Below are 72,089 nucleotides of genomic sequence, written 5' to 3'. Positions count from 1 at the left end.
TAAAAAATTTGCAGTTCTACTTATAACTGAAGGGTCTTGCTTCCTTCCGTCAAGCAAAGTCTGTACTGGATGAGAAGTTTTAGTAAATTTGTACGATCACCAATTTGTCATAAAGTAAGTCGGCATTCTTAGCCAAAAAGAAATATCTACTTTACAGGTAGAACTGCTGAGTTGCAACTTTTATACCCACCTGATTAGTACTAAAAATATGTTATACATATGGTGCTATTTGCTTTTCTCAATAATAATGCTAATAGCTTTACGTGACTTTTACGCATTACGTGACGTGACATATTGTGCTAATAATACTAATAGCTCTGTGACACCTTCAATACATGCATTGCTTATTATGTATTTGTATTCTCTTCTCATAAAATTGTATGATTGCTATTACGTGTGACATACGTGCGCATGATTCATATTCACTCAGGTAAGTCCAGGGTTAAAAAATAGTAATGATAATTGCCTTATCTTACATTTATCGATTCTAGAACGATCGATTGCTACCGAATCTATATTTTGCAAAAGAACTATCAAATAATGTCAACAAGTATAAACGCAATACATTTTAAACAGATTGAGAATAACGAACGTGCTGAGTTAATAATCTAAATACCTCAATAACTTCAAAGCTAAAAGAACTGAACGTTGAAGACTTTTAAGAAAGTATAATTGCCTACAGGCTGACATAAACAGGTAGTTATTAGAAGACAGAACGAAGTACATTAATTTGCTGTTCTGAAAGCGATTCAAAAGAATTTGGTTTAAAAAAGCTCTTTATATATATATATATATATATATATATATATATATATATATATATATATATATATATATATATTTACCCTGTCCCTCGTTGTCCGTGTGTGTCCGTCCGTTCATCCAGGAGACAGCAAGCCTCAAGAACTACTTGACGGATCACCCATCAATTTTGGCCATGATGTAAACACTGGCTGCCATGCGACGCTCTAGTCGCCAGCACGCGCTCCCCGGCGTGGAAATTTGTGGTGAGGGGTCTAAGCTAAGTAATGCACCGGGCACAAACAAGAATATACTGTATATTCTTTGTTTGTGGCACCAGTCGGCAGTCGTGTCCGAGCTCTCAAAAGTTACTGTATTTTAGAGATGGTGAATATTTTAGAGATGGTGAATAGTGAAAATTGAGCGTTTGCTGGAGCAGCACTACACCATTAAATTTTATTTCACCTGAGCAAACCCGCTTCCGACACGCTTGAATTGGTCAAGGAGATTTACAAAGACGACGCCCTGGTCCAGGTTTTTCGGTAGTTCAATGAGTTCAAGAACTGACAGAAGACCGTTGAAGAAATGAACGATCTGGACGCCCTTCAACGAGTGGTTTCAACAAAAATGGACCCACCAGACTTTTTTCTGTTCCCAAAGCTCAAGAGAAGCCTGAAAGGTCACCGTTTCGACTATGTTGCCGCCATCCAACAGCCTGTCCAAGAGTCCCTGAAAGAGGCTACGGCAGCTGATTTCTAGGGAACATTTCCAGCATGGTCAATCGCGTTGACAGCGGTGTATCGACGTCCAAGGAGATTATTTTGAAGAATTTTAACAAAAGGTACCGATCGGATCAATATATTCTGTTAGCAAATCCAGTCTCATTATTGTACGGACAAACCCCGTAGAGTTCATTGATATGTGATATTCAAATCGAAGGTGGTAGAAATCAATAATTCTGGTTTTAACGTTGATCACTTTAGTCGATAGCAAGAAGCGGATTCCCACAATCCATTAAGTATGCCAAGGATGCATTTCATCTCCATCCGTAATTCTCAACTGAAGCCTGGAGTTGTAGAAATCCACCACAACTTTCCGTTTCAATATTGATCTACATTTCGCAACAGTAATAAGACAACGAGAAGCGATCTTTTGGAAGTCGGTTTAACGTTATGAGAATAGAAGGCCTACCATCTTTTGTCTTAATCTTACATTCAAACCAGAAGTGGCTGAAATCAACCACTTCCGCTTTCAGTATTGATTACTATAGAGTGAAAACGGTGATGAAATTGTAGTCGTTCTTACGTCATGCTCTGCCGTACAAATCCTGTAAGCTTGGACTCACTTATTTTTATTCTTTCTTAGGGTTGCAGTTTTCAAGAACAGTAGTGACAGGATCTTAGGAACATTAATGAAAACTAAGAAACTCGTGTTTTCACAGGATCTTAGGAACATTAATGTAAACGAAGAAAAGAAAATAACAAAGTTGACAAGTAATTTAGCGTTTTATAATTTCGAAGCATTAAACTGGAGCGTTGAAGCTATTAGGATTTTTGCGAAACTTAGAAAGAAGTTTTTTTCTTTCTTTCTTTTGTTTTTGGTACATATCAACTATGTTTAGTAAATTTAATTTATTTTTTGCAATCACTATTTTATACAAGTTAATATTCTTCAATTTTGTTAAAAATTACGTGAACAGGCCTTTCGTACTTTTGCGAAAATACTACCTTTTTATTAATTGCGAAAATGATATTTTCTATCGTAATTTGATAAGAAGAAAGCTATCAGAGCTTAAGTTCTGCTATTGTTAATAATTCACTGTGTTTACACCGATGCAGACAAGAGGCTTGATAATTAATTTTCTTCCACTTTAGAGAACAAGTTCCGCCAAGTATGGAAATAAATTGCACGGAGGCCTGGCTCCTGTTCTGCATTCTGTTTGTGTTTCTGGCTCTTCTGCAGTACGCATTCGTCTTGTACTTGGGTAGAAAGGCTACTCTTGACAGCTCTAAGAAGACTAAGAATCAGTTACTACTCGAACAAATGTATGATCGAATTCAGGACATTAAGGTAAATTACAATTATTATACGTTCATTATCTAGATGTCTTAATTGTTAATCCTACCCATATATTTCGTAGACTACTACTTAAGTAGGTTTGGTTAAATGAGCTTTACGGTGGATCCAAGGTAGGTAAAATATAAGCTTTGACAGCAGTGAACATCGAATGCTTCGGCAGGAAGTCGGAAATGTTAAGAGACCGAAATTACCATTGGCGCTTGTGTTCGGAATAACGAGTGCTGCAATATTCTATTTTACTCTTATACGTCAGAAAAGGTTAAATATACGGTGACAAAGTAAATCGTAACACCCGAACACAAGGAAACGCAGAGCTGACGGTTTCTAACACTTCCAACTTCGCCGAAGCATTCTGTGTTCACTGCTGCCAAAGCTTATCTTTTAGCTATCTTGGATCCACCTTAAAGTTTGTTAAAAACATAGCTGAGAATCATAACCTGTAGATTCCCCTGTACATCCATTGCATGTTGATTAATATGTATTTTTATACTGTGTTTGATGACTTGCTTTACACTGATATGACTGCCATTCCATAGTTACTCGAATTCGAAATAGCACGTGTTGAAATTGAGCCTTACGGCGACTTTCGATAGACCCTAGGTCACAAACTATGCACTTTTCTCCATAGGTCCATATGAACATTTTTCTCCTATTTTGATGTGAGGAATCACCTTTTCTTGGGTACACCTTTTATAGTTTGGGTAAAGTTCATATAACCTTCCAAAGATAAATATTAATAAATCTATCAGTGGTATCAGTGGCGGCTATTCAGGGATTTGCATTTTAAAAATAGACATAAACTACCAATTCTTATATAAATAATATTAGAACATCAGGTAATGGCTCATTCCCTTAGTTTGAAGCAATAAAATTGTAACTTTCACTGATATGACTTCCTCAAGATCCGCCGCTGAATCTAATAAAGCTTGTAATCCTATAGCTTCTCATTATCTTTATTTGTCGCATCACATAGACACTACTTTTCAAAATTATCCAAAATCATCTAGTCATTACAAATTATTGATCGTGGTACAATTTCAATGTCTAAAACTGTCAATTTCTTTCAGCCATCTGGTAGCATGATGGAAAAACTTTGCTGGATTCTACGAAGAAGACTACTGTGTATGAAGAAACTATGTCACAGTCCACAGAAGGAGATATGGAGCATCCAAGACAGAGTTGCATTTGTTCTATTCCCAATGGCTTTCGCAATTTCCACTGGGCTATACATTTATATCATCACAAAGAATTTGAATGATAAGAGTCACCTTAAGCTAGAAGAAGTAGAGCAATGCGTTGCGATGTATAATAATGATGAGTAATATTGTACATACACGTATACATGTGTGTGTTAAAACACATTGACTACCAATACGAATGAGAGTACATTATATGAGCGGACTGCAAGTATTATAGAGTTTTCTTTTCTTTTCTCATTTTTACGGTTAATAAAGAACTACATGTTTAATTCGGAAAACAATTTGAGCATATTGATTTACAGGCCAGCAAAAATATTACCATATAGAACTACAGAAAAGGTGACCCATGGGTAGTACGTGAGCATAAACATGAAATTACTGTGACCCAATGGTGGGTCACGAGGTCTCTGGAACAAAACCATAATGACCAATCATGGGTCACGCGGCAGTCAATGTGTTAACTAAATTATGATTTATTACACTGGGGAATATTTTTGTTGCATTGATACCAACACCTCGTTTACCCTTATTTGGATGTGCTGATTTCAAATATGAACGTCATTTTTCTGTGTAAGCTCTAGTTTATTTATTTATTTATTTATTTATTTATTTATTTTTTGCAATTCAATGTTTTGTGTGTTTTTTTTTTACTATAGTGTCAATTTATGGTATTTATACTTTTTACAATGGGAGCTTGTCGTTTTGTGGAGCAATGTACTTTAAGAAATCTGGTAATATGGTCTCTAAATAGGGCTAAAAACAAACACACTGGCAAGACAATTCAGAAAAGAATGTAAAAAACATTACAAAATGCAATATATATATATATATATATATATATATATATATATATATATATATATATATATATATATATATATATATATATATAGGAAATATGCAAAATATACGCATTTGTTTCCTGGCATTACATATGCATCCAATATGAATATAAGTATTTACGGAGAAATTAACGTATATGTCTGAATACAATCCACATCTATTACAAAAAGATATATTAAGCCTTGCAAAATTAAAGAATATAGCTACGTCAAAAATTGGAAATATGTACATTTCAGTGGTGTTACGTACAAACCCAATATAGTAGCGTACAAACGTAAATTTAAAACTTTTACGTGAGAATGACAGATTCATCTACATAAAGACCACTTGTATGAGAAAAATTATGATATTAAGAATTTAAAGTTTATAAATATGCATTAGAGATTAGATATATTCCTTCCTATACGAAAGTATTTGTCTGTGGTAATTACACACACTCTTACATCTTATATAGAAATATATTTAAATCCTTTTCCCTGATAGTGACATATTTATCTAGACACAGGCCACAGTAATAAAAAAACTCATATGAAATCATAGAAAGTTCAAACACTTTCTATTGAGGCAAAAGCTTGCGTTTATGGGTAACCACAGGGCACACTCGTTTGATATTCCAGCACTAATCTGCCAACATATTTTTGCCCCATCGCCTTTGATAACGCTCTCCCATCGTTTTCAGGTCTTGATGGAAACACTCTCTCTGTTCATCGCTAAAATCTACAAGATTCTAAGGGAATTGATCAAGGTGACTGTATAGAAAATAAATCTTCACATTCATGTTGCACTCGAGATCGCGAAAGGCCGATAACATTCTCTTAACCAGCACTTCATAGTTTTCCAAATTTTTCTTGTTTAGAAAGTTCTTTATAACTTCCACGAAAGACAGCCGTGTTGCCTCCTCCTTGCAGTTAATCTTCTTGGCAAATTCCTCATTACGCAAAAGAACACAAATTTGAAGTCCATCGAACACTCATGCTTTGATTTTCTCGTAAGATAAAGCAGGAAATTTAGAAATTAGATACTGAAAGCAGTCACCATCAGTATTTAATGCTTTCACGAACTGTTTTATCAAGCCAAACTTGATATGGAGTGGGGGGAATAATCCTATCTTGGCTGACAATTGGTTCATTCACAATGTTTGGCATTCCTACTTTCAGAGTGTCACGGGCAGACCATTCTTTTTGTGTTTAGTGCAGTTCTTGAGCTCAGCTGTCCCACATACATAGATAGCACGGATACTTCGTGAAACCTTTCTATTGTCCAAGCAGAAAGTTGACCATTTTGAGATCCATACAATTTATCCAGTTATGCTTCTCGTACTTGAGCAATTCAATCACAAGTTTAATATTACTACGTTCTTCTAGCAGATGCACCGAGTGACCAATTGGCAACGGTTCGTAAGCATTACCGTTGTGAAAAAAAAAAAAAAAACAAAAAAAACTTGAGACTGCGCTTCGAACTATCGGTAAATAACCCCCATTCTCTTGGATTATAAGAGGAAACGTCAAATTCAATTAGAAGACCTGGGATATTGTGGCAGTAAACAAAGGTGTTGGTTTCAGAAAAGATGTCTTCAGAGACCTTTTCGCGCTTTTGGACATATGACGCTCGTGTCGAATGATCCAACAGTTTTTTCTCTCCTCACAATCTGGAAGCTAATAGCTCAGTAACTTTCTTGGAGAGACCCAAATCGCGCACAAAGTCATTCAATTCAGGCTGGATAAACTGCTGAGGTGTAGGTAACTGTTTAGTGTCAGATAAGTCTTCGGATTCCATGGCCGTTTCTTCATACACCTTATCACAAGCCGTGCGATAACCCTCCCTTTCACAAGGGCCGAAACCATTAAAAACTGGAACCAGGAGTTCATCCGAGTGAGGGATCGGTCGAATTGCTGAGGCAATACTCGGATACAAAATAGAATGTCAGTTTTTCTTGCCAATATCCTTCGTATTGACCAGAAAAATAACAGTCACTTAGATGGTCCTTCGGTTCACGCCATGGGAATGCCGAATGACATACCCTTTCGCTTTCATTTTGTCCAATCACGTACAATTTCCTCACAATTATGACACACAATACAGTATGAGGAACCCATTTTTTGTCTTGGTCGCTAACAGAAACTTGGAAATACGTTCTGTAGACACGAATAACAAACGGTGTTATATTGCGCCTTTGGCGGGGAAGTGTGTAGCAGCCACATACATAACAAAATACGTCAGGTTTTTTTTACACAATTTGTCTACCTGAAGATACCATGATATAATCTGGAACACATAACAGAATAGAAGAAACATCAATATTGTGAATATATATGTTATGTTGTTAGAGTAGGTTTAACTGAAAACAATGCAAAATACAAATAAATGATGACTTTCTCTACAAAATACAGAAGTTCCAAATTGCATGGAAACTATAGCATTTACAGGGAAACGGATTTCAGATTTCGATTCAGTGGGCAAAAAACATACAGAAACAGCTGAAAAATATCATGCAACAGAAAACTTTATTATTAAAAATAAATATGCGATCATTATCATACAATTAGATAAAAGAGTAAATTTCAAATATAAAATTAGGTTGAGCAATTGCAATTTCGATTTAAAATACATTGACAAAAACACTCCCCACAATTCCTCAAGGACGTTATCTCAGCGTACAAAAACATAGGATATGATCATAACTACCTAGTAGTTCAAAAGATTTTATGCATTCTGTGGATACAAAAATCAGTTTCTTGAGTTTATCAACCTTTTAAACCAGCGTTACTCAAAGTGTGGTCCTCGAAGACTTCTCTTGTAGGCCCCTTAGATTAAATATTAATAATAAAAAATGAGAGAGAAAACAAAAATCAACGATTTGCGTATCACATGCTTTGGTTGAGAATCTTGGACAAGTACATGATACAAAAATACAAAAGCTAGATTTAAAATGAGTGGCAACATTGTTCTTATGTCAGAAAGTTGTATCTCAGCACTACTAGAGTTCCATAGCTGACAAAGGAAAGCGAAGTGGTGACGTATGATAAGTAGTAATGACTTTATGTTGTTCAGTCATAAGCTGCATACCGTAAAGTAGAGAAAAAAGTGCAAGTGTCATTCATAACAATATGTTTCGGAAAGACGAACAACGTGCATAGTTCAAGACTGAAGTGACACGTGGGCGCAGATCAGAATAAAGTTTTCAGGAACTTTTCGCCAAAAACAAGGAATCACTTCGCGAGAAGTATTACGACACAAGAGAAGCCATCATCCTTATCATATGGCTGTCCCTACAGGACCTTGACAAAGATTAAGGCTCTGATAGTGTATCTCATCTTCCACACGTATGCAGGCCCGCAACCAGCCACAGAGGTTTGGGGAAGCCATGAATTTTAAGGAGCGCCAAGTCATTAAAAATTCTCTTACAAGGAGCTAAATTTTGCTTTTTGTATTAATAATAGCATTTTGTATTAAGGTCTGGAGGGACCACGAAAAGTTTAGGGGGCCAGGCCCCCCTAGCCCGCCTCTGATTGCGGGCCTGCACGTATGGCAGAAGGTGATAGAGATGGGAAGTGATTACATCGAAGGAATGTAACAAATATCCTTCTGTGCATAAAGCCAGGTACGAATTGTAACAAAACTCCCATTAATTTTCATCGCAGTCCTTGTAATAAATTAAGCGACTTAATAAGATGTATATTACAAAAAAACTGATAACTTACGTAGCTTTATTTATTATAAAATTTTTGATGCTTTCTATAATTAATAAAACTAATACATATTTTCTTCTTTTAATATCAATATAAAAATAAAGAAATCCTAACTAAAGCTATTTCAAAACTATAAAGTAGAGATTCCGGCTTAATCAAAACAAAATAACAACCAAAAGATTAATTTGCTTTCGAAGACGACAAGAGCGGGTTGGTCCGTAGAATACATTAACAAAAGTGGTACCCACTTGAAAATAGTTTGAGTAACACTGTACTATACTATTGACGGTGATGAATGACAGGACGAATTTCGACTTGACTTAAACAAATTTAGAAATTTAGGCTTAATATTTTCAAATTCTGTCAAACAGACATTAAGAAAATACTGTTCACCTTAAATGAAACCAATTATATGCAACCTCCTCACTAGTCCAGTGGCAAGGGAGAGCATCTTAGATGCACTGGGTTCCGAGTTCGATTCCCGGTGGGAGGGCATTAAACGCGTGGCGATGGTTCGAATTCCACCTTTGACTGTAGGTCTACGTCTCATATAACTTCGGTTCTGAAAATGGACGCCTAATTTGAACAAACAATCATAAATATTAACGCAGAAACGAATCACAGTACTTCAAAATTGTGTTTGGACTTCGTTAAGAATACTAAACAAGAAGCTCATAATTCAATCTCAAGATAACCCAATTACAATATGTAAATTGTGTTTTGTTGTGAAAAAATATTGAAGTATAATGTCCACATCAAATATTACAGTAAGTCCATTCCAATATTAAGTATATCGGACATTTTTTTTCTAACATTCCTTAATTAATTCCTCAACCATAAAAATTTTGCGTAAATGCTTTACCCTTGAAACCTCTAATAAAATACCATATTTGATAGAGATTTGGGATAAGGAATACAAAAGTGAATCAGAAGGAAGCTTCCTTCGCTCTGCTGAATAACATGTTTCATGTTTTAATATTTAAAGCTGTATAAATAATAGAAGTATATCCGAAAGTTACGTGTTAAAATCGTTTTTTACATTTACGATATGTACTAAGTAGCTATTTTATCACATCAGTACCGACATTACCATTTGTGAAGTCCCAATCGTCCCCGAATATGATATGTTGCATAATTGATTGAAATTTGTCAAATAAATTTTTTTTCCCTTATTAACTTTATACGTGCACACAAGTTTACAGTTTAGTTTTGGTCATCATGGTAATATTTGAAATTTTTTAAACACTGGTAGCTGTGCAATAGATGAATTGTACATGGTATAAGCTATATCTTGCAATTCAAAATCAAATCATTAAACGTAAACACAGTACCAGATGAGATTACTTTTAATGCTCGAATCAAAATCAAAATTTCTGTCAGTATGATTTTTTCTTAACATTTCAGAGTTTTGACTGGACAATAAATAATACAAAGAGTTTTTTTTTTAATGTAGAAATTAATGAAAATTTAAAAGTAATTTTATAATTAAAAACTACAATATTCTTCCCGCAAGTATACGGTACCACTTTAATGATGATTATGATCAGGAGTGTATAAGTTGGTATAAGCAACTCAATTCACACAATAATTAATGCCTGTGAGTAAGTGTCAATATTCCACAATAGTTTGGAGGGGTCAACAACGATTTCAGCTATTTTAAAATATGCAAAAATATTATTTTATTACGTACTATTAAGAATCATTTTTCCGTAATGGACTTACAAATTAACATTACGATACATTAGTGGGACTGTAAATATTTTGTACGTATACTGTAACAGTAATGGTTTATTAGATAAATATTTATAGTTGAAACATTCTTCATGAATTATAGTTGTTCGATTCATACAAAAGTAGTATGTTTCGTGAAAAATATCTTCTGCAAAAATGGTACATATATTTTATTGAATTTATAAATCCTCAGCTAATGTAGGACTAGTGGAATATACTCTCTAATTTTCTATGTTTCCTAATCTAGAATGTCTCAGTGTAGGTTATTACTTTATATATATATATATATATATATATATATATATATATATATATATATATATATATATATATATATATATATATATATATATATATATATATATATATTAATGCAAAGAAATTGAAATTTAAATAGTCGTAATATATTTTTATTTTTATTATATTTCTGTGTTAAAAAATGATTCTTGTAATATTACTCTTTTCTCTAATAATACTCAAGAGCAGCGATTTGCCTTTGAATCATAGTGGAAAGATCATCAACACATGAAAATGTCAAACATTATCTATAACTTTACTTTCAGGCTGAACTCAAACAGTTAATAATATCAGTATTATTATATTTACATTATTACTTTTAGCCACAAAACTTACCCTACTTTCAACCCTTGATACATTGCGTGTTGACATCTAAAATGTGGTTTAGTAAAATCAAACCGAAAAAACACTAATTTATTTCACTTGAAATTTTTTTCAGACAAACAAAGAGAACTGAAGATAATTGTTTAGATTAAATATAAGTTTCAATCAAGTTCGTATGGATATTTCTTATTTATCCTTTGTATTATCTATTTGTTCGTTCTGTTTCTTGTTTATTTTTCACAAAAGATAATATTTGATCCAGCCGAAAAGATCATTATGTGACACTTATTGTAAGATTTAGATACTACTAATTTAGTCTGTAAATTTACTATTTTGTGTAGACTTTTACGGAATTATTGTATTTCTTGCGTAAGTTATGATTTTTACTTCAAATATACGTTATTTCTGAATAAAGTAAATAAAAATTCAGATATTTTGTTTAAAAATAACCATTTTCTGAAACACTTTTTCTACTACAATTATACGAAATGAACATTGAATGAGATTAAAGAGATTACTATTATTGCTAAGTTTTACGCAAATTCATCATATAGGTCTACAAAGAAACCATTCATCGCAATCTGGTAAATCACACACAAGTCAGACTTGTAGGAATAAAAGATTAATTTTTGGACATATATAACAGGCTTCTGGAAAGTTAAGATGTACGGAACGAACAATCTCTTCTGTTCATATGTGATTTTACTGCAATTTTTCATCTTCGTCATGACACTAATCGGTTTATTGTTGCAGTAGGTTTGACAGGTTGTACTAAAGGCTGTGTTTCTTTTCTGCATGTTATTACCATTGTTACTTCGAAATTTCCACTAACTACCAACACTATCATCATTATTATCTAAACATAAGCTGTACTCTAAATCAAATAAAGATAACACAAAACAATAGTGATTATAGACGTCTACTTTATTCGTATTCCTTGGAGTTCCTTGCTGTTAAGAAAAAAGCCTATTTTCCAGAACTGTTTTGTGCGGAAATTGCAGGTCACTTTTAAGTTCACAAATTTCTGCCGTCACAAGTCCTGTTGACATTCTATTTCCAATCCATAATCTGCTTTTCATTACACTAAACAGTTGTTCGACAGGTTCATTACTAAGCCGGTATACGGGAATATCACTACATTATTTTGAACAAGTGTGCTGCATCTACTTCTCAAACATTCTCTAATTTACAACAATTATTCCTATCAAGTGCTGATATTATAGGTTTCAAAACAGAAAACATTGTGAAGTTAAACTCCATCGAAACTGCTAACTTTGTTTCATCTTCACCTTTGCCAAACATTAAATAGTATCGGCGCAACGCGATAGTATCCGTGCAACAAGAAAAGAATTTAAATCTAGCCTTTTGTTGCATATTATTATATATGCATAGATGATGTAGGTAATTTCATATCTATGCCAGTAGATTCAGTTCTTTGGGTCGTAGACCTGTGGATTATATTTCAAAGCCGGGTGGGCCCGGAGATCTACCAACTATGTACCTAGGTATATGCTGTATTAATTAACATGGTTTATGAGTACTACAAGGTACAGCTGAAATATGAAGAGAAATGAAATGAAATCTTAAGTTCCCATGGTTATGCTGGCGAGACTAAAGGAGACGATGATGATGAGAAATGAATGAAATGGTGGAATGAAGAAAGTGTGAGGAAACGGGAGAAAATCGAGGAAACCCACGCACATCGTGTTTGTCCACCCCTTTTCTTCCTTTCTACGTCAAATATCAAAAATAGCTGAAAGACAGGTGTAATTATTTTAAATGAATACCATACGTAATAATATCGTCAAATTTGAGTTTGATAAGAGTTTGCGCCATTTACAACCGACGCCACTTGAGATTCATACCTGGCTTGCCGAGGAAGTAAAGCTCACCTTGGACCAAGTTCAAGCCATTCAATTGCACAACGAACATTACTGTTTTTATGTTAAGTTTAGTGCCCCTAGTACTTATGATAATTTTTTGCATACAACACCTGAAAAACTGATATTTACTCATTCTGATGAGACAGAAAGTTTCGTCCATATTTCCAGCGGAAATGAAGATGTCATACGAGTGCGGGTTTACAGTTGTCCATTGAACTCAGTTCCGAAGTGATTCACGCAATATTAAGTCCTTATGGATCTATTTGTACACTAATCAATGAACAATGGTCTGATAAATTACATTTTCCAGTGTCTAATAGAGTTTGTGTTGTGTATATGACTCTAAAAAAGCATATTCCGTCTAAAGTGACATTTCGAGGTCATCGTGCTACAGTTATGTATCCTGGTCAGCCCACTACTTACTTCTAATGTAGCAGCAGTTCGCATGCTTATAGTCATTGTAATAAACGTCATCCTTGTAATCTACCTGACCGACATTCGTCTGGTACTTTACAGATGGTTGAGTTGTTCGTCGGACCTTTACCCCAAACTCCTCAGTATTCAAGCTCTACTTCGTCTCGTCCCACCACTGCCTCGTCAGAAGCTGTGGGTATGACCGAACTTAGACCAGGTGTTCCTAACATACGAGATGTGCAACTTTTTTCCTCCTTACGACCACAAGATTCACAAGCGTTATCCCCTGTTATTACTAGTGCTATCATCCAAAGTTCAGATATTCCTACCAGTCACTCCTACAGAAGTTTCGGAGAGTTCCCTGCCTGCTCCTGTGCCTCCCCTCCCTGTTACTTCATCAAGTCTATCCCTCAATATTGGTGATGTGTCTGCTAACTCAAGTGCTTCCCTTGACAACTCTATAAGTCATGGATGCAAATAAGCAACAAAATATTACTTACCTTCGGTATAACATTAAATACTTGCCCGAACCGATAAACCACTCGCCTCGGGCGAGTGGGCGAGCGGTTATAATTATTTGCTTCCCTGCTATAAGTGAATATTGTGCTGATAAGCTATTGCTGCCTACCGTTGAAGACACAGGTGGTCGAAACAAAAAACGAAAAGTATCGGCAGCCAAGCAACCGTCACGTGATCCTCGTGCACTTACTTCAGACGGTGTTAAGTCTTCTTCAGAAGCACCAAGTGAAGGTTACTTCAGCAGTTCCTGCTAAACCATAGTGTTTACGTTTTTGGTGTTTTGTTTTCGTATTGATACGAGTGTCTTCTCTGTTCCTCATTCCCCAAGATGTTTACATATTGGTGCTTGTGCATTCCCCTAGTTTTTTTTACTCCGTATCTTATGTTTCCCTTTCATTTTGCAACACTTAAGTTTAAAAAATCTATCAGCGTTCTTAAATTTACTGCTTTACAGGACTTTTTACGTTGTCATTCCATTGGTGTTTCCTTCTTACAGGAAGTTGGTACTACATCCTTTGTGAATATTTAAGGTTATAATGTTTATAATAATTTCACTTACAACGCTACAAGGTAAGTAACCTTGTACCTTCTTCTTCATCAAGGTTGACAATGACAGTTTGACAATGTTTTTTACCATCCATCTGGTCGTTTAATTAGTGGTGTGATAGGAGATGTCAAAATTTTGAACTTGTACTCACCTTCGGGGAATAATCAAAGGGCTGCCCGCAACGAATTTTTAAACAGTGGTTGCCCAGGAATGTGCCGGAAATTATGCTGATCTTATTATCGGGGATGATTTTAATTGTGTTATACATCAATCACAACAAATTCCGGGCTACAATTATGTGCTATTCTGTACAGATTGGTAACAGGCCTTGGTTTAAAAGACTGTTTGCTTACGTTACATCCGGTTTCCCCAGGTTTTACCTTTTTCACGCATACATGCTCGTCCAGGATAGATTGTTTTTTTTTTGTTTCTCAACCTCTGCTTCGCGGGCTACTTCATATGCAAACTTCCCCACATGTGCTCTGATCACTTTGTACCACATTTAAGTATTCTGTTAAACGTTAACAAACTACCAAGAGGCAGAGGTCTCTGGTATCTCAATACATCTATTCTAGTGGAAGAATTATATGTACAAGAGTTTACGGACACCTGGCATGGCCTCGTTCAGCGCCGTTCTCCTCGTAAAACTATTGCCGACTATTGGGAATACAATGTTAAACGTACGCTTCGTTACATGTCTATTTCCTATTGCAAAGCTAAGGTGCAGGTTTTCAATCAAATGTATAATTTTTATTATGGGGTGCTACATAATTTATATACTCTGGCTATTCCAGGGGACCAACGAGTAGCATCCATTAAAGAGGTGAAGGCAAAACTATTACAAATCCGTCGTTGTCAGCGAGCGGGAAGTAATATTCATAGTAAAACTCTATCCATGGATTCCGATGAGTGTGTGTCTGTATATCAAGTATTACGTGAGCGTCAGCGCTCTAAGTCTCAACTTACTGAAAGTATCACAGATGAACATAGAGAATCCGTCACTAAGTTTTGTGATATACAAGCTATCATCTTTCGTTACTACCAAAAATTACTCAATTTTGCAGGATGTTGTTGCAGCACCCCCCATTGACTACTTTGCCCATCTGCCGCATAGATTCACGGCGGAACAACGACAAGCGCTTACTTAACCATTTTCTTAGGAAGAAGTAAAGCAAGCTGTCCTCAGAGCTCAGAATTCTAAAACGCCTGGTATAGATGGACTAGGGATAGAGTTATATAAGACCTTTTTTTATTTAATGGGGCCCATGCTTACTAAATGGGTGAATTATGTACTGCAAGTAGACATTTTGGGAGAATCCTCTCGGACTGCTGTCATTGTGTTAATTCCGAAGAAGACCCATCCTCGTACAGTTGCGGACTATAGACCTATATCTTTACTCACCTGCGATTAAAAAATTATTAGTCAATGTATTAGTGCCCGATTACAACCTGTTATTGTCCAGCTTGTTGGGTCTATCCAACATGGTGGCCTACCACATAGACGTGCCCAAGATATTCTTGCTGCTACACGCGACGTCATCACCTACTATAAGATATTGACCAATATGATGCGGCCTTAGTTGCTCTGGACTATTCTAATGCTTTTGACCGAGTGAACCATACATATTTATTTTCTTGTCTTCAAGCCTATGGATTTGGCGATGACTTCTGTAATTGGATTAAGCTGTTATATTGTAATTGAATAATTAAACTCAATAATAATGGATACCTAAGTTCTGCCTTTCGCATTAGTAATGGCATCCACCAGGACGGTCCCTTGAGCAGTCAGCTTTTTATTCTACGTTTAGGGCCATTTCTATATAATGTCCGACATGCCCTTCATGGTGTCACTATATGTAATACTTCTGTGCAAGTTTACTCATTTATGGACGATGTTACATGTTTCATGACTGGCCACGCCGACTTCAACGTTTTACTACAGCACGTACGGCTCTACGAATTCACTTGGATTTAGTGATTCTGATCTTTGTGCTTTCTTGCAATGTAAAGGACACTATTCAACATCGTCTTACAGTGGTGTGGCCCAGTTCTGTCGCTATATGGCCCACATGTGCCGCACTACTCCCACGGCTATTTCAATAGACTTAATACTTTTTCCCGCCTTTCCTTTTTTTCCGAGAACAAAATATTAAGATGTTAATTGGTTGATTGGCAACACTGTTTTATATTTGTTAGCAGAATCTCAGAAACTTGTTCAAACTTCCTATATTATGTTTTTATATGCCCAGCTAAACCAAATTCCTTTTGCCATGCGCAATAGGTTATTTGCAATTTTTTTTATTTTTTATTTTTTTTTAGAGTTCTATCTGCATAATGCACCTTTTTCTGTATCTACCCATTTCTATCACCTTCCTTATTTTGTTCATTGACTTGCACTGATATTAAGTTGCAATAAAAATGTGGTAGAGCGTTCACCTCCGGTGTTTGGGGTCCCTGGTTCGATCCCAGCTCGCGCCATGTGAACTTTGTGGTGGACAAACACCGTGCTCATGGGTTTTCTTGTAGCTCTCCCGTTTCCTCCCACTTTCTTCATTCTACCATTTCATTCATTTCTCATCATCACCGTCTCCTTTAGCCTAACCGGCAAAAACGTGGGACGTAAAACAAACATTTTTCTTTTGCTTGTAGCCACCTTTTTTCTTCTTTTCCAAGGAAATATTTTTAAAAACGCTGAAACACGTTTTAATTAATTATTTTAAATAAAAAATCTAAATCCCAAATATCATGTCTCTAATCTTTGCCATTTTTGAGATATGACCATTCAATTGTAACTGTATCCATACTCCCTTCCTTTCCGCCGTTTTCTTCCATTCTAGAGCCAATATTGAAAAGCGGTGGAACACGTTCCTTTTTTTTTTTTAATGACAAGTGCGAATTTCATCTAACCCTAAGGGATTCCAAAATACAGACATCTTGTTATAATACTTGTATCTTTTTCTTTCACACGCCTTTTCTTCTTTCAGGTGAAATATCTTTTTTTAAAAGTATGAAAGATGTGCCTAAATATTTTAAATAACAAGTCCAAATAGGCCTACCAAATTTCATGTCTCTAATATTCAAAGATTCCGAAATATGATTAACTTAAGATTGTAATTGCAACCCTTAAAAAATTCCTTCTTTAGTGGGATCTTACATTTCAAATTCTATGCCCTAATCAAATTTTAAGTTTCTCGCTTAAGAGGTTTTTCCTGGGTATTGATTAGTTGTAACCGACCGTTTATCGGTTACATTTCTGTTTAAGTTGGCTCCTGTATTTTGATGTTTACCGGTTGTTCATGCAGCGTTAAAGTTGGTTCGTGTATTGTAACACTGCACCCTAGTGCTTCCAAAGATTCGTTTTGATGTTAATTTGTTTCGTTGCCAATGAAATAAATGGCACAAGAGGTGATTAGTTTTATATGCGATATGCAAAACACATATGAGATACGCAAACACACCAATAATTTACCACGAAAATTTCGAACTGTTTCTTTCTACAATTGCTTCGCGTTACTGTAATAATTCCACTCATGTTATAGCTTAATATAGTGAAATTTTAATTAACACTTTTACTCTATTTCAATTTACTTTACCTTATAGAAATATCAATCCAGAACTACGATTGGAAGAAAATTTAACTTCTCATCCTATTTCACTCCGTTGCTTCCCGTCGTTCTTTTGTTAAGAACATAGCGATCATTTCGGTTACGACCGCAAGAGGGCATTTGAATCGCTATACGTGAACCTAACATCGTCAAAATGGCGATGTTGCAACCAAACTGGGGAAAATCATTGTCATAGCAACGTAAATAATTGCAAGAACTAACTAGGTGAGCTTTAAAACTTCATTACATGATTACTTCCAATACTCAGGAGATGTTATTTAATAGGTAAAATGACTGCTTATTTATCTAGGGTTTTGTATAATAACAGAAGGAATATAAATTTGTTTTCGTTTGTAGTCGACTATGCAATATTAAAACCGCTATTATTAAGGTCTGGTGACGCGAGGATGATGACGCAGTGAAACGCCGTTTTACAGTGTAAGAAGAACGATGGCTTAGGTCAGCTCCTCAAAACTTAGAAATTTTGTAACCAAAGTGTAGAATTTTGGAAGTTAACCTAGTATAAATTATTAATTGGAATAACCTGATCTATTTTGGAAGAAAAGGAACGCTGAGGAGTCTGACCGAAGTAAAATTCATTGAAACAAGTTTTGGCCAAAAGCCATCGAGTGTTATTTCCGCCATTACGAGTGATATGATGTAATGGGGCAGGAAGTATAGTTGTCGAAGTTCATGTCATCGGATACTGGAGCCAGGTCCCATATTTAATAGGACGTGGGACTAATACCCGAGGAGATCAGGTTCGACGTGTAAATACATAGGTTTACTAACCTATTCTGTCCTGTGAAGCCAAAGATCCAGGTGGCAAGGACCGAGAGGACTACTTGTAGGAACCTCCATTAATTTGGTAATCTCTATCCATTTTATTTTATTTTCTTCTTGTTCCGATCATAAATAGATTCACTAATTCACCAAATGGAGTGCTTCGAAATAAATATGTGTAGTTAAAGCAAAAGGCGTTACGCGTTTAGACAGCTCATCTCGTTTCCACTCAATAAAAGATATCATAAGCATATGTGATCAACATTAAAAATTGTTGGTGAACTTTACTTTGAGCGCACCATTTGATATTAATGTGCCTCTAATATTTTCCATGTGAGAATTGATACATTTTTTTATAATTGTTAGATTAAGTAATATCTTCACTCTAAGATGTCATTTTGAACGTGTGTCCCATTAAATAATGTATTTAGGTTGTTTAGGTTAGGTAAGATTTAAATTGAACGTGTCCCATAATATACATCTACCTCGATTGTTAGGTTAGGAAATCTGATTGTGCGCTTACGGTTAAATAATGTACTTTATTTTTTTGTCTCGTGATATATTTTGGAAAATGTATATTTCAATGGCCTGCTTAGGTTACGTAAATTGAACTTGTGCGTTTATGGTTAAATAATGTCCTGTTATTTTGTCTCGTGATATATTTTGGGAAATGTATACTTTGATTGCCTGCTTAGGTTACGTAAATTGAACTTGTGCGTTTACGGTTAAATAATGTCCTGTTATTTTGTCTCGTGATATATTTTGGGAAATGTATACTTTGATTGCCTGCTTAGGTTACGTAAATTGAACTTGTGTGCTTACGGTAAAATAATGTCCTGTTATTTTGTTTCGCGATTTTTTTGTTTAAAAAAAACATGTATTTCAATTGCGTAGGTTAGGGCTTTATGTAGGTTAAGAAATTATATTCTGAACGTGATTTCGTATAGATAACTTGGATCTTAAATGTGAAAGGGTTTCGGTAAATTAGGATAGTAAATGTACCGTGTTCATTACTGTTGTCTCATGATATGCGAGTGCATACTTGATCTGTGCAGATTTCAGCTAACCTCCAGTTGTAGTTTTTTTATTTTATTTTTATATTTAAAATCTTGCTCGAATATGCTTCCGTGCAAGACTCTGTTTTGGGCACATATTTAGTTTAAAGGTGCCATTAACGCGTTATGGAATTTCTTACATATTTGCCTCATCGGGAATTAATATAGCTGATCGATGTTCAACTTTAGTTATAAACATATACGTACTCACGGTTATTCGATTTGTCGTTCTTAAACACAATCTAAAATTTATCATGTGTCCATTGCTCTTGAGAATTAATAACATTGTATTGTGAAGTCAAAAGTGATAATAATGTTGATAATGACGTTCCAATCTTTCACAAGATATGTATACCCTGTCGAAGAGAAGTAGAAGTAGAACATTTTTTTTCATTTGTAAATATCTCATCTCATTAATAGTAGGTTTTTTTTGTGTAGAAGTGTTACGTGCGATTGATATATGCTACTTACTTGCCCTGAAGTACAATGAGAATGTAGTAGCAGTCATGAAGGGCTTATGTTGTTGTCTCATTCAAATGAATTACAGGGTTATAAATAGTGAACGTCTATTTAGTAATAATTTTAGTAATGATAATGTCATTTTGTTAAATGAATAATTAGAGCATATGGACCATTAGTTTTTGAGTGATCACGGACTGAATATGTATCATAAAGATATCAAAATTTGAGAATTGATACCATGTTTATATTAAGTCGATGTAATAGCATAATATCGTAAGTGATTTGAACATACTGCGATGTAGGCAAATATTTGACAAACATTATTCTGTTGCTCGTGATAATTGTTATAATGTAACTGTTGACTGATTGCCACAAATAAACAATCACGACAAAATTTTAATTCTATAATTTCGAAGACTGCTCATAGAGTTAAGCATATGTAAGCTTGATAGTTTTTTTTTTCATTCAATTTAAGTCAATGACGTTAAGTCTTCTTTCGTTTCGATTAGCCACTAAACAAGAATTTGAGATCTTTTGATAAATTCGTTGCGCATGCTTGAATTGATTTTTTTTTCTTTCTTCAACTACCGTAATATTTGGGCTGTTATAATTGGCGAAAGCTAACATAACCTAAACATTAAGTTTGAATACTTGTGAAATAAAACGATTTGTTATAATTGGCTTCGTTCAACCAGGATATATTTATTTATTTTGATGTTAAGACATAACCAGAGAAAATGGTGTGTTCTAAATTGGCGACCTTTAGCCAAGGATATTAATTAACTTTGCTATAATATGTGAAGCTGGTGTGTTATAAAGTCATATTCATTTACTCGCTCGGAACTTCTTCTTTTATGATGAATTACGTTCCTCTCCAAACTGACTATTTCCCATCGATTAGAAACTCTAAATTATTATGACTCTAGAATTAATCTCTTATCAAACAAAAATAAGTTTACTTTTACTCCATTCCAAATACAATACGGTAAGTTGCACAATAATTGCTTGTTATGGAGTGGGGGAATACATTTTCGCACGTAACGAGGAAAACGACTAAAATTGGATGAAAAATCCATAATCCATACTGCGCATTTGTATTTACTCAATAAATGATGTTGATTCTTATCAAGTTAATCAATACCGCACGTGTATTCAGTTTTATTATTATTATCATTATTCACATGACTGTTTATACCATAGAATGTAAACAATGTCGTGCAAATGCGATAGTAAAGCACACATTTGTGTTGAACTTGCGACTTGGTGTACTTGCGACATTATTGATTTTTAGCCCATTTATTTATTATTTTGTTTTCTTTGAAATGAACGTGAATTTTAATGGTTTGATTTTACTAATTCCTCTTCAAGTCTCTCACCTCGTCAGAAGTTTATATATAATGTTAATAGATAATAGTCAAATTTAAGTAGGTCTAATATTAAATTTATATGTAATGCAACTCGCTTTGGAAAAGCAACCAGTAAAATTACATAATTAAAATTTCAGTTCACTTCAAAGAAAATAGGAATATAATTCTTCCCATACGAGGAGAAATCAAAAAGTAAAGGGACTTTTTTAGAAAATGTATATTTGAGTTTTGATAGGAAACTGAAACATACATTATTTTCTACATATTTTTTTACGTAAACATTTTCCCCAGCACTTCAACGTACTTTTCCCCCATCGAAAAAAAAAAATCGGTTGCATCTGTAAAACCAATTTTGCACTGTATCAATGACTTCTGCGTCGGTTGCAAAGTTTCTTCCCCTGAGCGCTTCCTTGAATGGTCCAAACATATGAAAACCTTTAATTTCTGGTTCGTGATGATGTACTCAAGTTTCATGTACAACAGGGTATCTCAACTTGGGGGTCGCGAAGATAAGCGAAAGAGATAAATATAATTAGAATCTAATACTGGAAAATATTTTAAAATATTATTTTGAATTTTGTTCTAATAGGTATATTTTTATTTTTATACGTACTGTTAAGAACAACAAAAAATAGGTCTACTAAACATTTTCAACATGTGCAGAGTTGTTTAAAAATCAATTTAAATGAAAGAGGTACGATATGGAAGTAATGAGAACTGCATATTGAAATACGAGAAAAATATAAACAAAACCTGCAACAAAACCAGCATATTGAAATAAAATTAAAATTGAAAGCTAATGAGATTCCAGAGTTCATGGTGTAATTTCATTAGTGCTGCGATGTCCGGTTCAATATTTGTGACGCACATCAAGTCATTTAAAATACTCAATAACTTTTTAACAACTGTCTAACTTTTTAAACTAAAATTAGAAATGACTTTATTATTTTTATCATATGACCCAAAATTAAGGGATTTATGAAGTTTCATAATTTTCAAACTGCATCCATTTTGAAACAGTACGACAGATCGGATCCAATATTTATACTGACAAAATTTGATTTTAATCCATTCGCTTTTAAGGAAGTTACTGTATCCACTATATACAAGAAATTGATTCTACTATTATAGCCTTATAATAGATGGATATCGTGAGGTCTTTGCAATAGATACATTAAAAAAAAAACTCATACTAGCTTATTACAAACCAGAAATTATGAGGGGATCGCTAGCAAGAGGATATGGTAAAATAGGGTTGTGATAGGAATTAAGTTGAGAATCACTGATCTACAGTAACTATCCTGATCTACAGTAAAAATCCATCTCCCCGCGACGATAACGGGTAAAATGTTTACGAGAGGTGTCCGATCTTTGTGAATTATGCTGCACTGACAATTCTTTCGGGACCTACCTTACACACACTTTCCGAAAATTTAGACTGTTGTGTAAGATGGAATACGCTGAACCATGACTGATACGTATGTACACTGAGAAATATCCTTTCTCCGGACAGCGGTATATTATACAAATATACGGAATCTTCTTGCTTACTACAGAAATCAGTACGGAGCATACGTTATCCATATGTTACAGAGGCACTGCCCTTAGATGCTACATCATGCCGTTGCAGGATGTCTGATATCTAACAGTCTTCCTTATATTACATACATATATGTATGTTACCTTCGTCAGCAGTATGTTATAAATGTCCATTTGTATGTGAGATCCTGACCGCTTATATTGTTTCATACGGAAAGTAAGTACAGATGGAACACTTTTACAGAAAGTATTTTAAAACATGCGTTTTCAGTTATATGCTTGTTCTACGTTAAGTCCAAAAACTACTGGATTTATAAATGTAACATACGATTTTCAGTAGCCCTACATATTTTTTTTTTTCTCAGTGTAAATTCGTCTACTGTGATTCGTCTGTTTTCCATCACCATACCCTCAACGACTTTCAAATTGTCCTCAGTCCTTGACGTAGATGGCCTGCCCAATATTTCCTCGTCACATAACGAAGTTCTTCCCTGTTTAAAACGCTCTATCCATTCGTAGATCTTGCTTCGCAATAAACAGCTGTCACCATGCTTCGCTTCATTCGACGAATAATTTTCCCATTTTTAACACCTTCCACAATCAAAAAGCGAATTACTGCCTTCATTTCCTCCTTGGTGCAGATCGACAATGGAGCTGCCATGTTAAACGGTCTGCTACGCTCTCAACGACTAACGTGAGAGTTGCATAGAAGTGTTGCATATGACACTAATTTAGTGCTGGATACTAGCAGTGTTACCAAACTCTAGTGCGGGAAATTGCAGGTCCCTTTACTTTTTGACTTCTCCTCGTAGATCAATGGAACAAATAACAAAGCAAACCATATGTTTCATTCACTGTGAAATAACAGTAGACTTGAAACTATTTGGGTTCAGTTCAATATTCTAACTCGAACTGATAGACAGTGGCATAACTAACGTCTCGGTATGGTACGTAATGTGAGGAAGCACGGGAAAGGGGGCCATTTAAGTTTCTAAGTCTGACTTTAAAGTTTTACATTATTTCACTTCATTTTTTCAGTATTGCTTTGTAATCTTTTAGTATTTCCAGGTTGGCGTCTAAAAAGCGATGTAATTTACCGTGAACATTCTGTATAGAGACTGGAATAATAAAAGAAAAGGATTGGGGAGTATTAAATAAATTTTCAGCAGAGGGTGAATTAAACAAACTAACAATAACAACAACATTCAATCTGGGAATATTAATAATAATAATAATAATAATAATAATAATAATAATAATAATAATAATAATAATAATAAATATGCAACTTTTGTATATGAACAAGTACTGTCTGACTAGATGGAACATGAAAGTCAAAAAGATATTTTATAATACTTATAAATTTTGCGTGCCTTAATAAACGTAGTAAGACGGAGGACTTTTTGAAAATTTCGCATGGGGCCCATGCGTACTTAGTAATGCGATAGTGATAGGTGTATTAGTTTCGATTTTAACAGAGAAATGGTAAATTTGCACCACTTTCGATTGCAATAGAGAAGATGAAAGCTATTCTACGGACGCTGAATCCATATCAGAACTCCGTTTTTGCTATGATACCGAAAAACACATAGTAGCTGTACTATAAGGTTTCCCATACTATTACAATACCGGTGTAAAGTGTGGAAGTGTCTAAAAGTAGTAAATATCCAAAATACCCACAAACGTGTTCCTGACGCCTTTTATTGAAAGTTTCAAGAGGTGCATAAAATATAGTTCAAACCAGTTAGCAATTAGAAATTTCTATTAGAATTGCTATTATGATCAAGGCCGTACTACTCACAGTAAAGGATGGGGCGTTGGAGGCCAAAATTCTTGAGTAAATAAAACAAAATTTGGCCTTATCGGAGAAATATAGCAGGAGAAGTTTCGGGGAAGCCTTATGCACCAATGGGTAATGGGGACGCCACAGATACCCGTTCAGTCGCTCACGAAGTCGAAAACGAAAGAAAAAAAAATCCGAGAAAATCCATAAAAGAATGCACCGCTCTTCGATACATTCAGGAACCGTTCATCTTACAAATGAGGGCTCTACCACTATGAACACTATCCCTTGTCCTGCCTAGATTAGGTTTGGTACGCAGAATATGATAAATTTTCATTGTCACCAATGAATGTTCAAGTTTCTTAAGAAGTAAAATTGTATTTTTAGTAAAAAGAATTTCTCCCCTTTGTAAATAGAAAAATATAACAAATAATCACGACTCGCAACTACACTACACTACACTATGCTACATAAAATCACAGAAATGAACAGGGGTGTCCATTTCCTAAAGGACTTGGGCGCAACCCCCAAATTTATCATTTTCCCCTCAAATTTACCATTTTACCTTCAAATTTATCATTCTTCAGTTTGATTCTACTATGTTTGAGTCTCTCCAAATATTTTCATGGCCACAACCTGCGCTCCAAAAACCCGCCTGTGGGAAGACCTGGAAATTCAATGCAATCAAAAATGACATGCATCAGTGATCATAATTTATCGCTGAAGTGAAATGTTTTTACCACAAAAACAGCAGTATATCATTGTGTTTTCTTCGTGACAACAATTTATCGAACTCACATATAGTTGAAGTTCATCATGTCCCTCAAATATCTTACATTTCCCTTTAGGTGCCTTTTTCCTTACTCAATAACACATTCTTAATGAATCCAGTACGAACTATAAATCATAATACTTGAAGACGCCGTAACATTGACGAAAAAGAAACCATTATAAAGCACTTTGACATTTCACACCAACTGAAATTAAGTGCTTCAATCAGTACTTCTTTCAGAAAAAAATGTTCCTTGGCACACTTAGCATTCGGAGGGACCCATATTTTTAAACAGTACTATTCTATTTATTATTATATTATAAACATATTATTTTGGTCTCCTCCAGAGGAAGGGGGCATTCTCAAAGCTCCGGGCAGAAGCAGTGCCTCCCAAAAACATGTCTGTAAGAAATGCTGAACCTCAATGGATTTTGAAAATCAAGATCCCACCTTATTTTTCGACAACTGCATCACTGGGAAACGCATATGAGTCTAGTAGACTCTTTTTTATATTTTCATAGCTGTTTCAAGTTCTGTTGAGGTATTCATAATGATACATAGCGTTCACCTAGAATAAGATTCTTATTGCTACATTCTCTCCGTATCATTATTGTTATTATTATGGAAATGGCAAAAGGGAAGTGATGTCGGATTTAGTACATTTCAGAAAGGAAAACGAACTGAATTCTCTCAGCATTTAGTTATGAACATTTGTATGAAATTAAGTCATAGTGATTTTGTCATAAAAATGAAGGTATAGTTCGAGAACTGTATAATGAAAATTTCTCGTTTTTTGACAGCTTTCACACGGACACACTCAAAGCCAGCTACCAGCGTAGTTTTGGAACTATGGACTTTTAAAGTTCATTTTTTAATGGTTTCAGCAGCCTATAACTCCGAAAGGAAGCATTTGTACACGCAGGTTGATCTATACTTTTTGTCTTACCTTGGTGTCAGGAATCATCCCCAAACGTTGTCGGTTGTTTTGAAACACCCTATGTATATATATAATTTTCATTTTTCTCTATTTTGCTTGTCATTGTCTTACTTGGTTATGTTTGTTTATTTTTCGTATTTGATATCCGGTAAATAGTAAAATAAATAATATTTTCCTTCGCTCAAAGATGGTATATAAAACTCAAAATTGCTATGCAAATTTATTTAGCAGTTTGCATTGTAAAAGTAAAATAAAAAAGCTATATATATACTTGAGGAATGAGTCATGATTGTTGCTGTAGAAGCTTTTGACATAAAAGCATTTCTGAGATTACTATCGCTTGTCAATACTGTCCTCACATGACAACTAAAGAGGGGAAACCATTAGAATATTACAAACACGAAATACTAAATAGATAGCAACACAAAAACAGATACAATATAATGCGTTCGTTTGTCATATGGAGAAATAATTGCTCTATTTTTGACACAATTATTCTTGGTACAAGAAACATAGTAAGTGGAATTTTTCTGCTACCCAACGTCTTCTGTGTTCGGCAAGAGCAGATGCGGAAGTGCAAGCAAATATTCCTACTCCTGTATGTATACATAGTAAAATATGTACGATACTTAAAATCCATTTATTGGATTACGATATCTTATATATATAAAATGAAATAAGTTCCTCAGTTAGAACACAGTAATTTTAAATATTGATGTTAAATTTAATTCTGCAAAACTGGTTATTAAATTTTCTTTTTTTTTTTTTTCAATAACTGCTGAACGAATTTACAAATTAAAATTCAATTTCAGTGACGTACTTTCATTTCTTCACAAACTCAATTGAGGCTTTATATCAGGCTCCACCAGAATTGAGCTGTTTGAGCAGTTTCCTCTGTTTAAGTTGTTAAGCATTGTTTCATCATTGCCGCGAGCAAGGTCATAAAACATCTGCAAGGCACACACGAGGCAAAGGAGTTGCTAACTATCCTAACAAGAAACACATTAATTCGCAAACCGTGTCTTCACAACATACAGAATGACTTTTTTTTTTTTAATAATGATTTATTTCATAATATTAAGCATTACAATTATATTTGCTTAATGCGCTACTTTTTTTAAAACTTTCCTATTAGACTGAAATGTATTATATAAAATTTATTAATGTAAAACAAAATTTAAATACAATCATGCTGCTCTACAAAAGATAATAATGGAAAAGAAGCTTTTAAAGGATTTGAGGTATCCATCCGCCTAACACTTTTAATTGTTACATACATACATACATAATTTCTTGTATTTTGTTTTATAAACGAAAGGATAGGCCTAAATATTATGTACCACGCGCGTTTGTGTCGCGAAAGCTTTATAAAGTAACAAGTAGGTGCTTTTTAATCCGACAATCTATGGTTCGGCACATGCTATAATCCGGTACCAATTGAGCTGCACGCGTTTCCCACTCTCCCTTTTTCCCCGGATGGATTCGGTCGTTCGTTTCACTTAACTTTCAGGTCACGCCGCTGAGTCACCCGCGTTTTTAGTTCGCTGAGTGTTTATCAGAACTGTCAATGCTTCATCCATGACATCTTTAAATTTTACGTCCCACGATTATGCCAGTTAGGCTAAAGGAGACGGTGATGATGAGAAATGAATATGGTAAAATTAAGAAAGTGGGAGGAAACGGGAGGACACCGAGAAAACCCACGTACACGGTGATTGTGCACCATAAGGCTCACTTGGCGTGAGTGGAATCGAACCAAGGACCCCATGCACCAGAGGTGAACGCTCTACCACTGAGCCACCGCGGACCTCTATCAATCTTCATTCCAATACAATGTTTCCCTCCTCTAGAGGGTTATACAACACGTCTGCACAATATTAGAACTGTGCACGTACATACAGAGTACTGTAATGTAAGATATTCTCGAAGCTCAGTACGAGTTCTTCAAGTGGCAATAAAACTAAGAAGCAGAAGCATTTGACTTGTTATACAGTAAAAACTACAGATAATTAATTTGTCTTGAAAAATGCGAAACAGTGGCGGAGCCAAGGGAGGACCAAGGGGGGCCAGGCCCCCTTGCTCAAATTCTTAGCCCCCCTAGTGCCCCCCACACAGATGATGCTATTATAGGTCGACAAACGGTGAGTTGCCAATGGCTACAAGTGAAACTACTTCCAAAACATCTCTCGACAACAAAGTTACGAACTGCAGAATACCGTTGTGTTCCGAATAAAATAGCTCCACTCGTTTTAGTTTGGAGTACGGGAAGATCTAATTCACAGAAATCTGTGGGATGCTTGCATTGACCTCGCCACCTGGACATTCATTTTAACCTCTGTCCATTATCTGGTTATCTCCTTTGTTTTTGACAAACAACCAGAAAAATAGAAAATCAGTCGGCATTCTCATTTGCTTCAATGTTGAAAGTCATACTAAAATATGATATGCATACTTACAAATAACATACACTGCAGTAAAACATTACACTTGTGTTGGACGAAAAAAGTCTTCGTACACTAAGTAACTGATTTCCATTGATTATGGCGACATAGAACAAATGCATAGCATCCATTAAATAATTTGGTATTATTATTATTATTATTATTATTATTATTATTATTATTATTATTATTATTATTATTATTATTATTATTATTATTATGAGTTTATCTACCAAACAACTATTTATTGATTAATAAAAATGATTAATCAATTGTATTTAGTTACGTATGGTAGATGACTTCAGACTGACCGACAGTATCCCACGCTGTGGTATCTGTGCATAAGAGATAAGTTCTAATCTTTTCTTTGTAGAAGTTAAGTAAAAGAACCTGTTTTACCTCGAAATGCTTAATTACAATTTTATTTACACAAAGACAATTCTAACATACAAGATGATATTAACGATGCTATTTCCATATACGAGATACTTGTCACAAAAACTAATTATGTTAGGAAACTAAAACTATGCTCAGACTGTCTTTCTTAGCTAACTTTTACAAGTGGTAGCAATTGAAACTCACATGAGTATATGGTAGGTAACCTCTCACCCGAAGTCCAAGGTTAATCTCTTTGCACATGGCTAAAAAAAAAAAAAAAAAGCCTCTGGTGCCTCCGTTTTCACTCTCCCCCTCTACCAGCCTGAATCCCCATTATATTACCAAATGTTATCAATCTTTAATTTCAAATTTAGTGCTTTATGATCTTTTTGCAATTATAAAGTCTCATTAGTTTCTATCACCGTTGTCCCTTAGGACAAGCTATTATAACAAAGGAAAAACATATTAATGGTTCCTCTTGATTACTTTTCAAGGCTTTTTCTTATAATTCACTTAAGAACTATTACTTTTTTTTTTTTACAAATTATCATATCCATTTATTCCTTTTTTTCATAAAATCTGTTTTCAACACATTATATTATCATGCGGTATTAAAACAAATCTGGAACTTCTGATATTTATTTACCTCCATCATTCCATCCGGAAAATTAGTGTGATCTGCACACGAGGGAATGTTTTCAGGCTGCTAAAATTAAGATTACTGGTGCCATGCAATAACTTTGAGTTTCGACTTATCTCAAGTAGATGCAGACATGTCAGAAGGTTTGATCCTTGTAGATACACTAGCTCAAACGCTGTCCAAGATGAGGTCTGGTAAATATGACTCTCAACGAACAATATTCGAACAAATTTATCAAGAATGTTTGGAGATGTGCAAAGAAAATGGTCTCGAATTCCAGAGCCAGAAACAAATAGAATATAGGGGTTCCTCGTGGAAACGAACTAGACATCCGCCATCGAAATATCACAAATTTATTTTGGCTTAATCTCTTCCTTCATTGGAGGCAGAAAACGAATTTTCTAAAGATAATATATCTATCAAGAGACATTTTTCTCCCTACTATTGATAGACAATTACTGATATGGAAAACCGCTCTGTATCATGTTGCAAAATCATCAGATCAATCACCACTCTACATCCAAAAAGTAAAAACTTTTTAAAATTACAACATTGTCGAGCCTATAACCCAGCATTATGGAGTTACCTGCAAACATTAAAGTGAGAACTCAAAATCCTCCCAAACACAATTAATAGAGCAACCCAAAAGCATAAAAAACATATAAAGCATAACAGCAATTTACGCATATGGTTGGTACCTTGAACATGATTGTGATTGTCTAAGGGTCCAGAAGAAACTAGTTTTAAAAGCATAATTTTAGAAAATAAAGCATAAAGCATAATTTAAAATATATAGCACAATTCTTGGAAAATTCTCTTTTAACTGAAAGTTTAACATACTGTGTCAATATTTTTTAATACCAATATTTACAATGCAAAATCATTGAGAACATAACAATGCAACAATGAAAAGCTTATTCTCATTTCTGTAAACTTTTCGGTGTAATCCTTTGATGTGGAGAAAAGAAAAAAGTAAAAGAAGAAATTTTTCCGCCAACAATGAATAGTACGCAAGAACTCCATACTATATTGTTATGTTTACTTTTTGAACTTAAGCACTTTCTGTACTTTTTGGTGGCATCTTTTACTTTCCCTTTCTGTATATATGTAACTGTAAGGCGCACACAAATGATAGAAAAAATTTATTCGAGCAAAGCACATCTCTTTACAATGAATTAAGTAGAAAGTTCATTAAATATGAGAGAAAGTAGTTGCAAAAAAAATATCAATAAATAGATCAAGATATTTAGAATATTTAATGTATAATAAATATTATACATTATACACGATTAATGTTAAGTAATCATTGAAATTAACAATAAAGCATAATTTAAAAAAAGCATAATTAAACAAGAAATGAAGCATAATAGGGGTTGCTCTAACAATTAAGTTGTATGAAGACGAGAGGAAAACCAAAGCTGATTCCTTAACGAATTCCCTTGATCTTTGTGTCTACAAAAACGCATTCCTAGAAACCTACAAGCTAGGTATCATCTCTGTGATTATATCAGTTTCTAGTGCTACATGTGAAAGGTCATTCTCTTCTTTGAAAAGATTAAAGACTTGTATACGCAATTCAATGACTCATGATAGGTTGAAAAACTTAGTGTTACTTTATATTGAGAAGAAAATTGCTAAATCGTTAGATCTTTAACAAGTTGTGGATATGTTTGCTGCTGCCCACACGAATAGAAAGATCCTCTTCAAGTAGAGGCATGAACCTATAAGTTATTTTCTTTACCTGTAAAAGTGTGTTTGCTTCCACTTAAGTCAACCAGCTACACATATTTTAAATGCCATGATTAAATAACTATTTACTTATATTAGAAATCAATTGCATTAATGAATCCTAGTTGTTTGAGGTACTAAATTCTTATATTTTCACTGTTTTCCAAAGAGTAAAATCATGAACAACAAAGATGGAAACATTCACCTTGAATACACACACACACAATATATATATATATATATATATATATATATATATATATATATATATATTAGAGATGGTCCCCTCAAAATCTTCTTGGGCCCTTCATTGCCCCCCCCCCCTGAAAAAATAAACTCTAGCTATGCTACTGATGCGAAAACAGAAATTTCGTTAGGCGAGATTTTCAATATTGTCTATGCTAAAATAATATGTACGGTAGGATATTTATTTCGTCTGCACAAGTTCGCAATGTGTGTAAATGCATAAAACACAAGTGTAAATGCATAAAATAGTTCGTACTTTCATCTAGAGTAATTTGTCTTTGGTATTCCCGTTAAAACTATATTGATGTTCAATAATTCAACACGGCCGTGGTTATGAACGTGCCCGATTAAAATGTGCCTACTGTGCAAGAAAATGGCACATTTCTGACTATTATTATTAGCCCTCAACGCTAATCTAATGGGTAACGTGCGAGTCTTTGGTGGAAGTTGTTTCGAGGTTCGATATCCGGTGGGAGAGACTTGAAAAGTTTGAACGCATTTCGGTGGTTCGTATTATACTTTAGACTGTAGATCCAAGTCTCATATAGCGTCGGTGCTGAAAACAACACTAAACCAACCAATCAATCAACAAATAATTTATGTCCATCCGTGGCATTCCTGGAGTTTTGCATTTTCAGAACATGTTTAACGAGCTTACACGCTGTATGATGGTTATAAAGAGTTATACACTTTCTGTTTCTGGTTTCGAGGATTTAATTAAAGTTTTGGATGGAGACAGCTTCTGATATAGGTAGAGGTAAGGAAGTTCGATAAGGCTGAAGACTTATCGAACTTCGGTTTTGAGAATTTATTATCCGCTACTTGAAACCCTCCGAGTATTGAGATTATCTCAATTCCGTGTAATATCTGAACTTCGAGTATAATTGAAACAAACTTTGGTAATTTTGGGTGCGAAGCTCCCTATAGATCGTGCTATTTGTTTGTATGTGATGTCCGCCTATAATTTTCGAACAGATTGTACGATTTTGATGAAACTTACTCCTCTTTCTTCCCGCTTTCTTCATTCCAACATTTCTTTCATTACCATCATCACCAATTTCCTTAGCCTCGGAGTATAAACGTGGAAAGTTAAAAAAAGAAATAAACTGTATCCTGACATGTTTGTTTTGCTTTAAAATTGTACATAATGAAATAAAATAGCATTATTACAATAGTTAGTTAGTTTAAATACCTTAGATCGAACCAGTGGCGTATACAAAAAGTTTGAGCTTTAAACTCTCTTTAGCAAGATATTATGGAATAATAAACTTTTACTATTAACTTATATATATATATATATATATATATATATATATATATATATATATATATATGTGGGGGGGTGTATTTGTGTGTGTGTGTGTGTTAATAGTAAAAGTGTATTATATCGCACCGGGTTCTAAATCGCACCACCCCTAGTTTAAAAGGTACCGTAGTATTAACATGCCATCTGGTAATTAAATTAAATACTGAAGCATACTCCCATATTCCCACAGTAGTGATGGGCAAAATGATTCATTTCGGAGAATCGATTCATTTACTATGGTTCACTAAAATGATTCGATCATTTAATTTGTTCATATGAATTGGTCGTCTGCGCATTCCCTTCGCGCAAGTGAATTGGTTGGGAATGATTCGCTCATTAATCAGTTAGATTTCCGCGCATCTATTTTGCGCAAATGAGTTATTCGATCATATGAATTGAGTGGGAATTATTCGATCATATGAATCGCTTGGACTACTGCACTTCTTTTCTGCACAACTTAATAAATTCCTTGTGAAGAAGTACAACCTCGTATATCATCTTTGCCATATGACACGACCAGCTTTGCGTTGGAGTGAGTGGAGTGGCTCGGGAACTCGTAAGCTTCAGTACTATTATGAAGTTTCAATAATATGCGGTTGCTCTACTCCCATTGTTGTTATTTTTACATCCTGTTTTCATATTTAGGGCTTGAGGCAAAGACCAAAACTGTTAATCTCCACCTTTTTTTTCTGTCAATTTCAGTTTTCGAGGATGTACTTTGATGAAATATACTCCATAAGATTTTCTCGGGATACGAGTAGTTATAACAATTTATTTTCAACTTCTTATTGTCGTACATATTAATATGGAGAAAAATATAGAGCTCTAAGAGGAGGGGTGGACCAACGCAAATTCTTCACCTGGGCAAGGAGACTTTTTGGCGTCCCCTTCCCTAGTTCTAGCCTATATTTTATATTTCATTACAGTGATTTTAATATTTTAAACCCATTTTCTAAAAGAAAAATGAATACTCAAATACATGATATAGGTCCAATCTTTCTTCTACATGCCAAATACTCAAATCTCCATTTGTCGGTACAGCACCCCTAGTACTATGAAACTGTCTTCTTCCATGGTGGAATGAAAGATGATATAATTGACGCTACTTTATAAGAATATAAACCCCAAAATCAGTGGAAAACACGTTATAAAATTTACTTGTTGGGGCTCGTTTTGGCGCCCCGGGCAGTTGCCCGGGTGCCCTCTCTTGGTCCGCCCCTGTTTAAGTGTAATGTATATGCGACATTCATACTTTTTGTTTTAAATACAGAAAACATTATACAATGGGCCTGTAGTGTTAAAATCATTTCTGATGAGTATTATTTTCCCAGGTCATATACACTTTGTAAAGTACACATCACGTTAATTGATTTCTTTTGTTGTTGTAACTCTTAGAGTAATGCCCTGTAGGGTAAAGAAGAGCTGGATGATTAATTAAAGTAAACTGTTATCTCGCAATAATTTCTATTCTATCCTAGGGGTGCGTGTGGTACCTGGTTTGATCTACTGTTAACTAAGTTTGTAGTGTACATCATGATGTCCGTGGGTTTTGTTGGGGTATTCCCGTTTCCTCCCACACTCACATTCCACCCATTCTTCTATCATCATTTACATGCTCTCATCATTCGTCTCCCTTTGCCTACAAGACATAATCGTGGGATGTTAAACTGCAAGATTTATGTTTTATTTTATAATATTCTAAAATATGTTCTATTTTATTCTTGACTAGCAGAAAATAATGATCTTTCTAAATTCCTTTGAACTAGAGAAGAAAGGGAGTTGACACATCAACATATATTTAATATTATTGTGATCATTTTAAAAGGTTTCCCTCGGGGAGACTTTGAATAAATGCGGAAGGAAATGGTAACTTAAAAATTTTACGTTCCATGCTTATTATCATCGTGTAGACTAAAGGAAATGATGATTATGAGAATGAATGAAATAGTGAAATGAAGGAAATGTGCGAAAACGGGAAAACCCAGAGAAAACCCACACATATGGTGTTTGCCCACCATAAAGCCCATTTGGTGCTAATAGAAGAAAACCAGGGACCCCATCCACCACAGGTGAACGCTTTACCACTGAGCCACCACTACTTTAATAAGGAAGAGATAAACATATATTTGCGAAAATACTGGTAACCCCAATTGAACCCAATCTGAGAAATGCCCCAAAGGAAACTTCTTAGTCCCGGAGAATTTTTTCCCAGGTACCTCTGAAATCATCAATGTTCGTCTATATTCCGAAGAGTAAACCGAAGTTAGTTAAATTTAAGTTTAGTTGATTTTGAATTTTACGTCCCATTCAGCAGCGAGGCTATATGAGACGTGGATCTACTGATTAACATGGAATCCGAACCACATGAGCTCTTACCAGGAATCGATCTCGGGTCTCCCACATCCTCTTGTTTACATGGAAGCTTAGAAAACCATTTGTATATTCACGACAATTTCGATAGTAGTAAAGCGAAAAGTAGGGACTACTAAACAAGGGCGCCGATTTCACTGTAACTTTGTGCGGGGGGGGGGGCATTCAGGTGTGTTTGGTTGCAGACAAGGGTCTAAACGATTTTAATACGACTTCAAATTATGCCAAATATTGTATGTTCATAAAAATACATGGGTACACACATGAGCATTCGGAGTGGGGGCGGCCCCCCCGGATCGACGCCCTTTCCACTAAGCTTTGTTCCATGTGGATAAGTGTTTCTACTGAAAGATGCAATACATTATCTTCCCAGAAAGAATGTACGTTCGTCTTTCTATATATACATTAGTAAAATCCATTATGTACAGTACAAATATTTTACAGTGCACTTTTCTGTGTAAATACTGTATTTAGATTGAACATAATAGAGTACTTTGAGTTGATTATGAAGCATTAGAAATGACCTTTTTGGCTAGTGCAGTCGAAAGTGATGATAATAGTTTAATCCAATGTACGTACAGTATCATAATAAAATAGATAAAGGCTCATCAAGGGTATGTTGATATTAACTACAAAATCTTATTACGCCTAATTGAGCAACACTGCCAGTACGTCACGTCGAGAAGCAAGCAACAGGAAAGTTTATTTGAAAAGTAATCTGTTTCTAAGAGTGTGGCTTCCTATCTTTGCAGGAAGCAACCCTATCACGCAGGAAGAAAAAAAGCTCGCGTATGGTTTTCTTCCTTTTTTCACTGCCCGTCAACTGCAAACGCATTTGCAGAAGCATCCCTACCAACTCTCTCACACAAGCTGGCAGTTTGTGATTCACAATTCATTTCGATCACGGCAAGCAATCCAGTGAAAAGTACTAATTATTCATTAAAAGAATCGATTCATTTGTGGAAAGAATCATAATTCATTTGATTCACGCCATGATTCGTTCATAATGATCGAATCGTTCAAGATCGACACAACACTATCCCACAGTAAAGTGACAACGTTCAGTAAGTTATGTGTATGTGCAGTTGCAGTACAATAAAATTCTAGTGTTCCTTACTAATTTTCGGGGTATTTTACAATAGAATAGGAATTAAGGTAAAAGAATTAGCTTATGTTTCACTAAGTAGTAATAAACAAAATACCATTAACATTATAGTGACAAACTTAAGTTATTCTCTTTTTTTTTTAATTTGTGAGGTATGTAAAGAATCGTTTTTTTTTTTTTTTTTAATGGGGTAGTTTCCCAAATCGCACTACTACCGTGTGCCCCAAATCGCACCGGTGTGATTTGGCTCCTGTGGTGTAATTGTTTTTCCTGGTTTCTTTCTCGTTACAGTTCACACAAGATGGGTACACGACAACATGGAAAATGGTCTCCGGAGTCTATGAATCATGCTTTGAAAAAAGTATAGAGAAAATAAAGTTAAATTAAATGAAATAGAAAGGAAGTATTGTATTCCAAAGAAAACATTTTTGTGACATTGCCGAAGTGAGATGGCACGTGAAACGTGCCGGGGTAGTAAACCAGCCTTGACTGCTGGAGCAGAAAAAGAATTTGTTACCCTTATTTTAGAATTAGAATAATGGTTCTTTGGATTTACAGTGTTTGATGTTTGTCGTTTAGCGTATCAAGTCATTGAGCAATTTCTCATCTCCCAAATTTATTTAATACTGAAAACCAGATGCCAGAAAATAAATAGCATTACGCTTAAGTGTCAGCCACACCTTAGTCTACGGCAACCAGAAAACGTATCTGTAAATCGTGCGAAAGGATTTAACTAGACAATGAAGAGATCCAAACGTGTGCAGAGATCTAATATTTCTGACCGTCCGTTAGGTCTGCATTGTACCTGAACACCAAAAATTGTACTCGAAAAATAGATAAATCCAAATCACAATGCTCCGAGCTACATATTAGTAATGTTTCAAATATGACACTGAAATCAATGAACAAGATTGGTTTTTCATCCTTCGTCAACAAAATTTAGTCGAAATTATGGTACAGTGTGTTTTGTGTAAAGTCTGGATACACGAGTATTGTGTGGGTGTGCTTCCCAATATGATTTCTGTGCACATAAGGTGTAGCTGTCCGTGCATTCCATAAATACAGATACGTTTACGTTTCACAGGATTATTAACAATATTGCACATTTAATCAACAATAAGGATATTATTTTTTCATGATATACGTATTCTTCCTCGTAAAAACACTGAGATAAACGAATGTGATATATCATAAAAATATTAATTTGTTTTACTTATATGTTGCATTTCTACTTAGCTTATTTCTAAGGTGTTATTTCTGTACTCGGTTATTTACATTGCAGTATTTTTCCCTTTAAAAAATGTATTATTCCTCATCTTAATAAAACATTAATAAAATAATGTGATAGTCCATGGAAATGATAATTTCTTTTGTCCATACGCGTTACTGTAAAATTTGCATGTATTCAAATGGAGGTGCCATTTTGGCTTCACATAATGCAGTTTGGGAAACCTGTTGCGTAAACCGCAACAATCGCTGGCTTCTAAAATATCATCATTTGTATCATGATAATGATAAGATATCGTTATGGAATCACTGTGAAAGACTCGGGAAACTATAAAGTTCAATATGATCAAAAAATCATTTTCAATTTCATCAAAAGTTTATGTAAAAAGTGCGATTTTGACTACTCTCATATATATATATATATATATATATATATATATATATATATATATATATATATATATATATATATATATATATATATATATATATATATATATATATACACAAAAATCACGCTTGTCGTAAAAGAATAAAATTGACTGTATGAGCAACCCTTGACGAAATTCTGCATACACCACTGGCTCGAAATATACAGGAGACAACTTATAGAGTTTAATTTACTTTGGGATGGTATGAAACTATCACATGAGGATCCACTGAAGCATCCACGGGGAGGGCTGGGGGCCCAGCTGACCTCTCCTCCCCAAAGACTACCTTTTAATAGGCCTATATATACAGGGTGAGTCAAAAGTCCTTGGACACCTGCATAAGTTTGAAAATCTACGGGAAAAGTAAAAAGTGATGATGGGAAAAGAGGTTTAATAAGGGGCCGCAACTTTTGGAGTGTAAGTCATTCATGGCCGCCATCTTGAAATCCGCCAGTTTGGATTCAAGTCAATTTTTTAAATGGGAAGGGGGTGTATGACACATTAAATAACACTAGCTTGAGACCAGGAATTTAGTGGTATAATTTGTTTTTTTTTTTCTATCTTGTACAGTTTAGAAGTTATTAATGTTCAAAGGAAAATTACCTTGATACTGACCCTTCTTCTATTACAATTAATTACACAGTAAAATATGTCTTTAGAGGAATCGAACAGGACTCGCAAAAAAATCAGAGACAGATTTCCGATTAGTGAAGGTTTACCTATGCAATAAATAAATAAATAAATAAAACGAAAGTGCAAGCATATAAAGAATATAAAATAAGATACTGTCAATTTCCAATATTTATTTCTACTACGAATTAATAAATGTAAAACGTATAATGGACAGGAAAAAAATCTGTACATATATTAACTTATTTTTTCTATTACTGAAGGAGGGTTTTCTGTACACGTCGCTGCTTGGCTGCTTAACTTTTCACAAACACTTTTGACAGTATCTTGATAAATCTCAGGCTACTCTTCTTATAACTCAATGCCATAATTCTTTTCTTCCCCTACTTCCTCTTTTCTTTCCGACTTTATGTAATTCTATTTTAAAGCACGTATACCCATTGTGTCTCTTCCGATTTACATACCATTGTCTGTTTTGCAGTCAACGTAGTGTATATTGTATTTACATCTAACCTCCCATAGGATGTCTAAAAATTTTCTAAATGCTTCTCTGCGAAACTTGAAATTTTCCGTTAAGATACACTGGTTTCCGTTGGTCGTGTAATACAGTTTCCGTTTAATGAAGGTAATTTAACATGATTTTCGACAGTAAATAAATGGGACCGTGAAATATTAACGTTTAACGCAAGTTTACGTTTAATAAAGGGTCCGTTAAAGGCAAATTGTACTGTATCTTTGAGCCATTCTTACATGGCAATTTTGATACTTGTTAAGTACCGCGTTGTTGTTTCAGGATTTTTTTTTTTTTTTCACATTCACCAAAATGATTGTATGCAGTGTTGAATTCAGACTTCTTTTCCTGGAAAGGGTTTTGAAAATCCAGGATGAAAATTTCAAAAATCAAGATATGTCAACTTCATTGTTATAAGATGTTATATGAAAGTAGACATTTTCTCAAGGAGTAGAATGTCAGGACAAGCCGGAAGGGTTTCTTTCGCATAAATTCAATACTGGTCGTATCAAGAAACATAAATAATTTCAGAAAATAAACTTGTCATTTACATTTGTAAAAATATGAAGTACGATAAAATCATTTAAATAATTTTGTCTTTTTAATATAAATTGATCTTTATTTCACAGGCTATATTCCACTCTACCTTATTCTGTCGTAAATGCTGTAACCATCCCATTCTTACCTGACAACTACGATAAGTACATGTATCCACCGAGGATAGATGGTGAGTTTAGTATCATTGCAATCAGTTTGTAAACCTGCGGATTAACTACTTGTAAGTTATATGCTAAGACGGAGGGGAGATGAAAAAAAAAAAGTAATATTGTAAAATATCTACTGGTGGATAATTGAAATGAAAAATGATTCAGTACAGTCTTGTTTCAAGAACTCTGGCCACCCCTTTCCCTCTAAAAGATTCTTGTATTCATAGATTTAAAAAAAAAAATGATAATCTTTTTGCTTGAAATAAAAATCTCAGTTTTGTTTAATTTTATTTTACTTATGAATACAGTACTGTTCTAAGTGGAAGGTGGTTGAGTAACTACATCTTCTTGATGTGCAGGACATAAAAATGCACAAAATGTATGCACTGATATGTGTTAACTGACACGTTCCTACTTCATATTTCTAGCTTTACGCAACTCACGTATTATGAAGTCACAAATGTTCTTCATGTATAATTAGACAAAAATAAATCACTTGGTCCTGTTTATTTTGACGCTATAATTAATTAGACCTGTTTAACATGGAAGCATTTATTATATAATTTCTCGTGGTAGATATGATGTAGAATATTAACAAAAAGTACGCTATTCTATGATACCACAAAGCACGTAGTTTTTACGCAGTAGCAATTTCATTAGTATTATTTCATATCGTATAAAAAGCAAAACATAGGGAAGAATGCAATTATTGCTTCCAGAGTGTAGTGAGTGACATCGAAGCAGGGGCGTCATTTAGGAAAGGCATGAAGCGATTGATCCCTCTCTGAGTTTGAGTAATACATAAATTTTAATATATATATATATATATATATATATATATATATATATATATATATATATATGTGTGTGTGTGTGTGTGTGTGTGTGTGTGTGTGTGTGTTCCAGCATAACTCTGGAACATCTGGAACAATGTCAGAAGCAAATTTAACCAAACTTGGTATACATGTGACTTTCAATCTGGAAAAGATACTGCAAGAATAAGAGCTCCAAGGAGTAGAATTGGAAGGAGTAACTAGTCATAACAATGCAAGACGTTTAATATTATTGTGCAATTCATAGTTTTCGAGATCGCTGAAATGAATAGTGACGCCCCCAATGGTGTTTAAGTCCAAGTTCATCCCAATCAGCAGAAGGTAGAGAGATGTGAAAAATAAAATGTCAAAAATTACTTCGTGTCGAATTAATAATTTTCGTGGTCGGGAAAACATTTAAGCCCGTTTAAAACGACTTTTGGAAGATAGTTAGTACCGACTTCAAGTTGGGATATTGTTTTAATTAAATCAATTTGATTAAAGGGGATAGATTGTTTCAATATTTACAAGAATATCTTCTGTAATTTTATCATTACAATTTCATTGAAATAAATATTCTAAAGGGGAAAGGAATTCAAATATTTCCCATAAAACTATTCTCTCCTTGAGAAGAACAATCATTTCAGGTAGTACCTAGGTATACTAGTGAAAAACGTGAAACTATTTATGTTGGTAGACAACTTTGCTTTTCAAGCAAAATCTGAAATGACGTTGTTGTAATGAAGGTCACTGTATCTATTTCAACAAGGCAATAGTAACAGCAACTCTGGTTTATACATGTTTTTCTTTTCCTTTTAATTCGTTTTCCTCTATGTATACTTTTCTCTCTATGTTATATGTCTTCCTTCTTTTTCAAACACCACGGCACTATAATCGGACCAAGAAGCGGTGTGGAAAATCTCACAAAATGGAGCTGTACCTGCGACTACTGCCATAGGATATGCCATAACATGGACAATACTATAGAATTAATTATTTTACATGACAGGATAACAGTGATATAATTTTTGCTACAAGAAATCATGTGATAAATGCTTCCGTGTCAAACGCCTTTAATGTCAATTAGTGTAATGTAGTCAGTTCTTTCAAATTGTGGTCCTCTAACAGTATGATACATGGGCTCAGAAGTTGAAAGAATTGCTACAATAATATGGAAATATCGTTCGAGATTATCGCATAAATATATCGCTTATAATTGCCGAATGTTTTGAGGGGCACGGACAAACTTCAAGACATGATGCAATGTTGTAAAGCAAAAATCGCCTACAAGGATAGAAAGAAGTGGATGTTTATTTGACGCTCTCTACTAACATGACGTCTGTCGTTTCGAAATCATTTACAAACGGGAGCAGAGTCATAAGATAGAATTTGCAGAAAAATCCGTTGGTGTATATATATATATATATATATATATATATATATATATATATATATATATATATATATATATATATATATATATATATATATATATATATCGGGTGTTAATGAACTATACCGACAAACTTGAAGAGGCGATTCCTCACTTCAGAATCCGTGAGGAATCCTCTCTTAAAGTTTGTCGGTATAGTTCATTAACACCCTGTATATATATATATTCTATTTCGAACTTAAAATAGCATAGTTTATGTTTTTCTTAAGCAATGTTATTTCAAGTGCCTATAAAAATATTTAGTGTAATAAGGAAATTACTACAAACATTTTTTTCTTCCTTTTCCAGGCAAACCTGTTGAATTTTCAATAAATGTTCGTGGGTTTGACATCCTGTCGGTGAATATTATGGAAGGGGTAAGGCTGAATTAATGTATCAAATAATGAACTCATACAAGCATTCAAATCTATAAAGCTAACTCCTTATAGAAGCTGAAAATGTTTTTATAAATCTTAAGATTAGATTATCATTCACTTAAGCTGTACTATATTATTAAAAAGTACTTACTATTAATAAACAGTGTTTCTTGCATAATTTTTGTTCTTGGCTTTTTTGTTACCTAAGCATGTAAGGTCATAATCGAATTCAAGTTAGTTAGATATGCTGTACTTACATATCCCTTTCCATTACCGATGCTATATGTTAAAGAATATACAGGTGAACATGGGATTTGAACGATGGAGATTCACCAAGAATAGAATCAATACTAAAAATTTCTTTCTAAAAGATTATTATTTTCTTTTTCTTTTTTTTTTCTTTTTTTTTTTTTTTTTGGTAGAGAACAGAACAAATTTACTGTAAAACAAATTCTTAAAAATGATTTTTAGTTGTTCTGCGATCAAGTTGTATCTTGCATAAACAAATTGCTTCTCTGAACAAGATTCAAATAATCAAACCGATACAAGCTTATGTTGATTTGATTAACTGAACTTTAATAATCCTTTTTAGCACCGACACTATTTGAGACCAATTTATTGTATTAAAGTGATATTTGAAATGGTTATAAGATTCCTGCACTTTGTTATAATCAATTCCTGCTTTTTGTTGCGACAGAATTCATGTAGTTTGTTGCGACAAGATTCATGTCCTTTGTTACAGAAAGATTTCTGTGCTTTGTTATGACAATATTCCTGCATTGTGTTGCAATAAGAGTCATATGCTTTGTTATGACAAGATTCCTGTACTTTGCTGCAATACAATTATTGTACTTCGTTGCAACAAAATTCTCATACTTCGTCATTTAAAATTCCTGCACTTTGTTATGACAAGATTTCTATAGTTTTTGCGACAAAATTCTGCACTTTGTTATAACAATGTTCCTGTAGTTTGTTACAAGATTCCTGCACTTTATCATCAAACAATTCCTATAGCTTGTTACGACAAGATTCCTGCACTTTGTTATGACAATATTTTTGTACTTTGTTGTGACAATATTCCTGTACTTTGTTTTTAGAGAAGCTGAGAAAACTATTTACTTGGCCAGGAGGGAATTTATACGATTTATTTGAATGATTGATTTTGCTTTAGGTCTATATGTAACACCTAGTTTCAACGAAACAAACTAACTAAAATAAGTGGACTCTGATGGAACCACGGTGAAACTTAAATTAGGTGCAATTAGGGGCGGATCCAGATCCGACTTCTGGGGGGGCGGTGGGTTGTCATACTGCTACTTATAGCTACTTTTAACAGCTTCAAACTCTGGTATGGATTTTATTTATATGTATAAAATAAAGTTTATTCTTCCGAGGGGGCGATCGCCCCGATCCCCCCTTGGATCCGCCACTGGGTGCAATTAACGAGTATCTAAATCATCGTCCAAGATTGCCTCCCACGAACACTCTTTTATCCACACCAGACACCATCATTTTGATTCTAAAATCTCAATTAACGACACTTCGCCACAGACACCGAGTAAATTTTATTTAAAATATGGTTCTGGAGATTAGGAAGTGCAAACACCATTTCAATAAATATTTATTTTTAAAAAGACTGAAAAATTACACATTAAGTCGGAAAACAAAATAATCCTATTTAAATCACTGAGTATATTCTTCCTTGGTTTACAGACAATTAAAAGTGACGTAAATTTACTGTTCAATTGGGAAGATTCTCGTCTAAACATGAGCGTTCCGAAGAAAAAATTTCGCTTCCCATTGGATCCCAAAGTGAGACACGCTTTTTGGAAACCAGAGGTTTATGTTTATGAAATGAAGATGCTCTCTACAGACAGAGGAGACTCCGATTCCATTATCACTTACCTTTATGGTTACAAGAAAGTAGGATACATCATACGGTAAGAATATTGATTACTATGTGTATTTCTCTGCCTTTTTTTTTTTTTTTTTTAATATTCTACTATTCTGGTATAATAAACATATTCGCTTATCAAGAAGTCCTTAACTTTCTTTATCTCAACAATACTAAAAGTTCTAAGGGATACATGAATTATCTACATTAAAGAAGGAGAAGGAGAAGAAGAAGAAGAAGAAGAAGTGAGCACATACAAAGCATTTTCGCTTCCATGTTAAAAGTTTCAATCAAGTATCACAGATAATTTTCAGTAACAAATCTAGATTCTGAAACTCCTCAGAGAAAACAGCGGTAAATTCAGTTATCCCCCCATAATAGATTATGAGTAGATAAATCACACTTAGTTTGTGAAAATCGATTATAGTACTGTTACATTACAAAGCAAAGAACATTTATAAATAATGAATAAATTATCATTTATGGACATTTACAAACAGTGAGTTTTAAGTTAAAATATTGCAATTTAATAGCATTGGCAAATATTCAAATATTCAAATGGAGTGGTTACTTTACTTTCCAACATTTGTTACGAACTTATTGGTCGACAAGGAGTTTAACATCTCTTTTCAGCATCGAGACTATACGAGACGTGGCCATACAACTTTTAAAATGGGATCCAACCCATCAAGAACTAAACATACACACTGTTCTGTGGCCTATATAATAACCATATAGACACGAGAATGTAGTAACCCACTTTCACCACGGTGTAGAAGGGTTATTACAATTTATAGTTTGTCATATTTCAGGTTCTGGTGTTGATTGAGACTCCCACAGTAAAAAATACTATATCAGAAAGTCAACTAGCAGCCTATAATTCCTTGTAATATTTATTGGATGATGTATTATTTAACAAAGCAACGTGTTCAATATATATATATATATATATATATATATATATATATATATATATATATATATATATATATAGTTTAGTTAAGGATCAACTCAATTCTTATAACAGCCACTTTCTAACTTTACACAATATAAATAACATTCATTCATCACATATCATTATATTTATTTTCAATATTCATTTCATATTACTATCATATTTATCACATTATTTTCTTTTGAGGGCTGATTTAGTAAAAAGACACTAAGATCATCTCATCAATATATACATATATATATCATCATCCAGTTAATGATCCCTTTATTCTGCATTATGACAACTAATTACTTTACTATTCGGTAGATTTTAATTTGTAATATATATATATATATATATATATATATATATATATATATATATATATATATATATATAAAGTTTAGAAAGTTGTTAAAAAGACCGTCCGGCCACAACTTTTTTTTTTATTTTTACATAAGTGTATGGTTTAGATGTTATTTTCAGATATTTCATGGCCCCAGAGTAGCCGAACAGAGCCGGTCGATTTAAGGAGCATTCCACGGCCCAGTGCAGCAGAACATAGTGAGTAGTTATAAAGGAGTACCCCACGACCCAATACAATCGAACAAAGTGAAAGTTAAGGAAGCACTCCGACCGAACAGAATAAGAGATACGGTATGTGGCCAATCTCTAAATAGACTGACACTAAGGTGTTTGTGCTCCTCTTTTCTTAGATGAATTTTGGTCCCTTTTGGCACTGGCGCAAGTGTAAATCCCTTTTTTTGTGTGTGTGTATGTCATGTGACACCAAGTAAAGTGTAGTCTACTTTGTTAACAAATAGCACGTGTCTGGCCGACAATCACACACACACACACACACACACATTATATATATATATATATATATATATATATATATATATATATATATATATATATATATATATATATATATATATATATATATATATATACAGGGTGGTACACGAAATGATCCACCATTCCACCATTTGTTTTTTTAATCGTTTCAGGGGAACAATAAATCGCAATGTACACTTTTACAGCAGTAGCAGTACAGTTTGGAGAAACAGTTGAAGAAGAACTTGACACCTGTCGCCTCTAGAGGGCTACTTTTCAAAGATGACAAGAGCAGACTGACCACAGAGCAACGCTCAACAATCGTGCTTTTGTTCCATGAATCAAAAAGTGTTATTGTTGCTCAAAGACGGTTTCGAGAGAGGTTTAATACCCGATGGGCTCCCTCCAACAAAACCATCCACAGACTGTATGAAAACTTTCAGAGGGAAGGAACAATATTGGAGCCGAAGCGTCCTTGACAGAAGCCTGTGTGTTCGCCTCAGAATATTGAAGCGGTTGGAGTTGCAATGCAGATAAGTCCTGGGAAGTCGACAAGAAAGGCAACAGTGCAACTTTGCATATCAAGACGTTCGGTTCAACGAATTCTGAAGAGTGACCTCCATTTATATCCATACAAGATGACCGTTGTGCAACGACTCACAAATGATCACAAGCAGCAGAGATTAGTGTTCGCGCAATGGGCAGAGGGTAAGCAACGAATCCTTCACAATGTTTGGTTTTCTGACGAGGCGCATTTCCATTTGGACGGAGTGGTCAACAAACAAAATGTGCATTTTTGGGCCAATGAAAATCCACGGTTGATTCATGAAAAACAACAATATGCTCCCAGGATTACAGTGTGGGTTGCAATTTCCAGTCATGAACTGATTGGGCCATTCTTCTTCGAAGAAACAGTAAACAGTGAGCGGTACGTGATTATGCTCCGGAATAACTTTGTCCTGCGGTTGCTTGCTACTGCTTTGCCCATCAACACGCAGTTGTTCATGCAAGATGGAGCCAAACCGTACACTGCGAATGTTGTCTTGGATTTCTTACACGAAAGTTTTCACATGCGCGTTATTTCTGATCGATTTCCAGACCGGTTTCATGCTGGACAATCTTGGCCACCTCATAGTCCTGATCTTAACTCAGTGATTACTTTCTGTGGGGGTATTTGAAGGAAAAGATTTTTCCGAAACATCCTAACAATTTGGTAGAGCTCAGACGACTTCTTGTTCAGGCTTGCAGTGAAATTGATGAAAACATGTGTCGTCGGGTAGTGAATAACCTCAGTGTTCGATTAAATGCAGTTCAGATCAACAATGGCGGCCACATTGAACATGTTTTGAATTAGAACATTTCTCCACACTACACTCTTTCTTGGGACGTGCATTTCTTTCTGTTCTGATTGTGAATAAAGTTTTTATTTAAAAAGAAAATGGTGGATCATTTCGTTCACCACCCTGTATATATATGGTATTTTGGGGTCTGGACACATATTTACTCTGACACAATAGACACAAATTGTGTCTACGAACAACTGAAAAATAGAAGTCATAAAAATAATTCTTCATTTGATATTTTTTCTGTCCAAGATTGACCTTTAATTGTTATTTAAACTGTATTTACTACGTTTTTATTATACCCAACATTGATTTACAGCTTAGTGCATGACAAAGGAATCAAAAGCTTGCACACCATAATATTTTATATGTCAAGGCCTACTATCATACCAATTTCAGTGTATGACTTCTTGTTTTCGAATATATGACCCAAAATTTGAGCTTCCATAACTCGGAAACCTGTACATCGTAACAACGGATAGCCTGTACATCGTAAGACTTCAAACGCTTATATGAAAGATAAGGGAATGCCACACAATGTCAAGTTTGATCCCGATCCGACGAGTCGGTTGAACTCGTTCGATATATGGCGTCCTTGATATTTTAGGGAAAAGTCAAATTAAGGACGAAATACAATGATATTACAAGTGTTTGCAACTATTGATGAAAAAATTTTGCAGATCGAAGAACGTTTTCTATTTGTTTGATCAAATTTTCTATTATTTATACATTTATTTCTTCGTTCATTCTGTCCAATTTCATTTGAGAGCTGCTGCTAGGAATAATCTATCAAATGTCAAAAACCAATCAAAAATGTTTTCCCCTTCAAATCCCCTTCAAACCAATCAAAAATCCCCTTCTAAAACTGATCAAAAATTGTTTAAATCATAGGCAAACATAGGAAGACATATTCTTCTTGGATATAAATTTTGATTTTCTTTTATTATTATATAGAAGAAGTAGGTTAAACTTGTTGACGTCACCTGTAATTTGAATGAATACAAATAAATATTGTATTTTATTTTTTAAAGCTGTCTTTATTTATGTTGTTCCATATCCAGCTCCCTCAGTCACACTGTCAATTTCATCTTGGGTCCAACATCATTGAATTATACAATTTTAATTGGTATAATAAATAATAGTCCTTAATCATTCAAATTACTTGTATCTATGTACTTGGATCATTAAATTTCAACAACAAATGTTTATTTCAGAGCATTTCTCACTTTTGGTTGTCCATTCGACTTCTCGATGTACCCAATAGATGTGCAAGTATGTCCTCTCAACTTCGTCGTAAGTAAGTATATTATTATTATTATTATTATTATTATTATTATTATTATTATTATTATTATTATTATTATTATTATTATTATTATTATTATTAAGATGAATGTATTATACAGGGAGACGCACGGAAAATAACCCGTGTATCGCATGAATAAAAATGAAAGTGATCTTGTTTGTGATCGCATTATTGTAAAACGGTTGAAACGTCGAAATGAGTTTTGGAAGAAAGTACCTACCTCGAACTGGACTTTTATTGTGTCACTTTGTTTAAAATGATTATCCTATGGGGGAAACAGAGTTCTAAATATGTGCCAAAATAGAATATCTCAGGAGCACCTCAAGTTAGAAGATGAAAATAAGTATATAAACATGGCTGTTTTCCGCGATAATGAGATAACAACTTCAATTTCAATGTGGGTAAAAAAACAAATGAAATTATCTTCTTCTTCTCCTCAGGTCAGTAATCTTTCAGTTGGTTTGACGCAGCTTTCCACTCTATCTTATCCTGTGCCGAACTTTGCACTTCCCTGCACTGTCTCTTCCCTACATTTTGCGTTATTTGGTACATGGGGTATTTCTATCGATGCCTTCCTCTAGATATTCTTCCTTCTACCATTCCCTCTATAGTTAATTGGATGATTTCTCCATGTGTCATACATAATGTGTCCAATCTATCTTCTTTTCGAAATATGCTCCAGTATACTCCTCTTTTCCCCTACCATTTCTAATACTGTTTCAATACTGATTCATTGGATGATTTCTCCATGTGTCATACATAATGTGTCCAATCTATCTTCTTTTCGAAATATGCTCCAGTATACTCCTCTTTTCCCCTACCATTTCTAATACTGTTTCATTTGATACCTTTCACTAACCTAATTTTCAACATCCTACAATGGCACATTTCGAAAGCGTCTAACCTTCACCTTTACTCTTCTCCAGAAGTTCATGTCTCACATCCATACAACGCCACATTCCATATATATGTTTTCATCAGTTTTTTCCTGAGTTTTATGTTGATGTTTGCAGTTAGAAAGTTCTTTTTTTTTTTTCGAATCTCTTTTCCGCCTTAACGGTCTGGATTTTACATATTGTTTGGCCCCTATTATTGATTGTTATTTTATTCCATAATTAACAAAATTTCTGCAATTCTTCCATCAGGTGATCTCCTATCTTGATCTTCATTTTTCTTGTTATTTCTTTTCTTGCTCATATCAACTTTCGTTTTACTTTTGTTGCTCTACATGTTATATTTGCTGCTAAGTACTTTTGCATTCTATTTAGACTTGCCTCTATTTTTTTCATTAAAATTTCAAATTTCAAATCTAAGCATGACCTACTCCTGTCCATTCCTGGGCTGTCAGTATCCTTGATTTCTATTATTGTTCCTTTACTATAGACATTCAACACATTGGTGGCGATAAGCATCCTTACCTAACCTTATTGAAATAGCAAGGCGCAAATAGCGATATCATTTATCATAAGGCAGGCAAGTGATAGTACAAATAGTGATATCTTTTAGCATGAGGCAAGCGAGTGATATCGCACGTAGTACCGACATCTATTAGTGTGACTGTTTATTAGTGTGAATTAGCGTGACGCACACGGACAGATGGAGACGTTTCTCGTTTATTATTAGGATATGACATACGGTTTTTTTTTTCGTGCACTACCTTGCATATTACGAATTTACAAGTGCATTCTGCAGTTAATTAAATCTTGTAGTTGATCTATATTTCTCGGGAACCCAGTTGTCTTTTCATGTTTGACATGAACTGCATCATTCATACAGAGCTCATTCATGGCTAAGCGGTTAGCGTACGCGCCTTTGGCGTGGGAGTCCCGGGCTCGATTCCCTGCGGGAGCTCATGTGGTTTGGATTCCACGTTAGTCAGTAGATCCACATCTTATATAGCCTCGCTGCTGAACGGGACGTTAAACTCAAAATCAACTCAACTCCATCTCAATACATTAACATCAACGAATGTAATATACAATATTTCGAAACAGAAACTTTATTTAAATGGTTGATAGACGAACAATTGCTAGGAAACGAGAGGATAGATTGCTAAAAAGGAATGAAATTATGCTAAACTAAAATCAGTTGTTGAACTGTTATATGTCTCTTGAGAATAAACTGATTACAAATTAATGATTTAAAAAAAAAATAATAATTCCAAGTCTAAAAGTATCAAATTTCGAGACCACATAGGAATAAAATGAAGATGGGAGTTTTAACGAAAAGCTTGATCTAAAAGTGCCCATTTTACACTAGATCCATGAGACCATGACGATTATCCCTTAAATTCTGTAGATGCTCTGTTATAAAAATAAATAAATAACACTTACATTTACACTTGCTCTATGGTTCTGAGTACGACCTTAATTAAAGCGTGTTCTTGTTACTTATCGAGTTTTGTTAAAATACAAATCATTAAAATGTTTTAATATTTTTTTCTTGATTTCTGAAATTTGAATGACGTACTTTGCATAATGATTTGCTTCTATCATAGGCACCACTATGATGTAATTTAAACAGACGTAAAATTAAACCTAATGAATTGAAAGATAATATAGAAAAATATTTTCACCTCTGTTTTCTTGCTCTTGATAGTTGGGCCTAGTTTGGAAGAGATGGTATTGGTTTGGGACAAAAATAATGTGATCAGCCACACTGAATTTCAACTTCCTCTTTATAATGTAAAGATGTGCGCCCATCCGCAATCTTTCATCAGCACAGTAGCTGCAGGTAATTTTTGTAATATTTGTAACAATAAATTTCATATGGATATATGTTTAAAATACAGATGTGAATAACCACTATTTAAGTAATTTTAATATTTAGTATTAATTCATGCTTAAGAACATGCACATCCTAGGTACAGAATTGATTTTTATCGTTACAGAACCATTCGTTATGATTGGTTTTTGGTTTGTTTTGAGTTTGACGTGAATTTAGCCAAGGCTAGGGAGATATGGAAGTACAGCCTTACCTGGAATTAGAACCAGATGAGCTCCCACCTGGAATCGAACAATTAGCCTCAACTGAGTTCACTATAAATTCTGAAAAAATGAAATGAAATCTTTAAGTTTTACGTCCTACCATTATGGCGGCTAGACTAAAGGAGACGGTGATGAAGTAATGAATGAAATAGTAGAATGAAGAAAGTGGGAGGAAAAATGAACTCCGAGAAAACCCACGAACCAAGGACCCCAAGCACCGGAGGTGAAAGCTCTACCACTGATGAAAAAATTATCCGGGGAAAACTCACCCTCAAGAGTAAATTGCACCTTGTAAAATTTTAGTTGGAGGTGATTTATACTATATTGTAGATTTCTAACTAGAACATTTATTTACGTAATACGAACAAACTTCCTAAATCATTTTTTGGGAAAATCGTCCGGGAAAAACTCACCAAAAATAAACTACCTCTTGTGGATTTTTCCCAGAGAAATAATTTATACAATAATATAGGATTGTTAATGAAATATTGATTTATAGAAAATGAAAAATCGTTAAAACGATTTTCGAAAAAAAAAAATCACAATTGTTTTATTTTCACCATTAAGTAAACTACCAAAAGTATGTATAAATACATTGAAATCTCAAATGCATTTTTTTTTTTCACGATCATCGTACTTTCTTCACCCTTATTGTTCTCAAAAGAGGCAGATTGACAGAGAGAGAGAGAGATAAAGAGAGTAACAAGAAATAGTATTTAAAATGTTAGGTATTATTAACTTTGTTACTAGTTTATATCAATCAAATTGTTAATACGTAATTGAACATTCAATCGTAATTTCGTGTAATCAGTATACATGGGCTACGTGTACTATACCCTGGCCGGCGAACGATGATTTCTGACAGCTCAGCTCGCGAGGGCGACTGAGGAGTGCGGTGTTGCCATGTGCTTCTCGCGCAAGGAGAGGATCGTCTGCTTCCTCGTTGAGGGTGACAGGGGGTGAGTGAAAGTTTGGCAATGTGCGGTGGTTACTATGGTGACGCGACAGGTTCTGAGCCTAAGGTTGGCTGACCTGCTGTCTTCTGCTCGCTCGTCGTGACCTTGTGCAAAGCTGTCAGAAATCATCGTTCACCGGCCGGGGTATATTATAGTTCACAAAGCAGATGGAATTAGAACAATAGGTCTTGAAACAAGAATATTAAAGTATGATATAAACGTTTGTAGGAAGGTTTATTTATTTCTTACTTTATAACTAAACATTAAATTGTAATATGTAAGATAATCTGAAAAGACAGATCATAAAGACGATATATGGTCGGTTATAAGGAGGAAAAGAGGCCGACAAAAAAGTCAGGGGAAATTTATATTGAAGTGGGATAGTCAGGGAAATTTAAACTAAGGTATCTGTAGAAACCCTGGCTTGTCACACACTGTTCAATTATCTTCATTCTACTCAACTTGGTTCAAGCAACTCTGTGTTCTACGTATTTCTGTGTGTAGTCCACCATCCTGTTCAATTGACTATCCAATACTTATATATCAAGCCAGGCATCTCTCCTCCTTTGTTGAATGTTCATTGGCAATATTCTGGTTCTAGAAATATAGAAACAAACTATTGCTTATACCACTGGTAGAAGTACCCATGGTTGGATAACTTTGAAATTGCGCTATTTATACTCATTTGAGAATGCTAAATCAAATGATGCAATTTTTAAACGTATTGCTCCATATTTAATGAGTCATGAGAAAAATAACTTCAAAATTAAGATATATATCTAACCTTGCGATTATCTTTCTCGTGACCTTATTGACGGGTATGTTTAAAAGTAGTTTCGTAGAATTCAACACCCTCAAATGAATATAAAAACGCAATTAGAAATTTATTTCAGCGTAGTTATTTTTGGTTACCAGTAACATGAGCGGTAGTTCTGCTCCGTTTTTGTTGTGATATATGGACCCTGTTCTTCCTAAAACTTCGATTACGTTTAATCACATTTTCCTTTTTACTGATTAGAGAAACATTAAGTTCAATTCGCTGTAATCATGAGAAATGCTTAACTCACAATACTGTACACTACAATGTACTGTAGAAAAGAGGTACTTATATAAAAAAGAATTAAACTATTTCTGATGAATGTAAGAACGTTATAATGTTAGAAAACACCAAACATATCATAATATACTAACTTTTGTGAATCAAATGGGCTGTAGCCTTATAGGTTTTCGCTCAGCCTAACAATTGAGGAGTTTGATGCATTAAGGGCATAAGTCTGAAATATGCATTTGGAGAAAAACGATGTTGAAAATTTAAGTAGTGTTTTTTTCTTCTTCTTCTTAAATAAAACAATGTAATATGCAGCATTTTATCCCGACAATGATTTGAAATTTTGGCAGGAAACTAGACAAGCATGGTAAAAGCGACTTATGCGTTTGAAGCGAAAAGGGCGTAAACTCGCTTACGCCCTTATTACATCAGACTCCTCAATTATGAAAAATTACTATGTGATTTTAGAACTTTAATAGATACTTACTGTTAAAATTACATGCCTGAAGAATTATCGTTATGAAGAAGATGAGTGACAACCGTACCATAGGGATGTGCATCTACCCACGTATGTGTTATGGATGTTGACGATACTATCCTTTCCAAACGTGGTATCGTCAGTGAACAGTATTGATGACTGAAACAGCATGATGGTAGTGAACCACTGGCAGAATGTTTCACGTGGTAGGAAATCCGCTTCTATCAGTACTTGTACCCCTTTGTAGGAGGTGTGGGTACAAAACATTTTCATGTAATACACACCACACAGACTAACATCTATTTCACGGCTAAGTACCCTTGTACTCGTACCTGGCTCATTGTCCACAACTTCTAACACACGTTCGTCCATAACAGGTGTTCGAACAGGACGGAGTCAACCAACATCCACATACTTACTGTCCCTGTTTCACATACGCGCCAGTAAATTGCAGCAAACATCTTGTATGATGATTTGCGTTTATTACAAAAACGCTCCTGATAGAGTCGTGCTGCTTCGCGCCCATTGCCATCTGCATGACCATACTGCTGTAGCTGGAGCACGAGAAGTTCCTAAAAACTGTAAAAGTTTGGCTGAAGTCGGTATATTTAGAAATGATAGCGTGCCTGATTGTGAATTGAAGTGCAGTGCTTTAAATAGAAATATTAAACTTTCGGATATTTGCAACAAAGACAACGATATTGAACAATCAAAATGTAGATATTGTATAGCAGCAATTAGTAACCAGAAAACAAATGACGATCAATCGTGCTTGGGTGAATCATCTGAAAATAAACTAATAAGTGAGCTGATTGAAGAAATACATTCTCTACGCAATATTATTTCATTGCTGACAAACGATAAATGTGCAGGTGTGTCGAAGCAACATTATAAAAAAAAATCTGAAGATGTACTCTTTCGTACAAGGGAGTGCAGTCCGCTATGGAGTGAAGTGGTAGCAGACTCAAGAAAGCAAAGTAGTTGCAAAACAAATACTCAGCAGTCTACAAATGTCCAGCTGTTACAAATGCAAGTGCCCAGCAGTTACCGGTACAAAACGAGTAACAACAAACAAATGTATAAAGAACCAAGAAGTATCAAAAATATCCTCCCTAAACACAAGGAAATTAACTCTCACAAAAAATGCATCAGTAATTCCAGACTGCACAGTGTTTTACGAGAAGTACCGACGCAAAACAGATTCGCAGCTCTGGAAGATGTATCCGGAGAAAATAGTTATGTAACCACACCATCTCGGAGTGCTTATCAAGTGAATAGCAACAAATCAAACTGTTGTTCGACTGACAGCAAAAGCAGTGCAAGTGTAAATTTAACCATTAGATCTATTGGTTTAAGACCAAAAAGTGTATGTAACATACCTGTAAGTAGTGCAAGGGAAGAAAGAAACGAAGTAAATGAAGTGCTTATTGCTAACAGTGTAAAAAGTGCAAGGAAGGAAACATTTAAAAATGCTACAGTTGAAATGCCAAATGAGAGTAAAGAGAGCAATAGTTTAGTTGTGAAAAATGTACGTGCTGAAACGAGTACTGGTAGTGCGTGTAGTAATATGAGAAAGTCAAGTGAAAATATAATGAGTGAAATGAAAATGGGCTCTGATGATAATAATGGGGGTAGTTCAATTGTAAAATTAAAGTGTAGTGGTATCACACCGAACTTTTCTTCCAAGTCGCTTGATCCTGCTGCAGGTTCTGTAGAAGGATCTGATTTAAGGTATGATGTTAAAAGTCCTATTACAATTTTAGCTGATAGTCATGGTAGAAACATTGCTCAAATGTTGAGCAATACGCTGGATGACAGTTACACAATTTTCAGTTTAGTAAAACCTGGAGCTCCAATGAAGGAAGTACTAAAGGATCCTTCAATTAATAATCTCTACTCAAAAACAACGGGAACATTAATTATAATGTGGGGAGCTAATGATGTATATTCAAATAGAAGTGAAAATTCTGTCTCAGTTTTAATCAGTGCTCTGTCATTACTCAAAGATAAAGTTTGTAATATAGTTGTAATAGGCATTCCAATTAGATATGATCTAATCGAAAGCTCGTGCGTAAATGATTTAATTAAATCAACGAATAGAAAATTCGAAAAAATATGTAAAGGTCAGCCTAATGTAACCTTTGTTGACCTCTCAAATCTAGGAAGAAACTGTTTCACCAAGCATGGAATGCACTTAAATAAGATAGGTAAGAAACAGGTAAGCCAGCTACTGGCTAAGTATATCCAGAACAAGAAGAAGATATGCCATGCTATTCCAGCAACATGGAAAGTTCCAACAAATAACAACAGTCTTTGTTTAGCGAGTAATAGTGTAGAAGATGAACCAAAAGCTAGCAATATTGTAAGTACAAACAGGAAAACAAGCATTAGCACACCGGCTAGGTCATGTAACAGTAAGTTTTCGCAAAAGTCAATCGACGAAACGATCTGTTCTGGAGTAGTAAATGGAAGACAAAATTATGCCATACTATCTAATGAAGAAGATATCAGTGTAGAATCGAATATTGCAAATAGGGGTGCTTCAAATGACATTGTTTCTCCTCAAGAAATTACATCACATCAGGACAATATACATAGGAAATCAAAAAGACAAAGAAACCCTCCAACACATCGTCCGGATTATTTTTTATGGTAGGATCATCAACCCAAAACAAAGACATCCGTAAAGAAAATTCCAGTTTTGATAAACGTCTAATTGACAATAAATTAAATCTACGGTCTAGTAAAAGTGATACTGTTGGAGTGCAGACATGTTATCAAAGTATACAGTCTGACAACTTAGGTTACAAATATAATAGCAATAATATAGTCATTTTTCATCAAAATGTACAAGGGTTTACGTTTCATAAAAAGAGCATGTTAGAAGAACTACTTTTGGACAGACTGTTAGGAGTACATTTAATTTGTATAACAGACCACTGGTTACAATCAGGCTGCTTAGAATACCTAGGCATTCCTCAATTTGAGCTAAGAGCACAATACTGCAGACATAATAGATATAGAGGAGGGGCTTGTATATATGCAAAAAGGGACCTAAAAACGAGACAATGTACTAGGTTTAAATATTTAAATGTAGAAAAACACTTTGAAAGTTGTGCATTAGAAATTGTAGATTATAACTTTGTAATTGTATGTGTATATAGAACTCCTGACAGTGATATAGAAATCTTTATAAATAAGATGGACACCATACTAAATTATTTTATAAAAATCAAGAAGACTGTCGTAATTGTCGGGGATATCAACATAGATTTTTTACAGCCGATAAAACACGAGGTAGAACTTCTTCTAGATTCATTTAATATGGAGGCAGTTATTAAAGTTCCCACACGAATCACAAAATGCTCCAAAAGTGCAATTGACCAGTTCATAGTGAGCAAACATCTTAACTACAACACAGTAGACGTCTTCAACAGTGGTTTTTCAGACCACCTTGCCCAAGTACTCGATGTACATGTAACTCCCAATAAAAGTTTTTGTAATACAAGAACAAGTAATGTAACGTACAAAAGAAAATTTAATGATGAAAATATACAATATTTTAATCACCTCCTCAGGGAAGAAAATTGGAACGAGCTTTACTTGTATAACCAAGTCAATGAAGCTTTCAGTTACTTCATTGACACCATAACATTCTATTTCAATCTAGCATTCCCTGTTGTAAAATGTGTAACTTCAAGAAAACAATCAAAACCCTGGGTAACACAAGGGATCAGAATAGCAAGTAAAAAAATGAGACTTCTTAACAAGGCTAAAACACAAGGAAATCTATCACCATATACAGAGACATATTACAAAAGATATAAGAACATATACAAAGAGTTCTGAAAGCAGCAAAACAGTTACACAATGACAAAATCATTAAAAAATCCGATAATAAGTCGAAGGCGTTGTGGAAACTAGTACAAAGCGAGTTAAGTGTAAACACTCGTAATGATGACGGTAATTTAGAGGTAATTAAAAATGGCAACGTAATTAAAGATCCTCGTACAATAGCTGACCTATTTAATAATTATTACAGCAACTTATCAAAAACGTACAATAGTGAGCTAGCAATGCCCACGAAAATATTCTCAAAAACTTGCAACAATACAATGTATCTGCATTCAGTTACAAATGCAGAAATAATAAAAGTGGTGAAGAAGATGAAAAGTAAATGGTCAGCTGGCGTAGATGGTATACCGCCAAGTATTGTAAAGAAAAGCATTAAATATATTGCTGACTCCCTGTGTTTCCTCATAAATATGACGTTCTTAAGTGGAGAATTCCCTAGTATATTAAAAATTGCAAAAGTAAAACCAATTTATAAAAAAAGGCGACAAATCAGAGCTTGAAAATTATAGGCCTATTTCACTTCTCTCAACTTTTTCAAAAATTTTAGAAACCATAATGAGTATCCGGCTATCGTCCTTTTTACTTAAACATGATCTAATAACACACGAGCAACATGGCTTCCTAAAAGGGAAATCAACGGAAACAGCAATATATAATTTTGTAGAAATTGTACATAAAAGTTTAGATAGTAAGGAGAAATGTATAGGTGTTTTCCTTGATCTTTCCAAAGCATTTGACTTAGTGTCACATAGAAATCTTCTTTCAAAGCTCCAAGATTATGGAATAAGAGGCATTGCGTCCAAATAGTTTAAATCGTATCTGGAAAATCGGCAGCAAGTAGTAGAAATTACATACAGTAACAAAGATACAAACCAAACTACATACTACACATCAGGAAAACAAGAAATATCATGTGGAGTGCCACAGGGATCCGTATTAGGTCCATTATTATCTTTGATATACATTAACGATCTACCATGTAATATTGCTCCAGCAGAACTATCCCTTTATGCAGACGATGCTAATATCATAGTAAAAGGGAACACAAGTGAGGATGTTGAAGGTAATGCAAATGAAATCCTTCATAAACTATCTCAGTGGATTAAAGAAAATAAGCTTAAATTAAACATTGAAAAGACACAAGCAATCAATTTTCATCATATCCGCAACAAACATACGCAGCCTGTTAATATTTCAATTGAAAATAACGGAATAGACTATGTGAACTCCACTAAGTTCTTAGGAATCTGGATAGATAAAAATCTCTCCTGGGATGTACAAATAACTAAACTTGGTAAAAAATTAAATCAAATTTATTTCGCAATTAAAGTACTCAAAAATGTTTTAAAAGAGTCTACTTTAAAAACGATTTACTTTGGATTATTCCAGTCAAATTTAACATATGGCATTATATTTTGGGGAAATACACACAAAGCCAAGGTAATTTTTACAATACAGAAACGAATAATAAGAATGATGGCGGCTGCTAAACCAAAAGATCACTGCAAACCAATATTTTAAAAATTTCGTATACTCCCAGTACCTTGTTTGTACATTTTAAATCTACTGATATTTGTAAAGAGACATTTAGAAGGTGTTCTTACGCAGGTAGAAGAAAAACATGATCATGATACAAGAAACAGAAAAAACTTTTCCATTGTAGAACACAGAACCGTATTATATGAAAAAGGGTGTAAATACGCGGGTATCATGCTATACAATAAACTTCCCAAAGATATAAAGACTCAAAAATCTGTTGCTAAATTTAAAAAAGAACTACAGAAATATTTACTAAAACACTGCTTTTACTCGATAGAGGAATACATGAGTTGCTAACAGAAAAAAACTACATTATCTACAGTAACCAGTGTCGTTGCTTGTTTTTAGCATTTGATATATGTTCAAGGATTTCTACATACACTGCAAGTAATAATTACTCTTACTTTATTTTTAATAATATCATGCAAAATGTAATGGATAAGATGTAAGGTGTAATGTTTAATTATTAACCTAGTGTGTGTAATTTTCACTATTATTGTTCTTTTTACTTTTGTGTTTATATATAAATGACGTGTCCACTTCATATGCATTGCAATACAGTGCTAAATGTATGAAAAAAGGACGAAATAAATACAATACAATACTTGAATAGCATGCCGGCCTGTTCGCGGTTTGAATAAAACACCATGTTTTAGTGAACACTGCCACTTGTCCATTCAACACTCGCAGCACAGTACCGCACTCCTATATTGTAGCGTCTTGAACACAAGCGCCACCTGTGTGTGTGAACTGAACAATTAAATATTGAATACCAGTGCCACCTCTAGACTCTCGAGACCGCCATCTCTAAACTTATTGGTTTCCGATATCTACAGCTTCGAAGTGGATAGGTCGTGTTTCCATGCTTTCGGCCCTCGCTAACGCTGCCAATATGTTCATAGGACCTTGTTTGCTTATCTCGGTGTCAGGAATCGCCCCCCGACATTTGTTACACAAATTAAGTTACAGCCTTACTGTACCAGTATATATATGTAGAGCAAATAAATATCAATTAACTTAAACGTATACTAAAAGACAAATATACCAGGACCAAATAACTTTTCATTTCTACATAGTTTACATATTTGTTTTTGTTACTTTATTGCAGAAACTAAAAATGTCTCCGTGTTACGATTTCATATTGTAATGAGTCGACTTCTGAAGAGACATATTCTGCAAACTTACTTGCCAAGCACTGTATTTGTTGTTGTATCTTGGGGAAGCTTTCTAGTGCCACCAGAAATTATACCAGGAAGAATGGTGCTTCTTGTCACCACTCTCTTATCGCTAATAACGCTTTTTGCATCTAACAGGTAGGCTATGTATAATACTTTTAACTATACAACAAATAACGTTGATCCCGTTCGCTAATGATAACGATCAAATTTCTGTCAGAGTAGTATATGATACGAGGAGTTGTTATTTCAAACTGTAATATGTGTTTTCAACATTTCCATATACAGTTTTAATATATTTTATGTATGTTCTGGAATGTACTTTAGTTCTTGAATTATCAATATTGATAGTTCTTGAAGTCGTTGATCCTGTGAGTGACCTAGATCAGTACTTCTATTTCCGCAAGATTCGGTGTTTTTCATCTTGTAGCGTAGTCGCTAATGCTCTCGCCTTTGGTGCGAGCGGTCCCATGTTCGATTCCTGGTGGGACACTCGATAGAAAACATATAACAGCGCTTTCAGGTCAGCCGTCCTGAGTGAGGTTTTTCCTCGGTTTCCTCATTCCCACCAGACAATGCCGGGATGGTACCTAACACACAGATCCCAGGCCACTTTCTTCCTGGCCCATCCGGATACTGTAGTGGTCGAGGGACGCCATCCCTCACCACATGACGGCTTTAGTCAACAGATGCTCGTAATGCCCTAAAATTTGTATAATTAAATAAGTCTTTCACTTTTATTTTGTAAATCGGAGAAAATTGATCTAAAATTATCAATACTTACGGTTTGCAAATATGATCTTTATCAAAACTTTGTGTACGAAGCAAATTAAAACCAACATTACACATAAGAATACTTCAGGCTGATTGAACGATTTTCAAATCTATGCTAGTTCTCTGTAGAGCAATTAAAAATTCGAATTGACAAAACTCAGAAGCCTCAAAAGTATGGACGCCAATTTTGTGGTTATCGTATAAAGATAGAGCTTTATATACTAAGGTATTGTTAACATTCGTTCACTATATTTGCAAAAAGCATTCATTCTGTAATCGAGCTCCTAAAATAAGTTGTGCGCTGAACAAGGTATTTTTCTATGATTTAAGACATGCGCTGATACTGTTATCAATGTAGCAATTATAGTGATTGTTTAGTTTTGTGTGTCAACGAAAATATCTCATTATATTGATATTATAATGTGTATCATCAAAAAATATTTCTCTTTACTTTTAGTTCCATTATGAACTTTACGAAATATTGTAAAACACGTAATTTTGATATCAAAGGGTAAGTTTTCAGGTTATAATCACGAAGGGGAGAGTTTCAGATTTTTGTTTGTATTTTGTGTTTCTGTCTAAACCTTTAGTACTATTTATAGTACTTTGTTATTTACAGCACTATTATTATTATCTTATTTTTAAGTAAAACATTTAACTTTAAGGAATTGTTAAATACACGAATTCTATTTTGTCTTATACTTTAAGGGGAGAAATACCTCCAGCGATGGAAATTAATTGCATAGAGGCATGGCTACTCTTCTGCATAATGTTTGTATTTATGGCTCTGATCCAGTATGCATTTATCTTATATTTGGAGCGGAAAGAGTCTTTGAAAGAAGATCAGAGAAGGGATTTCATGTTTAATGGTCGCTATTATACACGATCGCAGACTAATAAGGTAACGAATAGTGATTTAACTTGATATACGAAATTATTTATAATTTTGTAATAGCTCGTTTTTACACTTTTAAAACTGTTGCTTTAAACATAATTAATTTAATAGAAATAATATTGTAATGCAACCTATAAGTTTGTAGGCCTGACAATGGAAATACAATATTACGCTTATGATCAAAATCTTGGCTTTCCAGCGTTTTATCCTCGTTATTTAATTTAAAATGTCCATTGTGAAATATGGTTATGGCATTTGCACTAAAATTTGAGAATACATGGCTTTTACCTTGTCTTACACGTAATCTTAAATTCAAACAAACAATATATATGACAACCAGCAAACAGTTCTTGAACCTTACAGTGCCAGGTCACATTGAAGTAAAGTAGGTGTTCGTCACCGCTATGCTAAGCTTTGAACTGTCACTGTAAAATTCTGAACGTTGATATGGTAGATATAATGGTTGTATTAGGTAAGATTAATACTTCTGATATCTATGATAGCAATGTTTGTTCCACAGACTGAGAACTGAGGTATCATTCAGGTTTGTCGTCACAAACTTGAAGTTGGCACCACTGGGTATGGGATCGAGAAGCGTACACACCCTGCTACCACGGGGAATGGGAAAGGCAACAGACAATCAGCGCACGTGGGCAACATACTGAAATCAAAAGACACAGAAAAGCTAAACATTGAAATTGCTAGCTTTTCCAGACATACAATCGTGATTGTGCAGTGACAATATCCCATCTCAAAAACCAAGGTATGTGTGTAAAAGAAGGATTTATCGAGTCATCAAAGGTGTTCTGCAAACTGGTATTGCACGATACAACACAAATTCAGATCTCAGCCTACAGTATATAACCAAAGGATGGTAGAAAAAAACAAGGAAGTTGTTTATGAAACAACTAAACCTGTTAACATGACAAGCTGCTACAAAACTGAAGATTTCGCATATTTCCGTGATGGGAGACAGGGACACAGTCGCAATTCGGTCCCGTAAAAGACAGAAGGTGGCAATGATACGAAAAGAAGACATTGATAAGGTGAAGAAGAATTGTATAAACAAGCCATACCATTGAGAGGTAATTATTTCTTCATCATTGATGATGAAACATAGATCGATTGGGATACCTCAGAGTTGAATGCTAACGAATATGTCTCCATTGTACCAGACAGGGGTGTAGCCAGCAGGTTTGTGTAGGGGGGCCCGTCGTTTTTGAGGGGGGGCAGCTACAATGTACAAAGCCAAAAAAAGTGTTGCTGCTAGTGTTTTTGAGGCCTGAAAGAAAGGAAAATTTTGGTTTTCTTCTGGAAAACTAAAGACACTATTTTAGCTTATTATTATTATTATTATTATTATTATTATTATTATTATTATTATTATTATTATTATTATTATTATTATTATTATTATTCATAAATTATATTCAAGATGGTTTTTATTATGCTTAATCAAGAACTACTGCCCGGGACCAAACGCTATACTTTTGTGTATAACTATAAAGGTAACAAAGAAAATTCTGTCCCTTTTCGTGGAAGTCTGTGTTCAATTGGACCTCATATTGTGAGTTGAATGCGAGTGGAGATAAGGCGAACGTCAGTTGTTGGTGTGGGTTGTGCCAACATACTACCTGGTAATGGCAATTCAGACACACCGTGAACTTGCGTAAAAACAGAGGGAACGTGGGACATCCACAGAGCGTCATAAGAGCATGTATGCTGAACGAGTTCAAATGGAGGTCAAATGCCGCTGTAGCGGGACAGAAGATATTCCAGGCCTTTGATGAGGGTGTCGTGACGACGCGGACATGGCAGCGATGGTTTAACAAGTTTAAGGACGATGACGAAACACCCAAAAACATCACGTGCCGGAAGACCAACACATGTACAAAGAGGAACTGGGACTACAATTCAGTGTGTGGAGAAACCATTCGGCAGCACATCCATCAACTTGTGAAGCACTAGAAGTTGGGTCAATGGGTCTCACATATTTTGACTCCGGGCCAGAAGGAAACGCGGCAGTCGCCTGTGTTTATTTACTGTTTCGGAGCCATATCTGTACAGGGCGTTGACATGTGATAAAAAGTGTGTCCTATACGAAGCTCCACGGCGCCGTCATCATTGGTTAGCATCCCATGAACCGATTTCAAAACAGCCGAAACCTGCACTGTACCAGAATAAGGTCCTTCTGTGTGTTTGGTGCATCGTGCATCGGGAACTGCTACCAGCTGGTCAGAGTATCAATGCAACTGTATAATGTCAACAGTTGAGCTGTGCTCAACAAAAACTCAGAACTCTGGAGCCATCGCTTCTGAATTGCGTTTACGGGACAACGCTAAGTCCCACGTGGTTAAGATGAGTCAGGACACCATTTTCCGCCTTGGATGGGGAACAATATTGCAACCACTATATTCCCCGGGTATTGCACCATCCGATTATCACCTGTTCCATTCTTTGAACAATCACCTTAGAGGATGCCAGTTCAAATCCCTAGTAAAAGTCCAAAATGCACCTGACAATTTCTTCGTTTCACGGCCCACCAAGTTCTACCGCGATGGATTCCATGGTCTTCCAGAACGTTTTCAGAAGGTCGTCGATTCTGATGGGAACTATTTTTGATCTTCCAGGTGACATATTGATGTTCGAAGGTGGTGGGTGAAAAAGCAACAAAACTTTTCTTGGTTACCTTTAAATTTAAGACCTTGTATACAGAAAATATCTACACAAGATTGATTTTCTTTGAAATTTCACTTAATTTCTTTACGGTTTCCTGACAAAAAATATTTATTATTCGTGACTAAAAAAAAAAAAAAAAAAATTACACTGAGTAGAAATAAAAGAGAGAGCGAATGAAATCCAAATTGAATAAAAGCATTGTTTCTCACCAAATTTTCCATCCTCTATGTCTTTTAAAACACTTGTTAAAGCATATAAAAATATACTTGTTAAAGCATATAAATCGCAGTAAATTGTGTAATCTGCTGTCACAAAAAAAAAAGTATCGTATTTTTCGATCGGTATAAGGAAGTGATACTATACTATTTTTCGATGGGTATGGAAAAAAACAATATTTCTCCTTACTATTTTACCATAAATTATTAATTGTCAATAAGATTTGTTACTTTTAAATGAATGAAGCGAGATAATTTTACTATGATGTTTTAAAAGCTGGTCATTTGGGGGGGCCAGAAAACCATTTGGGGGCCCGGCCCCGATGCCCCCCCCTTGGCTACACCCCAGGTACCAGATGTACAACCCTCTATAGAAGCAATCTTACAACTGAAATTCGAATTTCCAAAGATGATGATGGTCGGGTAGGCAATGGTACAGAATGGGAAACTGTTTTCAGCGTTTGCGACCGACGGAGTTCTGAACAATGAAATATGCTTCTCATTGCAAGCGGAAAATTCTGTTGCTATGCTACGTACTCTAAACATTACCGACCCTGTTTCGTTTTGGCCTGACAAGGTATTATCATATTATGCGCGCAGGACCATCCAGTTTTTGGATGACAATCAAATCCCATACATTGCGTACGTGGAGAATCCAACGTGGGTGCCCCAGTGTTCTTTCATTAACACTGTATCAGTAATCTGGCGAACATCTTGTGTGCTTACTCACTTCAGCGGCTGTAACTAGGCAACTAATGATGTTAGCGAAATAAGATAAATTGCAGTTTGTTGTCTAAACCTACCGTTAAAGTTGCCGTAGCGCGCTCCCTCTGCCGGTTAGAGTGCTATTTCAGAAGTTCGTTTTTTTTTGGGGGGGGGACACGCTTCGTATAGTGTATACTAAGCCAAAAGATAACAAATGAGCAAATGTAGTGATATAGTTCTGAGGGAATACCTATAGAAAACCTCATGCATATTGGTATGTTGTTTGGAGTTCACATTTTTATCGAATTTCCTCAAAATTACGTAAAGTTAGAGGCAGAACGACTGCAAAATAGAACCACGAATACTTAAGCGTTTAATTCTATCTTAAGAGATCAATAATTTTCAGTTTAGGTATACGAGACAAACATACACTGAGACAAACAAGAATTAAAGACTTATTTTTTAAGCTTCTATGTAAGAAGTTACATGATATTAGAGTTTATTATGTGAATCAGAATTTGTAAATTCAACGAAGTGTGTGTGTAAGTTCAGCTCCGAAAATACTACACCTCAAATTCAACTTATAAGAGTAGAAAAATATAAGATTATGTACTTACATGTTAGACGGAAAACTAATGTTCCTAGCTTACTAGGAGATGTGTGCTTTTACTCTCAAGCTTAACATCGTCTCTCTGAACTTTGTGATAGTGCTCAGTCCATACCTTCGCAATCGAATATTTTATTGAACTCTTTCTAAGCTGAACTGGTACATTTGTTGAAATTTCATATTCAAAATCGGTGTAACCGTTATTATGAGGAAAGCTGCCCATAAAAGAAATTACTTATGATTCCTAACGCACAGTTAATCATAGGTCTGACACTGAATGTACGTACACATTCCATTCTCTCTAATATTTTCTTGTGCTACCAAATATATTGCAAGATTTCGACATGAGTGGAAAATTTGATTTAACAATATGGAAGAATTATGTTGTGAACATTTCGTTAAACATTCAATCACTCAAAATTCGTCTATATGCTATTATACATATCCTATAATGCTGAATAACAAGCACAGGCACAATTATTTGAAGAAATTTCATATTTGTTTAGAAAGAATGTTCTTTGCATACTTAATGCATATTCCTTCATATAATTATTCCTTCATATAATAATTCTTTCATATTATAATTGGAATATAACTGTATATGTAACAAATGTTATATCCGCCAAACATATTATTTTTAATGTTCTAGTAAGGTTGTTCTTACATACATCTTTTTTTTTTTTTTTTTGTTAGGCTGTTAATACGGGTAATTGCAAAACTCATGGCAACTATTTTTTCTCTCCAAAATGGTAATAAATAAAAAAAATTGAAATATGTAAATGAAAGGTTAGTTCATATGTAAATATTACATGTAGGGAAATGGATGAACACACACACTACCATAAAGATATCGCACGAGAAGAAAGGCGAAAAAATGTTGTGGTTTCAAACGTGTTTTACTCTCAATTGCAGCAGTACAGAATAGTACATTACAAACTACGCTCATTCCATGACAGGGTGTGATGGATTCTTTGGGAGATTACTTCGAGGGACTCGAAAATGTCACAGGTACGTATTCCTGACCTGTACTATTGAGTATTGTTTTAATTGACACTAAAACACGTTTGAAACCACACAATTTTTTTCGCCTTTTTTCTCGTGCGATATCTTTATGGTGCTGTATTTGTTCATCCATCATCCTACATGTAATGTTTATATATGAATTAACCTTCCATTTGTATATTTCAGAATTAATTTTATTCATTACCATTTTTGAGGAAAAAAATAGTTGCCATGGCTTTTGCAATGACCATCATGTATTTCATAAATATTTCAGCTGTTAGTAGTATATTGTGGTTTTCTAGGAATAACACACTACTGTTCACAGCACTACCACTATACGCCACTTTATATGTACATACAAAATTAAAACCACACTAAAAAATGTAGCTGTGCCTAGACGTCCTTTCTCCTATGAGAAAAACTGAAATAACTATCTCCATCATTAACATTATAATTTACGCCTACTCATATAATATTGATAAACTTTAAAATATCGCACAGTTGTAAGGATCAGTCTATGTATATTACTTTTCATTTAATAAAAAAAAAATATTTAAATTTCAGGGACTATCAAAATCAACTCAAAAAGCCAGATGCCCTTTCCGGAAACAGCTATTTAACTTGAAGAAGTTATGTCTACATCCGGAACATAACCTGTGGAACATTCACGATCGGGTTTCGATATGGTTATTTCCTTTGTGTTTTCTACTATTAACTGCATGCTACTGCTATATTGTTGCTGTGAAAGCAGAGAAAAGAACTAAGCATAAACTCGATGAAGTGGAAGAGTGCTTTGCAGCTTACGATAAATAAATTTATCAGAATAAAATATTTAATTCAAAATGTACTTACAAGTTAATAAATACGAAAAAATCTTCTATTGGGTTTATTACACACAGAAAGATTGTAATGAAATGTGAATGAAGCATATAAATGTATGTAGAATTATTGTGTAATAAATTACAATTATAGGCTATCAAAGAATGTTTATAAACCAGTGTGTAAAAGAATACTATTATTGTTGTCATATAGTATGAAATTTGACAATGCTAAAAGCAGTAAAGTGACAATCAGGGCCTGGGGACAACAACTTTAAGTTTCGTGAGTAACAACTTTCAAAATGTAGTAATTTTCTCACGTCATCTTTTAAATAATCTGAGTCATTCTCGATTATTAAATTTGATGTTTAATTTTTGTGAGTCTAGTGTATGTTAGTTGAGCCAATTATTTTCTAATTTTCTTTACAATTTCATACAATATGACAATACATTCAAATCAATTTTAAAAGTACCATAGTTTATTTTCATCAAACTTTATCTTCGTAAGAGAAATAAAATTTAAAATCTCTCAACAAAGCAAGTTTTCATTAAAAATAATAGTTGTGTAATAGTTTCGGTGACTAACTAAAGCAAAATTAACATCCATAGTTATTGGATTAACTTCGGTGCTGAAGCTTTATCTGTATCTGCGTTCCTGTAGTAGAAATTCGGTTATACGCTGACCAACAAAATACAATATACAACTTACTTTAAAAAAAATTACAAACATTTTGAAAACCATGAAATAAAAACAAATCGAAGCCACATCGTAATGTGTATGATAAAATGTATTCATAAAATACAACCTAAATAATTTTCTACAAAATATCTAATTATAAACACAAAGCTACAGAGAAACTAAGGTAACACTGAATATTTACTAATCTAAGGCAGTGAATAATTTTTAATAATTAATTAAAACTTACACTGGTGTAGTATATATATATATATATATATATATATATATATATATATATAGAGAGAGAGAGAGAGAGAGAGAGAGAGAGAGATTTGTTTAAGCGGCGTTGCATAGCAGTTTGCTACACAAAAATCCTAGAAATACCATTCAAATGAAAAATTGTATTACATAAAGTGATCCATTTATAATCATAATATATTACCGAGGTGAGCTATTTTTACAACAGAAAACAGTATATCATCTTTCCTTCATGAAAGAACGATTCTCCTTCAAGTTTATACAGTTTAAAGCTTATTGATGACTCCACTTGAAAATCCGACGTTACATGTTTAGATGTCTGTTATGTTCTCAAGAACACGATCTACTACGGACTATAAATCATATTACTGGAGGCCATAGAATTGACGACAAAGAGACCATATCCTCTTTGGTAGTTTATTCTACCTGTAAAGAAAGCATCTCAACGAGCTTTCGAAATCTAATATCCAAGCTTATTTTTAGGACACTAGACTACTAATAAAAACGGGATCTTAGCAATACTCTCTCTTCTGCCGTCCTATTTTGTTTTTATTTCATACTTGTTTCGTACTTTCATAGTGTTGGCTCATAAACATCTATTGGTTTTATTACGCCCTCCTGTTCTACTTGGTATAAAGAAAGGAAGTTATTGTTTGGTTTAGAATGTTTAAAATAATAATAACTGAATCTCAGTAGCATTGAATACATACGAGGTACGCAATGAAACTATATGAAATTAAGCTATTTTACTTTTGTCGTAATAAATGAAGATTCATTTCATGGACTATGTAATTCCAATTCTTCATTCCTTTACAGCATTACGGGTTTAGCTGTTAAAGCAGCTACTAGCATGGACACATTTAAAAACCAGGTATTAGCTTAGACAATTTTTGCAGAGAATGTTTATGTTAGTACTTTTAATGTAATTGTCATTACTTTTTCTCTACTTTGCTTTTCAATATCATACGTGTACTTGTTTGTGATACATAAAAATTGTTTATTGTTTTATTTCTTGTATATGTAAAAGAATAAAATATGTAATAATAATAATAATAATAATAATAATAATAATAATAATAATAATAATAATAATAATAACTTTTCGTTGCCGAAAATGTGATACAAATTTCTATACAAATTCCTATGCAAATTTAAATTTGTTTCGTAATTTGTTATGCAAAAAACACATGCTAGAAAAGAAAGAAGAAAAAAGAAAGAAAAAATCTTATATATATTTTACAATGGGAAAAGTACAAAGGATACCAGGACCTCCATATGATTTTCATCCTAGAAAAAGTGTATGATATAGTGCCAAGAGATTTTATTTGGTGGGCACAGAAGAAGAAATGTGTTCCCAACACATACAGCTGTATAATTTAAGGTATGTAAGATGGATGTAGGACAGGAGTGAAGAGCACATGTGGAATAACAGAAAATTGTACAGTTAAAGTGGGACTTCATCAGTGATCTACTCTTTGCCCATATGTTTTTGCAACTGTGATGCATGATCTTACAAAGAATATCCAAGAGTTAACACTTGGAATATGCTATTTGCGGACAACATCGTGCTAAAGAATGAAACAAAGGCGGCACTGCAATGTTAATTTAAGTACTTGGAGAGGAACATTGGAGAGCAAAGGGCTTAGAATTAATTAAATCAAGACAGAATATCTATATTGCATGCTCAGCAAAAATGTAATTGAAAACACAGGAATACAACTGGACAAAGAAGAGGTAGTAATGACGAAGAAATTCAAGTACTTGGGGTAAATACTAAGAAAATTGAAGAATAGAAAGGTGTAAACAGCAGAGTTAGCAACGGTTGAACGAAGCAACAGTATTGCGTGACAGTGGTGTACTCATATACCTTGAAGGAAAAATTTACAAAACAGTAGTGAAACTTGACGTTTTATACAGAGTGGAATGTTGGCTAACGAGGAAGACAGAGGAACAGAAATTGCATAACACGGAAATAAAAATATTGTGGTGGATGTGTGGAGTGATGCTGAACAAACAGTAAAGGTAAGACCAGTAGTAGGAACACTGCAAGATGGTTCTAAGGAGAAGACCTTTGAAATATAGCTCACCGAGTGGATGCTATAGAACTGAACGGAAAGTGAGTGCAAGGTTGGCCAAAGAAGAAATGGGGAGTTTGTGTGAAGAACAGTATAATGCAGTGTAGTATTACTGTG

The 72,089-nt window shown here is 34.4% G+C and overlaps 1 protein-coding gene across 2 annotated transcripts; it reads left to right on the top strand.

Annotated features, from left to right (window-relative positions):
- Positions 1 to 17,985: 17,985 nt before the first annotated feature.
- LOC145680492 (glycine receptor subunit alphaZ1-like) lies at positions 17,986 to 70,057 on the top strand. 2 transcript variants are annotated; one of them, XM_081751076.1, is made up of 9 exons: positions 17,986 to 18,096; positions 40,212 to 40,309; positions 42,843 to 42,910; positions 44,624 to 44,850; positions 49,136 to 49,218; positions 51,826 to 51,960; positions 61,199 to 61,403; positions 62,748 to 62,940; positions 68,707 to 70,057. In XM_081751076.1, the coding sequence occupies exons 2-9, from the start codon at positions 40,288 to 40,290 to the stop codon at positions 68,953 to 68,955; spliced, it is 1,182 nt and encodes a 393-aa protein (XP_081607202.1). In that variant the 5' UTR covers positions 17,986 to 18,096; positions 40,212 to 40,287; the 3' UTR covers positions 68,956 to 70,057. The 2 variants fall into 2 exon arrangements, with proteins under 2 accessions (XP_081607202.1, XP_081607201.1); XM_081751075.1 differs by lacking the exon at positions 17,986 to 18,096 and adding an exon at positions 26,949 to 27,167.
- The last annotated feature ends 2,032 nt before the right edge of the window (positions 70,058 to 72,089 follow it).

The sequence above is a fragment of the Thermobia domestica genome, chromosome 3 (genome assembly GCF_964235325.1).
Source record: "Thermobia domestica chromosome 3, izTheDome1.hap1.1, whole genome shotgun sequence".
Lineage (NCBI taxonomy): Eukaryota > Metazoa > Arthropoda > Insecta > Zygentoma > Lepismatidae > Thermobia > Thermobia domestica.
The sequence above is the reverse complement of the archived record's forward strand: the minus strand, read 5'-3'. Positions and strand labels throughout refer to the sequence as shown.

What these genes read in the sequence shown, in the direction of transcription:
- LOC145680492 (XM_081751075.1), top strand. Translation starts at nt 27,013, where the DNA reads ATGCGTTCGTTTGTCATATGGAGAAATAATTGCTCTATTTTTGACACA. An exon ending in AAAGTAGGATACATCATACG is followed by an intron (nt 44,851 to 49,135) that starts GTAAGAATATTG and finishes TGTTTATTTCAG; the next exon opens with AGCATTTCTCACTTTTGGTT. An exon ending in CACGATCGCAGACTAATAAG is followed by an intron (nt 62,941 to 68,706) that starts GTAACGAATAGT and finishes TTTAAATTTCAG; the next exon opens with GGACTATCAAAATCAACTCA.